The sequence below is a fragment of the Aegilops tauschii genome, chromosome 6 (assembly GCF_002575655.3).
Source record: "Aegilops tauschii subsp. strangulata cultivar AL8/78 chromosome 6, Aet v6.0, whole genome shotgun sequence".
In the NCBI taxonomy this organism is placed as follows: domain Eukaryota; kingdom Viridiplantae; phylum Streptophyta; class Magnoliopsida; order Poales; family Poaceae; genus Aegilops; species Aegilops tauschii.
Genome location: NC_053040.3, coordinates 280,725,396 through 280,797,484, shown reverse-complemented (window position 1 = coordinate 280,797,484; position 72,089 = coordinate 280,725,396).

Sequence of the window (72,089 nt, the reverse complement as noted above, 5' to 3'; positions counted from 1 at the left end):
GTCACCTCCACCCACCGGCAGTCGGTACACCTACTCATATCTACATCTGCTAGCTTACCTGGGCGAGGATCCCAGAACCTACTCAACAAAGCCAGAGCCCATTTAGCTAGTGGTTGCGCATGGAAGCTACTAGTCACTAAGTATGTCTGATCTTTTTGAGCCTGGGCGGCCATCCACTTACATTCAGAGGGTATATGAACCATGATGTTCTTGAAACCACCCATCAATGCCAATTCCGCCCAGAGGTGAGTTAAATCCTTAATTACTACTCAATTTGTTTTATATATAATCCTCACATAAGTTCAATGGATACATGAACCAACCCCGTCTACAAAGCATAACAAAACTACAACTGCCACGATCTGCATTGACAGGAGATAGCTCAACAACATAGCACAATAATATAGTATTCATATACATGCATAAATTTATAGTGTGATATATACTACATGCATAGAAAACAATAGGTAAAGGATGATCAACATGTAACTTGCCTTAGTTCTTGTTCAAAAAGTCACACTCCTGGCAATAGCTCGTGTCGCACTCTGGACAATCTACACGTTTCACACCATCAACAAATCAATCACCGAAACTCAAATAAAACCAACAGCAAGAAAATCATTTAAAAATTCAGGAACAATATCACAACAGCATGTATAAAACATCTACAATACACTACGATCACAACGCAAAAAGAATCGCTCGATTCCGACAAACGGTTTGAAAGTTATGGCCTCCGAAAGGTTTGATTCAAATTCGAATGAATTCAAATTTGAAAAGTGCAAACATGTCAAATTTTGGTTCTGCCAAATTCTCCTGGCTATTTTGAGTGCATAGGAACAATAATCACCTAATTTGGATATATATATATATAGACTAAAAGATATAGCTAATTGAAGTTAGAGGAAGAATCTGAAGAAAAAAAATAAAAACTACAGGAAGCCCCTGCACTATTCATGTGCGGATACTGAAGCTGCTCCTGTAGCGTTTCTTGTAGCAAACTGCCACATGGCAGCGCCCGATTGGCCAAAAGGCTCCTTGTACATGCGTGCTCATCAGCAGTAGAACTAAACGGCGGCGGCTTCGGCCGTCGGCGGCGGCGCTCCTCCGGCGGGTATCCGGCGAGGGTGAAGAGGCAGGCAGAAGCGGCGTTCAATGGCGGTTGGTTAGGTGGCGTCAGAAGCGACAGGGCGTCCTCGGTCGGCGTCGGTGACGAGCTTGAACGTGGCTATGCTTCGGCAGCTTCGGCGTGCTCGGTTGCCTCGCGTTGCTGTGATTTCAGCAAAAGCGAAGTGTCACAAAGATTCAAGGCTGGAGGGGAACCAAAGGGGACAACGAAGCGGATGGAGGTGCTCTTATGACGACGAGGTCGTGTGACGACCGATGAACCCTAGGGAAAGGGGATCGATCGCACGGAGGGAAAAAGGGGTTAGGTGAGGAGAGCAGGAGGGAGGAAGACGAAGGAGATGGGAACAGGGTCGTGTAGTGTTTTCTGATTGCATAACCAGTCCAGTGATACACGATGGGTTAAGTACCCCACTCCAGGCCACACGCGGCCCATTACATCCACGGGCTCCAGCCCACTTGCTTCTGGCCTAATTCCTCTCCTCACCTATTACATGTCCACCGATACACTTGTATCATGTGTATCAGGTGTGACAGTTGCCCCACCTTGAGCGGCAGCGTCATCCTTCCAGCAAGGTGTCGTAGGATAGCGAAGGCGCAGCACGTTGTAGTCCTCCCAGGTTGCTGACGCTGGAGAAAGAGATGACCACTGAACGCGCACCTGAACCACCGAGCTGTTGCCTTTCTTGACCATCCGTCGATCCAGGATGGCCACGGGTTGGAGGGGAGCCGGGGTGAGGTCTGGCACACGAGGCAGCTCGGAGAAGACCGGCGAGTAGTCCGGTGTGAAAGGCTTCAGCTGTGACACATGGAAAACTGGGTGTATCCGGCTATTGTCCGGCAGTTGGAGCTTGTATGCCATGGCGCCAATGCGTTGCAGGATAGTGAATGGTCCGAAGAACTTGTAGGCGAGCTTGGGGCAGGGGCGATTAACCACCGTAGACTGCGCATACGGCTGAAGCTTGAGTAGCACTTGATCACCTTCCGCGAACCAGCGCTCCGTCCTGTGCTTATCTGCCTTCTGTTTGACACGATTCTGGGCGCACGCGAGCTGTGCCCGGAGGGCGTCTGTATGCGTGGCCCAGTCCAGCTCTGAGCTCGTTTCTGTTGGCAATTGTGCGGCGAGCGTCGGCAGTCCTCCAAAATTGGGCTCCCTCCCATACAGTGCCTGAAAGGGTGAGGTATTCAACGAGGAATGATAGGTAGTATTGTACCAGAATTCCGCTGTCGAGAGCCACTTGCGCCACTTGGATGGTGTATCATGGACGGCGCAGCGCAGGTACATCTCCAAACACTGGTTCACTCGCTCGCTTTGGCCGTCAGTTTGTGGGTGGTACGCCGTGGAGTAGCTCAGTTTGGTGCCAGTAGCATCAAGAATGGCACGCCACATGTTGCTGGTGAATATGCAGTCCCGGACGGAGACGATGGAGTGAGGAACGCCGTGGAGCTTGATGATATTGTCCCAAAAGGCACGTACCACCGTTGCAGCCGTGAAGGGATGGCGGAGAGGCACGAAATGTGCGTACTTGGTGAAGCGGTCGACGACGACCATGATGACCTCGTATCCCTCGGACGCCGGCAATCCCTCGATGAAGTCCATGGTTAGGTCGTGCCACAGCTCCATGGGCACGGGCAGTGGCTGTAGTAAGCCTGGCGTCTTGATGTGTTCGTGCTTGGCATGTTGGCACACCTCGCACTGCCGCACGAACTCCTCCACGGCTTGCTTGAGGCCACGCCAGGCGAAATGTTTCTTGACACGCTAATATGTGGCTGTCGCGCCCGAGTGGCCCCCCACCGCGCTGGCGTGGAAGGCGGTGACGAGCTTGGTTTGCAGGGCCGAATTGGCGCCAATCCAGAGCTTGTTGTGGAAGCGGATGACGCCTTGACGGAGCTCATACCCCTGCTCATCCGGACTGTAGAGGGCCAATCGTTAGAGAAGATCTTGGGCATCTGCATCTGTCTCGTAGGAATTGGCCACCTCCTGTAACCATTGCGATTGGCACGTTGACAGGGCGTCGAGAGCGAGGAGATGGCCGACGCGCGAGAGCGCATCCGCTGCGCCATTTTCGACTCCACGCCGGTACTTGAAGGAGAACTGGAGTCCGACTAGCTTTGACATGGCTTTACGTTGCAGCTCTGTGTCCAACTGCTGGTCACCGAGGCTGCATAGACTCTTGTGGTCGGTGATGATGACAAATGGAGCGCGTTGGAGGTAATGTCGCCACTTCTCGACGGCCATGATGACAGCGAGAAACTCCTTCTCATAGATGGAGAGGAGCTGATTGCGCACCCCCAAGGCCTTGCTGAGATAGGCCACGGGGTGGCCATCCTGGACCAGCACGGCTCCCACGCCGGTGTCGCACGCGTCGGTCTCGATGCAGAAGGGGCGTGAGAAGTCCGGCAGAGCAAGAACGGGGGTGTTGACCATCGCATCCTTGAGCTAGTCGAATGCCGCTTGTGCTTGAGTTGACCACATGAATCCTTTCTTGGTGAGAAGTTGTGTTAGTGGCTTGGCGATGATTCCATAACAAGGAACGAATTTGCGATAATAGCCCGTGAGCCCAAGGAATCCGCGCAGCTCAGTGGCATTTGTTGTTGTAGGCCACTCGTGCATCGCACTCGTCTTGCTGGGATCGGTAGCCACACCTTCCTTGGAGATCACATGACCCAGGTATTCGATGCGAGGCTGAGCAAAGGAACACTTGGACTCTTTGGCATATAGTTGATGTTGACGGAGAATGGAGAAGACAGTGCGAAGGTGCTCCACATGTTCCTGGAGAGAGCAGCTGAACACAAGAATGTCATCAAGGAACGAAATGACAAACTTACGATTCGGACCATAGAAGATGGAGTTTATCAAGCACTGGAATGTTGGTGGTCCGTTCGTGACTCTGAAAGGCATGGCTCTGAATTGGAAGTGCCCATGATGTGTTTTGAAAGCAGTCTTCTCTTCATCACCTTCTCTCATTCGTATTTGATGATACCCAGCTTGTAAATCAATCTTGGAAAAGAATGCAGCGCCTGCGAGTTCGTCCAAGAGCTCGTCGATGATTGGCAGGGGAAATTTGTTCTTTATAGTAATAGTGTTGAGGCGACGGTAATCCACGCAGAACCTCCAAGTGCCGTCTTTCTTCTTTACCAGCAGCACCGGAGCTGCAAATGGGCTCATGCTGTGGGTGATCAGGCCTTGGCGGAGCATCTCTGAAACTTGCCGTTCTATCTCGTCTTTCTGCAGTGGCGAGTAGCGGTATGGTCGGCAGTTGACGGGGACTGCTCCGGGTTCCAAATTGATGGCGTGGTCATATTGCCTGTGTGGGGGAAGTGTGGTAGGCTCCTCGAAGACATCTCTGAATTCTGTCAACACTTGTTGGATTACAGGGACAATAGGATCCTCTGTATTGTGGGAGGACAGGGCCTGCATGTCCACCAAAGCAGCACCCCAGATCTCGTTTGCCTCATGCATTTGCCATAATTGAGCTGCGTTGAGTGCTATGAGAGCTGGTGTTTCGTCTGATCAGACACTGGTGAGATGCACCGGTGTTCCTTCGCAATCAAACTGAATTGTCTTGAGGTTCCAATCACACTGCATCGGGCTATGTTGGGCAAGCCAATCCACCCCAAGGACTGCGTCATAGACCCCAAGTTGCAGGACACGCATATCTGAACTGAACTTGTGTCCCTGTGCTGTGCATTGTAATTGAGGAACCATTTCAGTGCACTGTAGCTGTTGTCCATTAGCCACTCTGACAGCTACTGTAGGTAAGGGCTTGGTCACTGCAGTGATGCGTTTGGCGAAGGAGGCATTGACGAAACTGTGTGTACTCCCGGAATCAACCAGCAACAACATTGTTTGATCGCCAACGGTTGCACGAAGTCTGATCGTTTCTGCGGATTCGGTGCCTTCCACCGCGTTGGCTGACAGTAAGCAGCAGGCTGATTCTGTGGCTGCCGGCTCATCATGTAGTTCCAGGGCGCGTACCGCGTCATCGGAGAGAACTTCCCCATACTCCCTACCTCAATTGTCAATAACTGGGCTGAGCGCTTGCATTGGTGTTCCTTGGAGTACTTCTCCCCACAGTGAAAACGAAGACCATGTTGGCGTCTGTAGTCGCGTAACTGTCGCTCTCTGCCAAAGTCATCTGTAGCTGGTTTGGCTACTGCCATCGGTCGAGTCAGAGGCACCGCAGGCCCTGTGGATGGTGCTGGTGGTGGTCTTCCTGGCGGTGGTGCCGTATAGGGCAGTGGTGATGATCTGCCCGTATCCGCCGGTCACGACTTGGAACGCTGATTTTCAAGCTCTTCTTCCTGAATCGTTGCAAAAACTATGGCCCTCGTTATGCTATTGGGTGCTTGAATGCGTACTGCTGCTCAGAGCTCATCCTTCAGGCCTAATAAGAACTGAGTAACAAAAATTTTTGGGCTGAGGGTTGCATCCAGTGCCAGCAAGTTGTACATGTAAACTTCGAATTGTTGCCTGTAATCCACCACACTGCCGGTCTGCCTCAACTGCAAGAGATTGTGCATCATGGATTCGAACTCCTCTGGTCCAAACTCCTCCTCCAGAGCACGTCTGAACATATCCCAATGAAGAACTGGATGCTGCTGCCGAAATGCTTGGAGCCAGAGCGCGGCATGACCCTCGACATGGAGCACCGCGGTGGCCACCCAATTGTGCTCTGGCACGTGATAGAGCTCGAAATAAGCTAAACAGCGATCAAGCCAGAGGCGTGGACCCTCACCGTCGAAGCGAGGAAACTGGTGTTTAGGTGGTCTGATGTCGTGATCCACCCGTGGCTGTTGCAGGTGGGCCTGCGCTAGCGGAATGGCCAGTGGTTCTGGCCTGGGAAGCAGGGGCGGCCCCTCGTTGACCAGTCGCGCAGGCTGCGGTCCTCTGGTGAGCGCGTGCGGCATGGGCACCGCACCCGAAGATGGGGGTGCACGGAGCCCCGATGGTGGTGGTGGTGCGGGTTGATGCGGTCCTTCCTTTGGCGGCGGCGTGTGCAGCACGGTGGTGGAGGGGTTGTCGATGCCGGACCTGGCGGACAGCGCGGCCGAGGCCGAGGGAGAAGCCAACTGCCGCACGTCATCGATCTCGGCTTGAGTGATCCCGATCTGTTTCGACAGACTCTGCAGCTCCTGGGATACTTGCTGGTTGAACTGGGTTTGCACCTCAGCACATTTGTCTGCCTCTGCCTTCTCCTCGTCGAATCGCGAGAGGAGCTTCTCCATAAGAGCCGTGAGGTTGGACGTCTGCGTGTCCATGGCGGCTATGAGTTGCCGTGTCTGCGCAGAAGGCTTGGATGGCGCCGTTGCTCCCACTCCGAACAAATCGAATCCTGCACAGGATTTTGGGCTGATTCACCGAAGCGAATTTGCACCTGATGCAGTGGATGTTACCGATTTGCCAAGAGATTGTGGTGCGGCGGCGCGGATCTGACAGGAAGGAAGAAAAATTTGTGGCTCTAGATACCAATTGTGACGACCAATGAACCCTAAGGAAAGGGGATCGATCGCACGGAGGGAAAAAGGGGTTAGGTGAGGAGAGCAGGAGGGAGGAAGACGAAGGAGATGGGAACAGAGTCGTCTAGTGTTTTCTCATTGCATAACCAGTCCAGTGATACACGATGGGTTAAGTACCCCACTCCAGCCACACGCGGCCCATTACATCCACGGGCTCCAGCCCACTTGCTTCTGGCCTAATTCCTCTCCTCACCTATTACATGTCCACCGATACACTTGTATTAGGTGTATCAGGTGTGACAGGTCGTCCGGCGAAGGCGGCGGACTGCGGGCGTTCTCGGCGAGATCCAATTCGCCTGCCGGATGTGTACGGACGAGGAAAGGAAGGGAAAACAAGATTCAGTAGGGTTTGACAGGGTTAGGCGCGAGGAGAAGTCCCTGGCATGCACGGGGTCGACCAGGGCGTCGGGATGACTCGAGCTCGGCTTCGGGTGCATGTGCGGCGCGGCAGCGTCAGGCTCGGGGAAGGAGATGAGCAGGGGCATGGGCGGGTCCCGCTAGTCAGCGGTTCGAGGCGGGGGGCGATGGGAGCGGTGCAAGGCTGCGCGTTGCTGGGCCGTGGTAGTGCGGGAGTTGGTGGCCCGACCCGACTGCATAGCGCGCTGTGATTTGTTTTTTTAAACAACAGCTACAAAAAATAACTAACTAAAATAAAAACACCAGAACAAATCCTAAAAATATATATAGACACACAGTAAAAACCCAGTAATATAAACTACAGGAACACTAGTTCCTACTCTAATGCAATTTTTGAAAATAAAATTTATGCAGTAGGCCACACAAACAGCAATAAAACACTAAAATAAAATGATTTGGAGTTCAGAAAAAATCCAAGAACACATCAAGTGAACTCCAAATAATATTCCTGACATTGTGAACATTTTATTTTACAGGGGAGAAGTCATGTTATCTCCACTCCAATAAATTGCCTTTAGTTGCATAATGAAAAGAACATTTCAGGAAAACAAATAATGCAAATAAAATATGAGATGCATATGAATGATCTACTAACATCCTAATTTAGGAAAATTGGGATGTTACAGTATTGCTTTGTTTCTTCTTCATCTTCGCGTTCTTCCTCCTCCATCGTTCGGCCTTGCTCCTTAGCTTCTCCATTGCTGGTTCCTTGGTACCCGATTTGCAAAGTGTCACTGTTTGAGGTACTAGCCATGTCTCATGTGATTCAAAAGGGAGTTGCGAGAGGAGAGATGTCACCTCAGTCTCGATAGCTCTTGCACGTGCTTATGTCATCGGTCCACTTGGCACTTGGGGAGACAAAGGTAGGTCCATGGGGATGACCATGGGATGATCCGCATCATTTGTTCTTCAAAATTGATGATTTTTTTAATGTATGTTTTTCAAAATTGATAAATTTTTTCAAATTTTGAACTTTTTTCTCAAAATCAGGTGAAGTTTTGTTTTTCAAATTTCATGAACTCTTTTGAAGATCGATTAACTTTTTTGAAAATGAATGAACTTTTTAAATTTTGTGAAGTTTTTTTCAATATCGATGAATTTTTTCGAGTTTGATAAAAAATCCAATTTGATGATTTTTCAAATTCAATGACTTGTGTTCAAATTCGATGATCTTTTTTGCAAGATCGATTTTATTTCCAATTTTTGTTTTTTTGTAAACTCGTGATTTTTTTAAATATGTGAACATTTTTTAAATCACGACCTTTTCCTTTTTTCAATTTTTTTATGATTTTGTCAAAAGTCAACCATTGACTGGTCAAGTGGTCAACTGTTGAACGAAAGTGATGAAGGTGTGCGTTCTCGAGCAATTTAGTTCTGCCTTGTGATGGGTCGGCCCATAGGAGCAGTTGCGTGGCGCCCGGTTAGGAGCTCCCCTTGGCATTCCCTAAATGGTGCCTGTTGTGCCCGTTACAGGCATGGGCGCAAACGGGCGCACACCCCGCGCCGCGCTGAGCCAGCCCATTTAACGTGTTTCTTTTCTCCCTTAATCTGCAAATAAGGGCGCTGCTAGGATCCGAACCAGCAGCCTCCCTCGTCAAGGAACGCTAATGTAACCACCTAGGCGCCCAGTGGGATCTGATTACCTTTTACTTTTTTCTTCTATTATTCTTCCTTTTCCCTTTCTCCGTTCTCCTCTTTAATTTTTTGTTTCTTTTTTTCCTTTTTTCTTCATCTTGGTCCCATGAATTGGTTCACAAATACATGAATGTTTTCTTCTAATCGATGCTTTTTTTTCAAAATCCATGATTTGTTTGAATTTTGACTAACTTTTAATAAAATTCGATGAACTTTTTTTGAATTTTGATGAACTTTTTTCAATGTCGATGAACTTTTTTTAGATTTGATGAAAGTTTTTTTTTCAATTTCAATGAACTTATTTCAAATTGACGAACTTTTTTTCCAAATTGGTGAACTTCTTCCAAAATCAACGAACCTTTTTTCAAAATTTGATGAACTTTTTTCTCAAGATTTGTGAATTATTTTCAAATGGATGAACTTTTTTCAAAATTGTGAACTTTCTCAAATTTCTGAACTTTCTTTTCCAAAATTTTATATATTTTCTTCAATTTCATGAACTTTCTCGAGTTTATAAACTTTTTTTGTTTTCGTGAACATTTTTTGGAATCTTTTGAATTCGTGAACGTTTTTTCAAATTTGATGAACTTTTTTCAAATTCAATGAACTCTTTTCAAAGTGATGAACTTTTTTCAGGTCGATGAACTTTTCCTAAATTCGATGAAACTTTTCCAAATTTGTTAACTTTTCTTCAAATGAACTTTTTTTCAAATTCATGAAACCTCTCCAGAATTTGTTGAACTTAAAAAATCAAATACCATGAACTTTTTCAAAATTTGAACTATTTTGTCATACAGGCGAACTTTTTTTATAGCAACTCTATGATTTTTCCCAGTTACACTTTTTTTCAAATGATTTATACGTCCAAAATACATGTTAACGTTTTGTACTAAAACGATTGTTAAATAGCACTGTTTTCGAATTGTAATCAGCAAAGTATTCTTGGTCCGTTGGTTGTTACATCAAGTGTTCATTTGTCGCACCTGAGTTTGAACCCCTGGTATCCCATATTTTTAGCTAAATATTTTCCTCTTCGCATCTGTTTTTTCTGCAGCTTGTTGGGACGACTCGCTAAGTGTCACGCGTGGGCGCCAGCAGTGCTTAGCGGCGCTAAAAGCGCCTTATAGGTGGCCAAATCCTATTTGGCGCCTATTGCGCCCGATATAGCTAATTCCACAAACGGGCGCACACCCCCCTCCCTTCCTTTGCTACTAATGGGCCGGCCCATCTCCATGTTCGTTGTATTCTTGTACAACGCAAAAAAGGGCGCCCGAAAAAGAATCGAACCTGCGACCTCCCGATTCGTGAGACGCTGCAACAACAGCCGCGCCACCTAGCTTGTCATGATAATTTACATCTATTTTATCCTTTCTTCATTCATCTTTCCTTTTTCATTTCCTTTTTCCCTTTTTCCAAATTTTCTTTTTTCAAACTCGAGAAATTTTCTTTCTTCACGTTTTTTTTCTCGAAAATGGATGATCTTCTTATTTACAAATTCAATTAACTTTTTCCATAATCGATGAACTTTCTTTACATTCGACGAACTTTTTTTCAACTTCGATGAACTTTTTTCCAACCTCATGAACTTTTTCCCAATTTTGATGAACTTTTTCAAATTCGGCAAACTTTTTTTCAAATTCGGTGAACTTTTTTCAAATCTGATGAGCTTTTTTCAACTTCAACGATTTTTTTTTCAATTTTGTGTTAAAAATTTGATTTACTTTTTTAGAATTGATGAACTTTTTCAAATTCGTGAACTATTTTTCCAATCTGATGAACTTTTTGTTCGAATCCGATGAACTTTTTTCAAATTCGATGACCTTTTTTCGAATTCGATGAACTTTCTTCAAATACGATGAACTTTTTTCAAATGTGATGAACTTTTTTCAAACCGATGAACTTTTTTCAAAACCGCCGATTTTTTTTAAAATTCAATGAACTTTTTCTAATTTGATGATTTGTTTTTAAAATTTTCAAACTTTTTTGGAAATTCATGTACATTTTTCAATTCGCGGTTTTTTCGTTTTTTTGTGAATTTTCTTCTTCTTATTCTCAATTTAACATTTGTGGAGATTTAATATCCAACTCATGTTGAAAATCATTTATTTAATTTTTTCAATGATTCTAAGCTTATTTGTTGATTATTATTCAAACAAAAAACTAATAATTAATTAGATCAACAAAAAAACTACAGACCAAAAAAATCCTCAACTAGCCAAAACCAAACTTTACTAGTACAATGCCCATGCGTTGCTACGGGCTATAATGCATATATAAATAAATTAAATAAATAATTAGTGTTGTCTTCAATGTCGAAGCTCATTTCTCCCTCATACGTTCGGGTGTGTTCCGAAATAGACGAGTGCCCAGTAGGCTCCCTAGAATTCAACCGTCTGGATAGTCCAGGCTCCCCACATCCATCTCATATATCGGGGAGAAATATGGATGTCTGGACTATTCTCCATGTTATCTCCAACACGCAGTGAAGGAAATATGCCCTAGAGGCAATAATAAAGTTGTTATTTATATTTCCTTATATCATGATAAATGTTTATTATTCATGCTAGAATTGAATTAACCAGAAACTTAGTACATGTGTGAATACATAGACAAAACAGAGTGTCCCTAGTATGCCTCTACTTGACTAGCTCGTTAATCAAAGATGGTTATGTTTCCTGACCATAGACATGTGTTGTCATTTGATGAACGGGATCACGTCATTAGAGAATGATGTGATGGATAAGACCCGTCCGTTAGCTTAGCATAATGATCGTTGAGTTTTATTTCTATTGCTTTCATCATGACTTATACATGTTCCTCTGACTATGAGATTATGCAACTCCCGAATACCGGAGGAACACCTTGTGTGCTATTAAACGTCACAACATAACTAGGTGGTTATAAAGAAGCTCTACACGTATCTCCGATGGTGCTTGTTGAGTTGGCATAGATCGAGATTAGGATTTGTCACTCCGTGTATCGGAGAGGTATCTCTGGGCCCTCTCGGTAATGATAATCACTATAAGCCTTGCAAGCAATGTGACTAATGAGTTAGTTAAGGGATGATGCATTACGGAATGAGTAAAGAGACTTGCCGATAACGAGATTAAACTAGGTATGATGATACCAACGATCGAATCTCGGGCAAGTAATATACCGATGACAAAGAGAACAATGTATGTTGTTGTGCGGTTTGACCGATAAAGATCTTCGTAGAATATGTAGGAGCCAATATGAGCATCCAGGTTCCGCTATTGGTTATTGACCGGAGATGTGTCTCGGTCATGTCTACATAGTTCTCGAACACGTAGGGTCCGCACGCTTAACGTTCGATGACGATTTGTATTATGAGTTATGTGATTTGATGACCGAAGTTTGTTCGTAGTGCCGGATGTGATCATGGACATGACGAGGAGTCTCGAAATGGTCGAGACATAAAGATCGATATATTGGAAGGTTATATTCAGACACCGGAATGGTTCCGAAGTGTTTCGGGTATTTTCTGATGTACCGGGAGGTTACCGGAACCCCCCGGGGGGTTAATGGGCCTTCATGGGCCCTATTGGAAGAGAGGAGGCGTCGGCCAGGTGAAGGCGCACGCCCCCCCCCAAGCCCAAACCGAATTGGACTAGGGTTGGGGGGAGCCCCCCTTTCCTTCTCTCCTCCTCCTCTTTCCCCCCTTCTCCTTGTGGGAATAGGAAAGGGGGGGTCGAATCCTACTTGGACCGGGAGTCCAAGTAGGACTCCCCCCTTGGTGCGCCACACCTATGGCCGGCCTCCTCTCCTCCCCCCTTTATATACGTGGGAGGGGGAACCCCAAAGGCACACCAAAGTTTCTCTTAGCCGTGTGTGGTGCCCCCTCCACAGTTACACACCTCGGTCATATCGTCGTAGTACTTAGGCGAAGCCCTGCGCCAGTAACTTCATCATCACCCTCACCACGCCGTCGTGCTGGAGGAACTCTTCCTCGGCCTCAACTGGATCAAGAGTTCGAGGGACACCGAGCTGAATGTGTGCTGATCGCAGAGGTGTCGTACGTTCGGTACATGCATCGGTTGGATTGCGAAGACGTTCGACTACATCAACTGTGTTACTAAACGCTTCCGCTTTCGGTCTACAAGGGTACGTGGACACTCTCTCCCCGCTCATTGCTATGCTTCTACTAGATAGATCTTGCGTGATCGTAGGCAATTTTTTGAAATACTGCATTCCCAAACAGTGGCATCCGAGCCAGGTCTATGCGTAGATGTTATATGCACGAGTAGAACACAATGAATTATGGGCGATAATAGTCATACTGCTTACCAGCAATGTCTTACTTTGATTCGGCAGTATTGTTGGATGAAGCGGCCCAGACCGACATTACATGGCCGTGTTCATGAGACTGGTTCTACCGACGTGCTTCGCACACAGGTGGCTAGTGGGTGTCTCTTTCTCCAACTTTAGTTGAATCAAGTTTGACTACGCCCGGTCCTTGTTGGAGGTTAAAACAACACACTTGACGAAAAATCGTTGTGGTTTTGATGCATAGGTAAGAATGGTTTTTGCTAGAAGCCCGTAGCAACCACGTAAAACTTGCAACAACAAAGTAGAGGACGTCTAACTTGTTTTTGCAGGGCATGTTGTGATGTGATATGGTCAAGACATGATGTGATATAAGTTATTGTATGAGATGATCATGCTTTGTAAAAGTTATCGGCAACTGGCAGGAGCCTTATGGTTGTCGCTTTATTGTATGAAATGCAATCGCCATGTAATTGCTTTAATTTATCACTTTGGAGATGGAGATCAAAGGCACAAGATGATGATGGCCATATCATGTCACATATTTTGATTGCATGTGATGTTTATCTTTTATGCATCTTATTTTGCTTAACGACGGTAGCATTATGAGATGATACCTTACTAAAATTTCAAGGTATAAGTGTTCTCCCTGAGTATGCACCGTTGCGACAGTTCTTCGTGCTGAGACACCACGTGATGATCGGGTGTGATAAGCGCTACGTTCACATACAACGGGTGCAAGCCAGTTTTGCACATGCAGAATACTCGGGTTAAACTTGACGAGCCTAGCATATGCAGATATGGCCTCGGAACACTGAGACCGAAAGGTCGAACGTGAATCATATAGTAGATATGATCAACATAGTAATGTTCACCATTGAAAGCTACTCCATCTCACGTGATGATCGGACATGGTTTAGTTGATATGGATCACGTGATCATTTAGATGACTAGAGGGATGTCTATCTAAGTGGGAGTTCTTAAGTAATATGATTAATTGAACTTAAATTTATCATGAACTTAGTCTAGATAGTATTTGCATATCTATGTTGTAGATCAATTGCTCGCGTATAGCTTCCCCGTTTTATTTATGATATTTTCCTAGAGAAAACTAAGTGGAAAGTTGGTAGTAGCAATGATGCGGACTAGGTCCGTGATCTGAGGATTATCCTCGTTGCTGCACGGAAGAATTATGTCCTTGATGCACCGCTAGGTGATAGAACTATTGCAGGAGAAAATGCAGACGTTATGAACGTTTGACAAGCTCGGTATGATGACTACTTGATAGTTTAGTGCACCATGCTTTAGGGCTTAGAACCGGGACATCAAAAATGTTTTGAAACGCCATGGAGCATATGAGATGTTCCAAGAGTTGAAATTGGTATTTCAAACTTATGCCCGAGTCGAGAGGTATGAGACCTCTGACAAGTATTTTTGCCTACAAGATGGAGGAGAATAGCTCAACCAGTGAGCATGTGCTCAGAATGTCTGAGTACTACAATCGCTTGAATCAAGTGGGAGTTAATCTTCCAGATAAGATAGTGATTGACAGAGTTCTCTAGTCACTATCACCAAGTTACTGGAACTTCATGATGAACTATAATATGCAAGGGATGACGAAAATGATTCCTCGAGCTCTTCGCGATGCTGAAATCGGCGAAGGTAGAAATCAAGAAAAGCATCAAGTGTTGATGGTTGACAAGACCACTAGTTTCAAGTAAAAGGGCAAGAGAAAGAAAAGGAACTTCAAGAAGAATGACAAGCAAGTTGCCACTCGCATGAAGAAGCCCAAAGCTAGACCCAAGCCTGAAACTTAGTGCTTCTACTGCAAAGGAAATGGTCACTGGAAGCGGAACTGCCCCAAATAGTTGGCGGATAAGAAGGATGGCAAAGTGAACAAAAGTATATATGATATACATGTTATTGATGTGTACTTTACTAGTATTCATAGTAGCCCCTGGGTATTTGATACTGGTTCAGTTGCTATTATTAGTAACTTGAAACATGAGTTATAAAATGAACAGAGACTAGTTGCGGGCAAGGTGATGATGTGTGTTGGAAGTGATTCCAAGGTTGATAAGATCACCATCGCACACTCCCTTTACCTTCGGGATTAGTGTTCAACCTAAAATAAATGTTATTTGGTGTTTGCGTTGAGCATTATATGATTGGATCATGCTTATTGCAATACGGTTATTCATTTAAGTCAAATAATAATAGTTATTCTGTTTACATGAATAAAACCTTCTATGGTCATACACCCAAGGTGAATGGTTTATTGAATCTCGATTGTAGTGATACACATATTCATAATATTGAAGCCAAAAGATGCAAGGTTAATACTGATAGTGCAACTTATTTGTGGCACTGCCGTTTAGGTCATATTGGTGTAAATCACATGAAGAAACTCCATGCTGGTGGGCTTTTGGAATCACTTGATTATGAATCACTTGATGCTTGCGAACCATGCCTCATGGGAAAGATGACTAAGACTCCGTTCTCCAGAACAATGGAGCGAGCCACTGACTTATTGAAAATAATACATACCGATGTATGCGGTCCAATGAGTGTTGAGGCTCGCGGCGGGTATCGTTATTTTCTGACCTTCACAGATGATTTGAGCAGATATGGGTATATCTACTTAATGAAACACAAGTCTGAAACATTTGAAAAGTTCAAAGAATTTTAGAGTGAAGTTGAGAATCATCGTAACAAGAAAATAAAAGTTTCTACGATCTGATCGCAGAGGCGAATGTTTGAGTTACGACTTTGGCCTTCATTTGAAACAATGTGGAATAGTTTCGCAACTCACGCCACCTGGAACACCACAGCGTAATGGTGTGTCCAAACATCATAACCATACTTTATTAGATATGGTGCAATATATGATGTCTCTTACCGATTTAGCACTGTCGTTTTGGGGTTATGCATTAGAGATAGCTGCATTCGCGTTAAATAGGGCACCATCTAAAAATCCGTTGAGACGACACCGTATGAACTGTGGTTTAGGAAGAAACCTAAGTTGTCGTTTCTTAAAGTTTGGGGTTGTGATGCTTATGTGAAAAAGTTTCAGCCTGATAAGCTCAAACCCAAATTGGAGAAGTGCGTCTTCATAGGATACCCAAAAGAAACTCTTGGGTACACCTTCTATCACAGATCCGAAGGCAAGATCTTTGTTGCTAAGAGTGGATCCTTTCTAGAGAAGGAATTTCTCTCGAAAGAAGTCAGTGGGAGGAAAGTATATCTTGATGGGGTAATTGTACCTTCTCTCGAATTGGAAAGTAGCTCATCACTGAAATCAGTTCCAGTGATGCCTACACCAATTAGTGAGGAAGTTAATGATGATGATCATGAAACTTCAGATCAAGTTACTACCGAACCTCGTAGGTCAACCAGAGTACGATCTGCACCAGAGTGGTATGGTTATCCTGTTCTGGAAGTCATGTTGCTAGACCATGATGAGCCTACGAACTATGAGGAAGCGATGATGAGCCCAGATTCTGACAGATGGCTTGAGGCCATGAAATCTGAGACAGAATCCATGTATGAGAACAAAGTGTGGACTTTGGTGGACTTGCCCGATGATCGGCAAGCCATTGAGAATAAATGGATCTTCAAGAGGAAGACGGGCGTTGATAGTAGTGTTACTATCTAAAAAGCTCGACTTGTCGAAAGGGGTTTTTGACAAATTCAAGATGTTGACTATGATGAGATTTTCTCACTCATATCGATGCTTAAAGTCTGTCCGAATCATGTTAGCAATTGCCACATTTTATGAAATCTGACAAATGGATATCAAAATTGCATTCCTTAATGGATTTATTAAAGAAGAGTTGTATATGATACAACCAGAAGGTTTTGTCAATCCTAAAGGTGCTAACAAAATGTGCAAGCTCCAGCGATCCATCTATGGACTGGTGCAAGCATCTCGGAGTTGGAATATACGCTTTGATAAGTTGATCAAAGCCTATAGTTTTATACAGACTTGCGGTGAAGCCTGTATTTACAAGAAAGTGAGTGGGAGCACTACAGCCTTTCTGATAAGCATATGTGAATGACATATTGTTGATTGGAAATCATGTAGAATTTTCTGGAAAGCATAAAGGAGTGTTTGAAAGGAGTTTTTCAAGGAAAGACCTCGGTGAAGCTGCTTACATATTGGGCATCAGGATATATAGAGATGTATCAAGACGCTTGATAAGCTTTTTCAATGAGTACATACCTTGACAAGATTTTTGAAGTAGTTCAAAATGGGACAGTCAAAGAAGGAGTTCTTGCCTGTATTGCAAGGTGTAAAGTTGAGTAAGACTCAAAACACGAACACGGCAGAAAATAGAAAGAGAATGAAAGTCATTCCCTATGCCTCAGCCATAGGTTCTATAAAGTATGCTATGCTGTGTAACAAACCTATTGTGTACCTTTCCATGAGTTTGGCAAGGGGGTAGGATATTGATCCACGAGTGGATCACTCGAAAGCGGTCAAAATTATCCTTAGAAGACTAAGGAGATATTTCTCGGTTATGGAGGTGATAAAGAGTTCGTCGTAAAGAGTTACGCTGATGCAAGCTTTTACACCGATTCGGACGACTCTGAGTCTCAATCTGGATACATATTGAAAGTGGGAGCAATTAGCTAGAGTAGCTCCATGCAGAGCATCGTAGACATAGAAAATTTGCAAAATACATACGGCTCTAAATGTGGCAGACCTATTAACTAAGCTTCTCTCACAAGCAAAACATGATCACACCTTAGTACTCGTTGGGTGTTAATCACATAGCAATGTGAACTAGATTATTGACTCTAGTAAAACCCTTTGGGTATTAGTCACATGGTGACGTGAACTAATCACATGGTGATGTGAACTATTGGTGTTAAATCACATGGCGATGTGAACTAGATTATTGACTCTAGTGTAAGGGGGAGACTGAAGCAAATAGGCCCTAGAGGCAATAATAAAGTTGTTATTTATATTTCCTTGAAGGAAATATGCCCTAGAGGCAATAATAAAGTATTATATATTTCCTTATATCATGATAAATGTTTATTATTCATGCTAGAATTGTATTAACCGGAAACATAATACATGTGTGAATACATAGACAAACAGAGTGTCACTAGTATGCCTCTACTTGACTAGCTCGTTTATCAAAGATGGTTATGTTTCCTAGCCATAGACATGAGTTGTCATTTGATTAACGAGATCACCTCATTAGGAGAATGACGTGATTGACTTGACCCATTCCGTTAGCTTAGCACCCGATCGTTTAGTATGTTGCTATTGCTTTCTTCATGACTTATACATGTTCCTCTGACTATGAGATTATGCAACTCCTGTTTACCGGAGGAACACTTTGTGTGCTAGCAAACGTAACAACGTAAATGGGTGATTATAAAGGTGCTCTACAGGTGTCTCCAAAGGTACTTGTTGGGTTGGCGTATTTCGAGATTAGGATTTGTCACTCCGATTGTCGGAGAGGTATCTCTGGGCCCACTCGGTAATGCACATCACTATAAGCCTTGCAAGCATTGTGACTAATGAGTTAGTTCCGGGATGATGTATTACGGAACGAGTAAAGAGACTTGCCAGTAACGAGATTGAACTAGGTATCGAGATACCGATGATCGCATCTCGGGCAAGTAACATACCGATGACAAAGGGAACAACGTATGTTGTTACGCGGTCTGACCGATAAAGATCTTCGTAGAATATGTGGGAGCCAATATGGGCATCCAGGTCCCGCTATTGGTTATTGACCGGAGAGGTGTCTCGGTCATCTCTACATAGTTCTCGAACCCGAAGGGTCCGCACGCTTAACGTTACGATGACAGTTTTATTGAGTTTTGATGTACCGAAGGAGTTGGAAGTCCCGGATGTGATCACGGACATGACGAGGAGTCTCGAAATGGTCGATACATAAAGATTGATATATTGGATGACTATATTCGGACACCGGAAGTGTTCCGGAGAAGTTTCGGATTAAACCGAAGTGCCGGAGGGTTACCGGAACCCCCCGGGGAAGTATTGGGCCTTAGTGGGCCTTGAGGGGAGAGAGGGAAGCAGCCAGGAGGTGGCGCGCCCCCTCCCAGGAGGAGTCCTAGTTGGACTAGGAGAGGGGGGCGCAGCCCCCTTTCCCTCTCCCTCTCCCTCTCTTTCCTTTCCCCCTTCTTTTCCTAGTAGGACTAGGAAAGGGGAGTCCTACTCCTACTAGGAGGAGGACTCCCCCCCTCTCCTTGGCGCGCCCATAGGCAGCCGGCCTCCCCCTTGCTCCTTTATATACGGGGGCGGGGGGCACCTCTAGACACACTTGATATACGATATTTTAGCCGTGTGCGGTGCCCCCCTCCACCATATTACACCTCGATAATACCGTTGCGGAGCTTAGGCGAAGCCCTGCGTCGGTGGAACATCATCATCGTCACCACGCCGTCGTGCTGACAAAACTCTCCCTCAACACTCGGCTGGATCGGAGTTCGAGGGACGTCATCGAGCTGAACGTGTGTAGAACTCGGAGGTGTCGTGCGTTCGGTACTTGATCGGTCGGATCGTGAAGACGTACGACTACATCAACCGCGTTGTTATAACGCTTCCGCTGTCGGTCTACGAGGGTACGTGGACAACACTCTCCCCTCTCGTTGCTATGCATCACCATGATCTTGCGTGTGCGTAGGAAATTTTTTGAAATTACTACGTTCCCCAACAGTGGCATCCGAGCCTGGTTTTATGCGTTGATGCTATGCACGAGTAGAACACAAGTGAGTTGTGGGTGATATAAGTCATACTGCTTACCAGCATGTCATACTTTGGTTCAGCGGTATTGTGAGATGAAGCGGCCCGGACCGACATTACGGGTACGCTTACGCGAGACTGGTTTCACCGTTGCGAGCACTCGTTGCTTAAAGGTGACCGGCGGGTGTCTGTCTCTCTCACTATAGTTGAACCGAGTGTGGCTACGCCCGGTCCTTGCGAAGGTTAAAACAGCACGAACTTGACAAACTATCGTTGTGGTTTTGATGCGTAGGTAAGAACGGTTCTTGCTAAGCCCGTAGCAGCCACGTAAAACATGCAACAACAAAGTAGAGGACGTCTAACTTGTTTTTGCAGGGCATGTTGTGATGTGATATGGTCAAGACATGATGTGATATAATTTGTTGTATGAGATGATCATGTTTTGTAACCGAGTTATCGACAACTGGCAGGAGCCATATGGTTGTCGCTTTATTGTATGAGATGCAATCACCATGTAATTGTTTTACTTTATCACTAAGCGGTAGCGATAGTCGTAAAAGCAATTAGTTGGCGAGACGACAACGATACTACGATGGAGATCAAGGTGTCGCACCGGTAACGATGGTGATCATGACGGTGCTTCAGAGATGGAGATCACGAACACGGTGCTTCGGAGATGGAGATCACGAACACGGTACTTCGGAGATGGAGATCACGAACACGGTGCTTCGGAGATGGAGATCACAAGCACAAGATGATGATGGCCATATCATATCACTTATATTGATTGCATGTGATGTTAATCCTTTATGCATCTTATCTTGCTTTGATTGACGGTAGCATTATAAGATGATCTCTCACTAAAATTCCAAGATAAAAGTGTTCTCCCTGAGTATGCACCGCTGCGAAAGTTCTTCGTGCTGAGACACCACATGATGATCGGGTGTGATAGGCTCTACGTTCAAATACAACGGGTGCAAAACAGTTGCACACGCGGAATACTCAGGTTAAACTTGACGAGCCTAGCATATACAGATATGGCCTCGGAACACAGAGACCGAAAGGTCGAGCGTGAATCATATAGTAGATATGATCAACATAGTGATGTTCACCATTGAAACTACTCCATCTCACGTGATGATCGGACATGGTTTAGTTGATATGGATCACGTGATCACTTAGAGGATTAGAGGGATGTCTATCTAAGTGGGAGTTCTTAAGTAATATGATTAATTGAACTTAAATTTATCATGAACTTAGTCCTGATAGTATTTTGCAAATTATGTTATAGATCAATAGCTCGCGTTGTTGCTTCCCTGTGTTTATTTTTGATATGTTCCTAGAGAAAAATTATGTTGAAAGATGTTAGTAGAAAAGATGCGGATTGGATCCGTGATCTGAGGATTATCCTCATTGCTGCACAGGAAAATTATGTCCTTGATGCACCTCTAGGTGACAGACCTATTGCAGGAGCAGATAAAGACGTTATGAACGTTTGGCTAGCTCAATATGATGACTACTTGATAGTTTAGTGCACCATGCTTAACGGCTTAAAATCGGGACTTCAAAGACGTTTTGTACGTCATGGACCATATGAGATGTTCCAGGAGTTGAAGTTAATATTTCAAGCAAATACCCGAGTTGAGAGATATGAAATCTCCAACAAGTTCTATAGCTAAAAGATGGAGGAGAATCGCTCAACTAGTGAGCATGTGCTCAGATTGTCTGGGTACTACAATCGCTTGAATCAAGTGGGAGTTTATCTTCCAGATAAAATAGTGATTGACAGAATTCTCTAGTCACCATCACCAAGTTAGTAGAACTTCGTGATGAACTATAGTATGCAAGGGATGACGAAAGTAATTCCCGACCTCTTCGTGATGCCGAAATCGACGAAGGTAGAAATCAAGAAAAACATCAAGTGTTGATGGTTGACGAGACCACTAGTTTCAAGAAAAGGGCAAAGGGAAGAAGGGGAACTTCAAGAAGAACGGCAAGCAAGTTGCTGCTCAAGTGAAGAAGCCTAAGTCTGGTCTTAAGCCTGAGACTAAGTGCTTCTACTGCAAAGGGACTGGTCACTGGAAGCGGAACTACCCCAACTATTTGGTGGATAAGAAGGATGGCAAAGTGAACAAAGGTATATTGGATATACATGTTATTGATGTGTACTTTACTAGTGTTTATAGCAACCCCTCGGTATTTGATACTGGTTCAGTTGCTAAAGAGTAGTAACTCGAAACGGGAGTTGCAGTATAAACAGAGACTAGTAAAAGGCGAGGTGACGATGTGTGTTGGAAGTAGTTCCAAGATTGATATGATCATCATCGCACACTCCCTATACTTTTGGGATTAGTGTTGAAACTAAATAAGTGTTATTTGGTGTTTGCGTTGAGCATGAATATGATTTGATCATGTTTATTGCAATACGGTTATTCATTTAAGTTAGAGAACAATTGTTGTTATGTTTACATGAATAAAAACCTTCTATGGTCATACACACCAACGAAAATGGTTTGTTGGATCTCGATCGTAGTGATACACATATTCATAATATTGAAGCCAAAAGATGCAAAGTTAATAATGATAGTGCAACTTATTTGTGGCACTGCCATTTAGGTCATATTGGTGTAAAGCGCATGAAGAAACTCCATAATGATGGGATTTTGGAATCACTTGATACTTGCGAACCGTGCCTCATGGGCAAGATGACTAAAACGCCGTTCTCTGAAACTATGGAAAGAGCAACAGATTTGTTGGAAGTCATACATACAGATGTATGTGGTCCAATGAATATTGAGGCTCGTGGCGGATATCATTATTTTCTGACCTTCACAGATGATTTGAGCAGATATGGGTATATCTACTTGATGAAACACAAGTCTGAAACATTTGAAAAGTTCAAAGAATTTCAGAGTGAAGTGGAGAATCATCGTAACAAGAAAATAAAAGTTTCTACGATATGATCGCAGAGGTAAAATATTTGAGTTACGAGTTTGGCCTTCAATTAAAACAAAGTGAAAAAGTTTCACTACTCACGCCACCTGGAACACCACAGCATAATGGTGTGTCCGAACGTCATAACCGTACTTTATTGGATATAGTGCAATCTATGATGTCTCTTACCAATCTACCACTATCGTTTTGGGGTTATGCATTAGAGACAGCTACATTCACGTTAAATAGGGCACCATCAAAATCTGTTGAGACGACGCCTTATGAACTGTGGTTTGGCAAGAAACCAAAGTTGTCGTTTCTTAAAGTTTGGGGTTGCGATGCTTATGTGAAAAAGTTCCATCCTGATAAGCTCAAACCCAAATCGGAGAAATGTGTCTTCATAGGATACCCAAAGGAGACAGTTGGGTACACCTTCTATCACAGATCCGAAGGCAAGACATTCGTTGCTAAGAATGGATCCTTTCTAGAGAAGGAGATTTCTCTCGAAAGAAGTGAGTGGGAGGAAAGTAGAACTTGATGAGGTAACTGTACCTGCTCCCTTATTGGAAAGTAGTTCATCACAGAAATCTGTTCCTGTGACTCCTACACCAATTAGTGAGGAAGTTAATGATGATGATCATGTAAACTTCAGATCAAGTTACTACCAAACCTCGTAGGTAAACCAAAGTGAGATCCACACCAGAGTGGTATGGTAATCCTGTTCTGGAGGTCATGTTATTTGACCATGACGAACCTACGAACTATGAGGAAGCGATGATGAGCCCAGATTCCGCAAAATGGCTTGAGGCCATGAAATCTGAGATGAGATCCATATATGAGAACAAAGTATGGACTTTGATTGACTTGCCCAATGATCGGCGAGCCATTGAGATTAAATGGATCTTCAAGAGGAAGACGGACGCTGATAGTAGTGTCACTATCTACAAAGCTAGAATTGTCGCAAAAAGGTTTTCTACAAGTTCAAGATGTTGACTACGATGAGAGTTTCTCACTCGTATCTATGCTTAAGTCTGTCCGAATCATGTTAGCAATTGCCGCATTTTATGAAATCTGGCAAAGGGATAAACAAAACTGCATTCCTTAATGGATTTATTAAAGAAGAGTTGTATATGATGCAACCAGAAGGTTTTGTCAATCCTAAAGGTGCTAACAAAATATGCAAGCTCCAGCGATCCATCAATGGACTGGTGCAAGCATCTCGGAGTTGGAATATACGCTTTGATAAGTTGATCAAAGCATATAGTTGTATACAGACTTGCGGTGAAGCCTGTATTTACAAGAAAGTGAGTGGGAGCACTACAACATTTCTGATAAGTATATGTGAATGACATATTGTTAATCAGAAATAATGTAGAATTATTCTGCAAAGCATAAAGGACTGTTTGAAAGGAGTTTTTCAAAGATAGACCTCGGTGAAGCTGCTTACATATTGAGCATCAAGATCTATAGAGATAGATGAAGACGCTTGATAAGTTTTTCAATGAGTACATACCTTAACAAGATTTTGAAGTAGTTCAAAATAGAATAGTCAAAGGAAGAGTTCTTGCCTGTGTTACAAGGTGTGAAATTGAGTAAAGACTCAAAGCCCGACCACGGCAGAAAATAGAAAGAGAATGAAAGTCATTCCCTATGCCTTGGCCATAGGTTCTATAAAGTATGCCATGCTGTGTACCATATCTATTGTATACCCTACACTGATTTTGGCAAGGGAGTACAATAGTGATCTAGGAGTAGATCACTGGACAACGGTCAAAATTATCCTTAGTGGAATAAGGAAATGTTTCTCGATTATGGAAGTGACAAAAGGTTCGTCGTAAATGGTTACGTCGATGCAAGTTTTGACACTAAATCTAGATGACTCTAAGTCTCGGTCTAGATACATATTGAAAGTGGGAGCAATTAGCTAGAGTAGCTCCATGCAGAGCATTGTAGACATAGAAATTTGCAAAATCCTTACGGATCTGAATGTGATAGACCCGTTGACTAAAATTATCTCACAATCAAAACATGATCACACATTAGTACTCTTTGGGTGTTAATCACATAGCGATGTGAACTAGATTATTGACTCTAGTAAACCCTTTTGAGTGTTGGTCACATAGAGATGTGAACTATGGGTGTTAATCACATGGTGATGTGAATTATTGATGTTAAATCACATGGCGATGTGAACTAGATTATTGACTCTAGTGCAAGTGGGAGACTAAAGGAAATATGCCCTAGAGGCAATAATAAAGTATTATATATTTCCTTATATCATGATAAATGTTTATTATTCATGCTAGAATTGTATTAACCGGAAACATAATACATGTGTGAATACATAGACAAACAGAGTGTCACTAGTATGCCTCTACTTGACTAGCTCGTTAATCAAAGATGGTTATGTTTCCTAGCCATAGAAATGAGTTGTCACTTGATTAACGAGATCACCTCATTAGGAGAATGACGTGATTGACTTGACCCATTCCGTTAGCTTAGCACCCGATCGTTTAGTATGTTGCTATTGCTTTCTTCATGACTTATACATGTTCCTCTGACTATGAGATTATGCAACTCCCGTTTACCGGAGGAACACTTTGTGTGCTACCAAACGTCACAACGTAAATGGGTGATTATAAAGGTGCTCTACAGGTGTCTCCAAAGGTACTTGTTGGGTTGGCGTATTTCGAGATTAGGATTTGTCACTCCGATTGTCGGAGAGGTATCTCTGGGCCCACTCGGTAATGCACATCACTATAAGCCTTGCAAGCATTGTGACTAATGAGTTAGTTGCGGGATGATGTATTACGGAACGAGTAAAGAGACTTGCCAGTAATGAGATTGAACTAGGTATCGAGATACCGACGATCGAATCTCGGGCAAGTAACATACCGATGACAAAGGGAACAACGTATGTTGTTATGCGGTCTGACCGATAAAGACCTTCGTAGAATATGTGGGAGCCAATATGGGCATCCAGGTCCCGCTATTGGTTATTGACCGGAGAGGTGTCTCGGTCATGTCTACATAGTTCTCGAACCCGAAGGGTCCGCACGCTTAACGTCACGATGACAGTTTTATTGAGTTTTGATGTACCAAAGGAGTTGGAAGTCCCGGATGTGATCACGGACATGACGAGGAGTCTCGAAATGGTCGAGACATAAAGATTGATATATTGGACGACTATATTCGGACACCGGAAGTGTTCCGGAGAAGTTTCGGATTAAACCGGAGTGCCGGAGGGTTACCGGAACCCCCCGGGGAAGTATTGGGCCTTAGTGGGCCTTGAGGGGAGAGAGAGGGCAGCAGCCAGGAGGTGGCGCGCCCCCTCCCAGGAGGAGTCCTAGTTGGACTAGGAGAGGGGGGCGCAACCCCCTTTCCCTCTCCCTCTCCCTCTCTTTCCTTCCCCCCTTCTTTTCCTAGTAGGACTAGGAAAGGGGAGTCCTACTCCTACTAGGAGGAGGACTCCCCCCCTCTCCTTGGCGCGCCCATAGGCAGCCGGCCTCCCCCTTGCTCCTTTATATACGGGGGCAGGGGGCACCTCTAGACACACTTGATATACGATATTTTAGCCGTGTGCGGTGCCCCCCTCCACCATATTACACCTCGATAATACCGTTGCGGAGCTTAGGCGAAGCCCTGCGTCGGTGGAACATCATCATCGTCACCACGCCGTCGTGCTGACGAAACTCTCCCTCAACACTCGGCTGGATCGGAGTTCGAGGGACGTCATCGAGCTGAACGTGTGTAGAACTCGGAGGTGTGGTGCGTTCGGTACTTGATCGGTCGGATCGTGAAGACGTACGACTACATCAACCGCGTTGTTATAACGCTTCCGCTGTCGGTCTACGAGGGTACGTGGACAACACTCTCCCCTCTCGTTGCTATGCATCACCATGATCTTGCGTGTGCGTAGGAAATTTTTTGAAATTACTATGTTCCCCAACATTCCTTATATCATGATAAATGTTTATTATTCATGCTAGAATTGTATTAACCGAAACCTTAGTACATGTGTGAATAGATAGACAAAACAGAGTGTGCCTAGTATGCCTCTACCTGACTAGCTCGTTAATCAAAGATGGTTATGTTTCCTGACAATAGACATGTGTTGTCATTTGATGAACGGGATCACATCATTAGAGAATGATGTGATGTGCAAGACCCATCACTTAGCTTAGCATAATGATCGTTTAGTTTTATTGCTATTGCTTTCATCATGACTTATACATGTTCCTCTGACTATGAGATTATGCAACTCCCGAATACCGGAGGAACACCCTGTGTGCTATCAAACGTCACAACGTAACTGGGTGATTATAAAGATGCTCTACAGGTGTCTCCGATGGTGTTTGTTGAGTTGGCATAGATCGAGATTAGGATTTGTCACTCCATGTATCAGAGAGGTATCTCTGGGCCATCTCGGTAATGATCATCACTATAAGCCTGGCAAGAAATGTGACAATGAGTTAGTTACGGGATGATGCATTACGGAACGAGTAAAGAGACTTACCGATAACGAGATTGAACTAGGTATGATGATACCGACGATCGAGTCTCGGTCAAGTAACATACCGATGACAATGGGAACAACGTATGTTGTTGTGCGGTTTGACCGATAAAGATCTTCGTAGAATATGTAGGAGCCAATATGAGCATACAGGTTCCGCTATTGGTTATTGACCGGAGATGTGTCTCGGTCATGTCTACATAGTTCTCAAACCTGTAGGGTCCGCACGCTTAACGTTTGATGACGATTTGTATTATGAGTTATGTGATTTGATGACCAAAGTTTGTTCGGAGTCCCCGATGTGATCACGGACATGACAAGGAGTCTCGAAATTGTCGAGACATAAATATCGATATGTTGGAAGGTTATATTTGGACACAAGAATGGTTTCGAAGTGTTTCGGGTATTTTCCGGAGTACCGGGAGGTTACCGGAACCCCCAGGGGGGTTAATGGGCCTTCATGGGCCCTAGTGGAAGAGAGGAGGCAGCGGCCAGGTGGAGGCGCCCCCCCCCCAAGCCCAAACTGACTTGGACTAGGGTTGGGGGGTGGCCCCCCTTTCCTTCTCTACTCCTCCTCTTTCCCCCCTTCTCCTTGTGGGAATAGGAAAGGGGGGCCGAATCCAACTTTGACCGGGAGTCCAAGTAGGACTCCCCCCTTGGCGCGCCACACCTATGGCCGGCCTCTTCTCCTCCCCCCTTTATATACGTGGGAGGGGGGCACCCCAAAGGCACACCAAAGTTTCTCTTAGCCGTGTGCGGTGCCCCCCTCCACAGTTACACACCTCGGTCATATCGTCGTAGTACTTAGGCGAAGCCCTGCGCCGGTAACTTCATCATCACCGTCACCACGCCGTCGTGCTGATGGAACTCTCCCTCGGCCTCAACTGGATCGAGAATTCGAGGGATGTCACCGAGCTGAACGTGTGCTGATCGCGGAGGTGCCGTACGTTCGGTACTTGGATCGGTTGGATCGCGAAGACGTTCGACTACATTAACCGCGTTACTAAACGCTTCCGCTTTCGGTCTACGAGGGTACGTGGACACACTCTCCCCGCTTGTTTCTATGCTTCTCCTAGACAGATCTTGCGTGATCATACGGAATTTTTTTGAAATACTACGTTCCCCAACACGCAGACCCAACAGCAAAAACCCCACTCCACGGCACACCGTTCCATTTTTTTCCTACCGGACCCTCCATTTCCTACTTGATTTTTCGTCATACCGGGACATTTCTCACTTGAGCCCTCACCTTTAGAACCAGATGTTGTTCACCTCACCTTCGTCGTGCGTTGCAACATGTATGAAACTTTTATATTTACAATATAATAGAGCGGGTAGAGCTAACATATACTATTAACACAAAACAACAAATCCTATATACCTAAGAGATTGATCCCCACTATAGGTATTTATCTCAACATGCAGCCTATCCAACTCAGCAACCTGCCACATCAGCAACTCCTAACGTGCATTGCATGCAGCATCGAACGATTCTATTGTCGGCATACAGAACAGACCGAAGCACGATGTGTTGCATTACTAGCCTTCGTCAGTTTCCAGCCGTAAACCATGGGAGGAGCCTTAAACCACGACTCTCCAATTACCAACTCTCACTCGTTTCAGCCTTAACCACGGACTCAACGCTCAAATAAATAAATAAGCGATGACCCCTTCCTCCTTCAAAACATCAATCCCGATCTCTGAGTCAGAGCACTCCTTCGGCAGGACCGCCGGTCTGGCTGGCCTCCGGAGCTCTCCAGTATTCTACCAGGCTACGTTCGCCTTGCTGGTGTGTGCCCTGCATCATCAAGACAGCGGCCACGGTGCCCTGCTTGTCCCCTCCATCTCTGTCTCTGTTTCAGCTAAGGTATCTTTGGCACCGATGAGGAAGTTGGTTCCGCTCAGTTCCGTCTGAACCGGACTGGTCGTTGTGGAGATTGGAATCCGGAGCTTGCTTTATTTTCCTCTCCTCTAATCTTCTCCATGGCAACTCCCAATCTTATTTGTAGCCATCAACTATTGATTGTCCTCTCTGTCTTCATCCTCTCCGGCAAATCCCGTTCCTCTACCTCCCTGCAGAAGTAAATGATCTGTTTGGTACACTCATCTCTAAGTTGTGTGATGGGTTATTCATAGAGTTCATTGTACTATTTTCTTTAGAGAAAAAAAGAAGAAGAAATCATATGTTTTTACTTTATTATACCTTCTGCTACTGACAACCACCGTTTCTTTGCGCATACCTGATACTTATGCAACACGCATATAGTCTCCGCTTCTTTGTCGCAATCATGGCCACACATGTGTGGCTCTTTAAGAAAATTCTACTACATTCTGATTCCAGTTTTGGTGCACTCATCTGTACAAATTTCTGTAGCAATGTTGTGGTATTGTAATATTAGTACTGTCTTTTGTATGAAAATATACTACTTCAATTTCTACAAGTTATTCCTATACCAAGGGCTACTTTATTGAATGATTCCTTGATGGTGTTATTTTTATATGACCTTTTGACTATTTCAGAAGTAGTCAGTGCTAGAACTGTTCCAGCTCTTGGGCCATATTGCTATCTGCACTCAAATTCCAGGTTGTATTTTCTAACATCTTATATTTTTCAGCAACTGTAATTAACTTTTTTTTGAATCATCATGGTGGTGTGTTCATGATCTGCTAATGGTGATGTATGTGCTGGGGATACTTCAAGATTGCCTTCTTTCCAACAGATAAGGCACTACATTGCAGTTCAGGATTGATAAGAACATTGTTTCATGCTACAACTACTATCACTGGTGCGCGTAGGTCCTAAACAAACGGTTTTTTACCCCTTTCCGCGACGGCCTTCGGAACCGTCACCAAGTGAGTGTGTGCGATAGGGGGTCCTTGCCACACGACCCAGAAACCGTCGGGGATATGGAACAGTGATCCAGAGGCCTTCCAAAATGTAATCGTGTGCGATGCAGCACACACTAAATTCTTTCGGACGTGTGGTATCGGTGATTAAGCGTTTCTAATGACGTAGTTAAACCATACGGTCTGTCGTAACGAACCGTTTGGGAAACATTATGTAAGGCACACGGGCCAACATATGAACTGTGTGTGATTTGTGCCCTATCGCACACGAGTTTTCCGCGTACCGTCTGCCATGCTAGACTCCATCGCACACGTTTTCCAACAATTACCGTCTGCGATAATGTTCTATCACAAACGGTTCAGGAGCCCCTTCGCACACATACAAGTGCTGCAGACCGTTCGTGATTTGTTAGGTATCACCGATGGTTGCCGCAAGAGTGACGTGTGCTTTTCGTTTGGGATCCCACACATTTTCTAAAAAATACGACTGGGATTGTATTTTGCATTGGGCACGGTTTACTCCCAGTTCTCGTGTGCGATAACGCGATATCACAAACGGTTCCCGAGAACCTACGCACAAGTAGTAGCGCTGCGAATCGTTTGCGATCTGCTATGTATCACCGACGATTCCAATACGATTGACGTATGCTTTCCGATGTGGATCGCACACACTCATTTAGTTGAACCGTGTGCGGAGCAATTGCCAGGTTAAAACAAAAATATCCCATTTTGAATCGGCACGCAAAAAGCAAATTCGCCACAATATTCAATTGAACAAATAAACAAAAATATCCCATTTTGAATCGGCACGCAAAAAGCAAATTCGCCACAATATTCAATTGAACAAATAGTGTCCACAGGAAGAACATTCATCAAATTTCGCAACAATTGCAATTGAACATATGGTAGCTAAATTCCAATGATTTGTCCACACATATATGCATTACATAATTAATCATAGTGTACAAAATATGAAGACCTCATCAGATGGAAAATAATAGATCCATGCATTATATGTTTAGCGGCTAACTCTTACTCAATGTTCAGGAGAAACCATGCTGAAATCTTCATCATCACTAGTGGGATTGATGTAGTGATCCAGTTAGAAGTCGCTGATAAATCTCCGAACCGTTAGCAATTCACCAGCCGGGAGCGGTTCAGGGGTCCTCAGTTTTAAGATGAGCTGCAGTATTAATTAAGATAGACTTACTGGTACTAATTCGCGAGGATCGTCACAACTATCAGCAGATTTGCAGATGGAGATCATGTGTCTGCAAACATAGTATCCACAAAGGTTGGTCCCTGCTTCTTGCCGAGGACACTGAATTTTTTTGTACAAAATTAGTCATGTATTTGTCCTGTTAGGAACAACCTAACCGGTGTTAGATGTATTATTTTTTCTTTGGACAAAATAGAAAGAGGTTTATTTAGAAGCTTGAACATTTGACTAGCGTATGGACAGGTATTTGCAGACTGTTGGATAAATTTTTCAAAAATTATAGATTTCGGTGTGTTACCGGAGAAACGATCTCGTGCTGCAGAGGTAGTTTCCACTTGAACAGGTTCCCTGTTTCAGTTTCCCACAATGCGACCACACTGCAAATGATGATGAATTTTGACAACATCAATTATTGAACAAGATATGAATGCAAATTAATTTCAACATCATAGAATTCAAACCTATCCAAGAATTGCTGAAGATGCATCAGATCCTGAGCGTTTGTTGACTCTCTGAGAGAATCGATGTAGTAAACTGTGTTCTTGTTTGGAACAATGAATACCACTATCCAGTGATTGCTACATATTAAGAAAGCCATGAAATTACGAATGATGTCGAAATCTGAAAGACAATCAGTGTATGCATGGTTGTTTACTTGACTTACCTTTCATGATATGGCCAGAGAAATGATTCTGCATGGGACGTGTTTTTGAAGATACGGACGACCGTGTTAACCCCAGTCCCGTCGGTCCTTTTCATGTAATGATGTGCCATTTGCTAATGCAGGATCTATGAAATACACACTCTCACTTTGTCTTCTCTATGCGTTCAATCCCCTGAGAGGAATAAAATGCATTTAGTTGTTTATCATTTACAGCCTTGTATGGAGAAGTTGATCAGAGTTTGTTAAGTACTTACAAAATCACGCATCTAACAAGAGTGGCATCGAGCATGTCGAAGTTGAAGAAGAGATGTAAGTCCTCGAAACTCACAATGATGGAACCAGCATCGTGTCGGAAATGATCTCTGTTGTAGTGGACTAGCAAATGATGATGACCTTCGGACATTTGATCCATACAATATTCATGTAACTCACGGCAACTGGAGCTGCACTCATCAAAGTATTCACCAACAAGAAATGGCTGGCCATGGACGTAATTGTGTGCTTCAAGTACGTCTGCTTTTCTTTTAGCAAGCAACAATTCTACTTCTTCATCATCCATGGCATCAGAAATAATATTACTCCCCGATTCGAACAAGCTGCTGTTAATTTGGTTCTGGGCGATGAGTGCTTTATGTAAGAGGCAATCGTTCTCTTTCCTCTTCACTTTCTCGCTGCGCTTCCTCGTGGTCGTGGGTGTAGCCTTTTTGGCCACTTCCTTCTTGGTACTTGAAGCATTTCTGGCAAAACGTCTGGTTGCCTGCACGGTAGACTACCGAGCAGACGGTGAAGCTTGGACAGACTTCTTAGCAGACTATTTATCTATGCCGGACCGCTGAGCTGGCGGTGCTGAAGTGACGGACTGCTGGGTTGTAGGAGCAGAGGCATCGGACTGCTGACCATGCGTTGAAGCTATGTCAGGTTTCTGCGCAGGTGGTGCCAACTTGTCGGTGTGCTGAGGAGGCCGTGCCAACACGTTGGTTTGCTGAGCAGGAAGTGCTGACGCATTGGTATGCTGATCACGCGCCTGCGGACTGACGGACTAATGAGCAATCAGTTCTGGACCAACAAACTACTTAGCAGGCGGTTTCGAAGCATCAGACTGCTTAGCAGTCTGTTCCACCAGGTTGGTCTGCTGAGCATGTGCTGGAGCTGGGTCTCCCCCCGCTGCTTCAGCGGCCGGCAACTGAACCGGTGGTGCATCATCAGTAGTTGTAGGCCTTGCCATTGGCTGCTTTGGGGTGGCGGATGACATGGCCTGTACGCCACAAAGTCAGTCCGACTAATCACAGGTTGATGCATCAGCCCGCGAGAGCTGCTCTGGCAAGGAGAGCGTCACCGGTTGAGGGGCGACAGTGGTTGCTTTTGGTGGGGCTTCAGGAATATCATCGATGAAATCTATTTCCTTTCGTGGCCACTGGATGTGATGTAACAGTGTTTCTCCCAAGGTCCTTTGCTCATCGAAGTCTCCTAGGACATTCTTCAGGGCAAATTCATTGAATCCAGGCTTTACTTCAGTCATGTAGCACTTCACACAGCCCAGCTTCGATGGAACATTGTCCAAGAAGAGGCCATCTTCCAAGACGGGTGGGCAAACCCAGGCTGTTGCACATTTTAATGTACCTTCATAATGTGTAAGCACGCCCTTCGGTCTGTCTTTCATTCCAGATAGATCGGATATAGCATCATCACGAGCAGCTGCAGTCTCAATGTCGCTGGGGTCAGCTGATGCACAGCTACTCTTGTGCAGTGTTGTCGCACAATAAGCAGCATCATCCATGCCCGCCTCCTCTCCCATCTGCTGGCTATCTGTCAGTGTTAGAGTCTTCTGCATCATCATTGACTCCTCAACATCCTTTCGAACAGCCGGATAAATCTCCTTCTTCAACTTTTCAAACAATGCATTCTGCTTCATTTCACTCCTCGCTTTTTCATGCTGAGCCTCTATTCTTTGCCGAGTATGAAAGCCCTCATGTGCGGGACATTAACGCCTATACCCCTTGCATGGCCAGGGGGCACTTTTGTGTCCAGAGCAATTTACAAAATGTCACATGGCCCTGAGTTCCTGTAGAACCTTCTAGGGATCTTGGAAGCCTCTACCATCACTTCATACAGTTTGGCGTCACATGCGTTTTCAAGGTAATAAGTTCCGTCATCACGCCTCTTTGCACATGCCCACAAGTAGTCTCTGGCGCGTTCGCCCTTGATTTCACTAAAGGCCGGACTCCCACCCGCCGCTATTGCTTCTTTGTCCTCCTGTTCCCATATCAGTTTCATGCCGTAGTATCCCGCCACACCCATACGGTGGGGGTGTATGTTCCTCTTCTGAAGTTTCGATTGCTTGAAACTCTTCGCAGCAAACTCTGGAGTTGCCCTGACCCTTTTGAGTTCTGCCTAGTCTGCCTTTGTAATTTGGGGGTATGCGGGGATTGGGTCCTTGCCTTCACTCAAGTACTTCTTGTACAACACATGCTTGCAGTTTCTCCAAGCATCCCTAGCCTTCTTCAGTGCAGCGTGTTCCACCTGCATTCTCCACTGCTCTGGAATGTTGAAGTGATCCATGATCTCCCGGACTATCCTTCGCCGTGTTTCTGTGTCAGCCTTCCGAAACCCCGGCAGATTAATGTTGAGCCTTGCCCTGCCAACAAATCCACACACACTCCTGAACCTCATGCGTGTTTTATCTGGTTTAGTTGGAGCCCAGGATTTTAAATCAATCTCGGTTACTTCATATACACCTTTAGGATGGTGTGTGGGCTTCCTTGGAGCGTTCCTCCATGTCCTGACTGGAAGGGTAATTGCTGCAGCTCTATCCCGTTCAAGACTACTTGATCCCTCACAATCTGCTGAAGACCAAGGGTTGTCCGAATCAGATGAAGATACATGGCCTGAACGAGTGTTGTCGCTGCTACTCGGCATCTACAGAAAACACATGCGAAACTCAGGAAAGGAGGATAAGCATAAAACTAACAACTTGGTGTGAAGCTTTCTAAACATGCCATGCAATAATTTAGAAAATGTATGGCTAATTTGTTAAGTTTATGTGACTCGGGCGCCCGCGATCTGTAAATAGGCAGTAACTTATTGGAACAAATACAGGTTATATGTAGTAAGGAAGGTACATAATGAACATATATACGCTCTCCATTATTTTATAGCCAATTTGGGAACATACAGAACGAAATTGGAAGAGGGATTGCGAGGAAATATACCTCACCGCGATGGAGAGCAGTAACTAACATGCTTCTTAATGCAAACCCTGCCGGACCACAAGAGAGGCGAGGGTTACTGCATCGATATGCTCAAGGGTGGCTGGCAAGTAAACGAAGACGGCGAGGCACGGGAAGCCGCGTGTTGGGAACGGCAGTGGAGGTAGGCTTGACGCCGAAGAGCGGGCACACGGCCGGGGTGAGCACGGCGGCACCGGAGAGGGTTCTACTGTGGATCTGGGGGAGGGGGGAGCTGGCGAAGGAGATTGGGTGGACTAGTTGAGTGAAACGCGGGGGGGGGGGGGTGGGGGGTCTTGGCGGCCTAGGTGAAAAGGGAGAAAAATATCCCCGATCGCCGCGCGCACGGAAAGGCCTATGCAAACGGTTGCCTCTAAGCGCTCATGTGCACAAACAGAATAATTTCGTTTGAAATGAAGACGTACTAATTTTGAAATGAAGACGTGAGTTCATCGTTTCTCATCTAATTTTTTCGCACGTAAACCAATCACAATTTTACCACGGGTTTGATTTGCTGGCGCATTTCAGGTCTCGTGTGCTATATGTCAGACATTTTATGGCATTTACCGTGCATGTTTGCATATAAATCAATTCCTAGCCGGATTGAATTTCCTGTCGAAAGGGACGAGGATTGCCGTTCGATCTGGGAGTATCCAACGGTGAAGACGTGCGATCCGTGGGGTTTGGGTTCTGGCCAATTAGAACGCATGACTCAGATCGCACGTGCAGCGAGGGGGGCATCGGCCACGGTTTGGTAGGCACACGGCTTTCGTGTGTGAACCGTGTGCTGTTCGAAAACATTTTTTGGGAGGGGCTATTTGAAAACATGTACATATGTTGTCGAAAGGGATGAGGATCGCCGTTCGATCAAGGAGAATCCAACGGTGCAGACGTACGATCGGTGGGGTTTGGGTTCTGGCCAATCAGAATGCACGACTCAGATCGTGCGCATGGCAGAGGGGTGGGGGTGCATCGGCCACGGTTTAGTGGACACACGGCTTTCGTGAGTGAACCATGTGCTCTTTGAAAACATTTACATTACCTAACATCATATTTTTGTTTGAATAAAAAAATGAGTTCATCCTTCCGCCTCCAATTTTTTCCACGGTAAGAAATCATGAGTATAGTGGAGAGTGTCATATACTAGTATCATGAATATACAGTACATATGATACTACCTTTAATTAATTATAGCACATAGTATAATACATAGAGTATAGTATATCATATATATATATATCATATTTATTGCCATGCATGACACAAATTAGCATCGCATTTGACATGATACGGTATCTATCTACTATATGTTACTCTAACCCTCTTTATATATATTTAATTATTTGCCACATCAGCATATATACTTGCTATTTCTGAGTGCATGACATCGTCGGCTATGATACCACCACTATGGCCAGCCTTATATAGGACGATAAATCACGAGTGGACATGGTGCCACGCGAGGATGGTATCCACACCATTCATTTCTTCGTGATTCGTGTTGTATTTACACTGCCAAAATGTATATTGGTCGTATTCCATGGATAATAGATGAGTTTGGCCCACGGATCTGCACAAGTGTAGTTAAAGCCCCATTGATGACCACACTGATCCCACATTATTGATTAGAGGAGTTATTTCAGTTATTTGCAGCGTACATTAACCACAACCTGCACCATTGCATGTATTTTCTCCCCATCCCTTGTTCATTCTGCAGCTCCTCTCGCACTCATCTTGCTTCTCTTGTTTTTGCTCTTCGTTCAGGGCATGGCTAGCTAGAACTCATACATGAAGATTTAGAGTTTCTTTTCAAAAAAATGGAGATGTGGAATTGTAGCTACAACAGTTCATCTCTCTCTCTCTCTCAGCTTTGGTAGTTATGTGTCAATCATTGACTGTCTAAGAGCAATCCATATTCCTCACCCTCTCTTTCTCTCAGATGTTCTCTGTCGTGCCAACTTTTTATATCCATCAGCTCCTACAACAACAACATTTTATGTTCATGTCATAGTGTAATTCATGTCTTCATCAATGTCCTACATCGACTCTCCAGCTCCTCTCATGGGAGTTTTTTTACGATGTGTCTGAATCATAGCTCACACATCAAGTAATCCTATGTAAATAAATTTGCTCTATACCCAGCCAATCTGATGATAAGATTCAACAATGTCCTTCATACACCCACCTGCACGAAGCATATCTTAAATACATGCCCTGCACAAGCCACCCCCATTAACTCGTACTGGCTGCATAAAGACTTGTAAATGCTATGCAGGCCATCAAGTACCCAGCAGGGATTAATTCAACACATCTGACAGAGTGCCAAAACCCAACTACCAGACAAAGTGCATACGAACTTAAAGTGCCATGGCCCACTCACTGCTGCATATTCCAATGTATTATTGAGTAGCTGTGATCGTATTGGAAAATGTCCTATATTAATTAGTAATCTCAAAGCACAAGCGGGTGGCCGAGATTTCGGCATCGCGTGGCACCATGTCCCAAAAATCCGCATCGGTATCATATAGTACCATATATATAGTATCATGCATATGATACTAGTGTATGATACTACGTACGTACCTTCATAATGCATATATAGTATCATAGAGTAGTACTAGCTCCCTCTGTAAACTAATATAAGAGCGTTTAGATTACTAAATAGTGACCGAAACGCTCTTATATTAGTTTACGGAGGGAGTATATATCATAGATGACCGTATTTATGGCCATGCATGACACAAAGTAGTATAGCATTTATTATATGTATATATATGTTACGGTATCTACCTATGTTACTGCTTCTTTGCCACATCATCATATTTTCTATTCCCAGGTGCATGATACCGGCTATGATACCCCCACTATGGCCACCCTAATAAGGTTGGTCGTAATATGGGAGTATCAAGCAGTATGATGCATGCCAACTAGACTTTTTGGATGATGTGGCACACAGTTAAATGATGAAAGAGAGGGTGTGTGGTATCATATCATGATACCGTATCATATTAAATGTTGTACTACTTTGTGTCATGCATGGTAATTAATAAGGAACCTAAGATACTAACTCATGATACTATGCATGCGCGCATTACGGAGGTATTGCCAATCATATACTAGTATCATGCATATATACTCCCTCCTTTCCGGTTTATAGGCTTATCTCAAAATTTTAGTTTTTCCATTTTATAAGGCTCAATTTGGTTGTTCCCCATCACATGTCCAGATTCCAAGGTGCATTAAATCATTGCATGCAAGTATTAAGAAAAGTTGACCAATGCATGTAATTTATATATGCATGCATGTATTGCAATTAATACATTGGAAAAGATAAATTTTTGAGGAAAACAAAAGCATTAATTGGGTGTTCTTGCAAACTACAAAAGGTATTCCACCACTCACCATCTACCTTGGTTGGTGAGATTTTTGAATTAAGCCCTATAAGGCTGGCCATAGTGGGGGTAACATAAGTAGTATCATGCACTTGGGACTCGCAAACATGCCTATGTGGCAGGCAATTAAAGAAGAGAGAGATGGTTATAGTAACATAGGTAGATACCGTAACATAATAAATGTGATGGTACTATGTGTCATCCATGGCAATAAATGAGACCACCTATGATACTAATCTATGATACTATGCGCTATAGAGGTAGTAACATAGACTAGTAACATATGCATGTTACTAGTCTAAGTTACTCCCCACTATGACCAGCCTAAGGCTGGTTGTAATGGGGAGTATCATATATATATACTAGTAGTATCATGCATATATATGATAGTGTAGCTAGGATACTAGCTACTTCCGTAAGGCATAGTATCATAAGTTAACATCTTAGGTTGCCTTACTAATCACACAAAGTAGTAGTACAACATTTAATATGACACGGTATCATGATATGATACCACATCCTCTCTTGTGTGCCACATCGTCCAAAAAGTCTAGTTGGCATGCATGATACCTCTTATGATAATACCATTACAACCAAGCTAGCTAAACCGGAAAGGAGGGAGTATGAGACTAGCTAGCCACAATGGAGAGTAGTACACTGGTAACATACACATATCCCTAGACTATATATGTTACTACCTTCATAGTGGGTAGTAACATAAGTGTAGTGTCATGCAAAGCTTCATTTCTTAGGTTACAGACTCATATTGCATTGGGACATGTGATGCTATAATAACTATCTAAGTTACTGAAACTATCTCTCTCCTCATTAACTTATTGCCACATAAGCAAGTTTGCTGAGTTGGAGTCGGTGTTACTGCTGAAGTTACTCCCACTGTGGCTAGTCTGATACTAGCTAGTCGTCTATGATATACTAGCTACCTCACTAAGAGCATGGTTAATAATACAGCCAAGGGTCAGCTATAAGAAGTTGACATGTCATATACAGCCAACCTCTTAGCGGGTATGTATAATAATAAGTTTTATATACATACTAGTTTATCAATAGTTGGCCCACCTTACATCCTCACAAAGTGTCTTGGGTCTCCTGTTGCAGCTGGCTCTACTAACCAAGAGCCCGCTTCTCTTCTCTTTCCTCGAACTAATAAGCACATATATATTATTCTATTCCTTATAGCCAGACTACCCATAGTGGGAGTAACATAGGTAGTAACAGCACACATATCTAGATAAAATAGATGATGTGGCAAGCAATAAATGAAGAAATGGAGGAAAGTGGATATGTGTGATGTTGTCGGCGTTCTGGGAACGGGGGTCTCCAGACTTGCCTGCCTGCGACCCACAGCGTGGCCAAGCGGCAGGCCGTACGGCCCATCTTCGTCAACAAGACTCCCAAGACCCTCGCGGGGGTCCAATCCTCGGGAGGCGGACGATGCAAGACCTCCTCTGGAGTGGCCTAGCCAGGCAGGCTCACGAGGAGCGGAGATATCACGGCAAGGAAAACCTCACGAGGCTCTCGTGACGTGGGCCATGACGAACGGTACCAGGCGGGTGCCAGGCGGGCGCCGGTGCGCGCAACGTCCTTATTTCGTCTTTGGTGCTAAGGAGGCCAGCGCAGGCGAAGAGTACCGAGGCATCAGGCAAAGGTTGCCATATTGGTGCAATGAGACCAAGACCAGGAGGACGGCCAGGCGGAGGTCATCGTGGAGCCCAAGACGGCGTCACCCCAGGGCTTTTTGCAGGCGAAGACCGCTTTTGTCAGGATAGCTTGTACTAGCTGTCCCCCTTCAAATTTGCCCGCCGTTGTTTGGCTCCCTTCCCGCTCGATATTTGGGAAGAGGACCAGGGCCTACATAAGTAGAGCTAGCCACCACAGTAGGGGCAGGTTGAACTGATCGAATCCTCACGCCACAAGTTCACAAGCACAAGAACACCTCAACCTCAGGAGGCTGTTCTTCCCTTCTATTGTTCATCATCAGCCCAAGAGGCAATCCACCACCACCACACTGGAGTAGGGTATTACACCACAACGATGGCCCGAACCAGTATAAACCTCGTGTCTTTCTGTGTTGCGAGTTCGACGAGTTCATCCGCAAGATCTTAGCAACCGAGAGCGTAGATCGGTAGGAGGGAGAGACTTCGCGCGCACCCCATTGTTCGAACCTTAAGGGTTTGCCGAAACCCCACATCCGACATTTGGCGCGCTAGGTAGGGGTGCGCCGTAGTTTCCCTTCCATCAGTTCGTTGCTCCATCGCTCCGTCATTTCCATGGCGGACGCTCGCCGTGCTCGAGCTGAGCGTCGGGCTGCCCTCTCCGCCCGCGTGGCTCAGACGGCTCCCGTAGGCGGGCCACCTCGTCGTTCTCCGTCTCCCGCCGCCAACGCTGCCACCGGCCCGACGGGGAACTATCAACAAGCGTCCTCGCTGCATCCTTCTGTGCGGCAAGACGGCCGCACCACTACTCCATTGCTTACCCCTGCCGGTTCCTCGTCTCACGCGCACCGCGCTCCCATGGAGGCACGAGCCGCGCTCATCGCGGCGAACGAGCTCCTGCGTTACCGCCCCGTCGACGACCTCTATGAGGAGTGGCTCGACCGCGTCACCGAGCTCGTCCGCGCCGCAGGGGGCTCTCCGGCGCCGTCCCACTCTCTGCCTCCTCCTCAACCAGCCGCGGGCGACGAAGCTAATGGCATGCCTCCACCACCTCAACCCCAAGACGGTGCCTTGGCACCAAGGCGCGTGCCTCCGCGGCGTGATCCACCGCGCCCAGCGCCCGCGCGTGAAGAAAGAAGCTGCCAATAAATCCCGCGGCCGCGAGAAGCTGCGCCGGCGCTCCCCGTGCCACCTCGTCAAGACCGCGTGCCGCCTGCAGTGGCGCAGCGCGGACCTCACCAAGACCAAGCTCCACCTCAGAAGCGGGCCCCGGCGACCACGGCCGGCTGCCAGGCCATCACCCCCGAGCTGCGTAGCGTCGCCTGTCCAGGCAAGTTCAAACCAGATCTGCCTCCTCACTACGACGGCACCGCCGACCCCGCGGAGTTCCTGCAGCTCTATGAGCTGAGCATCGAAGCGGCCAACGGCGACGAAAAAGTCATGGCGAACTGGTTTCCCATGGCTCTCAAGGATTGGGCCCGCTCCTGGCTCCTGAACCTGCAGCACGGCTCGATCTCCTCCTGGGACGAGATGCGCGACCGCTTCGTCGCCAACTTCCAAGGCACTCGCGACGGCCCACCGGCCGCGGGTGATCTACGCCGCATCAAGCAACAACCAAGAGAGACCCTCCAGCAGTACATCCAGCACTTCAACAACACTCGCCTCAAGATCCCCAAGGTCACGGACGAAGCCATCATCTCCGCGTTCTCAGACGGCGTCCGTGACGTCAAGATGAAGGAAGAGCTCGCTATCCACGAGGAGCTCTGCACATCTCAGGAGCTGTTCAACCTAGCGACCAAGTGTGCGAGAGCTGAGGAGGGGCGCCTCTCTCTCCTTGAGCTGCCAGCTGCAGGAGCGGAGGAGAAGAAGGCCAAGCCCAAGGACGTGAAGCGCAAAGAGGCAGTGGTGCTCGCAGCGGAGCCCGACACCAAGCGAGGCAGAGATCAGCCCGAGTCATCCAAGAACGGCCGATCATTCTGCGCCTTCCACAACCTGAACACCCACAACACCAGCGACTGCCAAGAGCTCAGAGCCATACGGGAAGGACGCTATGGTCGACGCCCCGAGCGCAACGACCGGGGCTACGGCCGCGGAGGAGCACGTGGAGGCGGACGCTGGGACGACCATGGCCCGTGCCTGGAGTGGCGCGACCGGCCTCGTGAGGACCGCTGGCAGGACCAACCTCGCGAGGGTGCCTGGAGGGACCAGCCTCGTGAGGATCGCCCCTAGGGCAACGCCGGTCTTCCTCCGCTGCCGCCGCCAAGGAGGAACGACGACCACCACCAGGACGAAGGGGTTGGGGGCTTCCAGGAGCCGCGTGCGATCTCCAGCATCTTGGGCGGTGCCCAGGCCCCAGCCTCTCAGCGCATCTTCAAACACTTCGCTCGCGAGGTGAATGCGGTGCTCCCCAAGCTCGAGGCCACGCGCTCGCTCAGGTGGTCCCAATGTGCCATCACCTTCAACTCGGCAGACCAGCTCAAGTGCGCAACCACCACTGGAGCCCTCCCTATGTTGTGCTCCCCAGTCATCAGCAATGTGCAAGTCACCAAGACCCTCATCGACGGCGGCGCAGGGCTCAACGTCCTGTCTGTCGACACGTTCGACAACCTCCAAGTGCCATATGAGCAGCTCCAGCCAACCAAGCCTTTCTCAGGAGTGACCGACGGTTCCACCACACCGATAGGGCAGGTCCGCCAGCCTGTCACCTTCGGGGAGCGCAAGAACTATCGCACCGAGCTCATTGACTTTGACATCGCACACATCCGCCTGCCGTACAATGCCATCCTCGGGTATCCAGCCCTGGCCAAGTTCATGGCAGTCACTCATCATGGCTACAACGTTCTCAAGATGCCAGGAAGCGGAGGAATCACCACGGTCCCGTGTGTAGAGAGGGATGCGGTGTGCTCCCTTGAGCGCGCCTTTCAAGCCGCAGCAATCGACGACCCCGACAGCAGGAGTGAAGGCCCTCCGGAGGCCATCCCCAAGAAGAAGCAGCTGCGCCGAGCAGGATCTCAGGAGGGCGGCGACGCAGCTGGAGCCTCGTCAGGATCAGCGCCCGCTCCAGGGGCGCCTCCCTTTGTCGCATAGGAAGGCGCACCCGGCACCCTCCTCGGGCAGGGCTCGGGGGCTCTCTTCTGGAGGGCCACAGACCTTGCCAACCTCACGAGGGAGGCGCTTGGGCACTACTTGGAGGCGTGCTTCGCGACACGTTTCCCTCAGGAGAACACAGGGCAAGGAGTGCCCACCACCCAAGAGTTCATCACCAAGACCACCCAGGAACCGCAAGAAACAAGAGCCATGCGCGGCCACAGCCGCTCACATGGCGAAGCTCCCCATCCAGGCGAGGATGTCGGGCTGCGTGTCTGCATCGACGTCCCAGGGCTCAATAGGGCTGCATCTCAGGAGCGCTTCTGGCCATCGCGTGCGGGCCGCTGCGAGGGCCCACCACATAGCTACGTCTGCATGCCCTTCGGCTTGCCGGGCGTGGCGTCGGCCTATCAGCGCAACGTGCGGCAAGCCCTGGCGGCTCAGGAGGCCAGGTTTCGCGCCGTCCTGGAGGAGATGGAGACGGCCTTCAGGGAACCCCCTGAACCCCCAGAGCCTCCCGAGGCTCAGGGCCCCGGTGGCTCATGAGGAGCCATTCCTTCAACACGCGGCTTCAGCTGCACCAACTCCACTTTGTCTACAGAACCAGGTGACATCTTCCAAGTTCGTTTAAGCTGGGAGCGCCCCTCGGGCTACATTATTCCCAGGCCACATGGGTCCGTCCCAGTGGCATGTATCCCTCTTGCTTAAGTCTTTAGCTTACCTTGCTGGGGGCGCCCCTCGGGCTGCATCATCCCCAAGCCGCTCGGGCCAGACCCCAGTGGCGTGTATCTTCCTGCATTTATCCAAGTCGATCTGCTCTTCATGCTTAACCTACCAGCGGCTATCGCCCGCTCGATTGCCGCTTGCCGCGGGCCTGTTCTTCCCATGCAATTCGCTTGCACGTTAAAAGGGGGGCTCCTGAGCATCGCGACTCAGGAGCTCTTACTGGCTCTCCAGCCCTCACCCCTGGCCTTGACCACGGCATCGCGACCTGGCATACCAGCGGTGGCTGAGCTCGCTCGAGGGCCGGGACCTGAGGACGTAGAGTGCTTGCATCTAACTGCCTTGCAGGAACACACAGTCACCAAGACTCAAGACCAGGCGCAACCCGCCTTGAGGTAGAGCCTCGTGAGTCCCGCGCTGGCTCACGAGTGCCCAGATACACCTCGCAGCCCTATCGTGCAAGCCACATGTCAGGGCGGGGCTCTACACGCCCCGGGGGTTCCCGGAGGGGGCCCCCATCCCACGCCCAAGTGGAAGCACCATGCTTCGCGCTGGCTGTCGACACTGCCGAGGAGCGGCTATGCCCGTGCACAAGCGGAAGCACTATGCTCTGCGCTGGTGATAAACAAGTAAGGGAGACCCCATGGTCGTGCCAACCTCAGGGAGCACAGAGCTCAGCGCCCAGCCTTACCGCAATGCCTCCCCTCGGGAAAGCCGTGCATGGGGGCTGGGCACGGGGGCTGCGCTCGGGTCACGCCCAAGCGCACGCCACCTAACCAGGTCCCCGGACCTGGGCCTCGCGCGCCCCTCCCGAGGCCTCAGCGAGGGCAGGTATGGGAATTGTTTGCACGTCAAGGGGGACTCCTGAGCATCGCGACTCAGGAGCCTAACTGGTCACGTAGCCCCTCACTCCTTGGTCCGTCCTGGTCTCTGGTCGGCCCAATGGCGGTTGAGGTATGCGCGGGGCCGGGCCCTGCCGACGTAGAACATTAATCTACCCCCGCGAACTCTCCCTATATGCTGTTTGCGCGTCAAGGGGGACTCCTGAGCATTGCGACTCAGGAGCCTAACTGGTCACGTAGCCCCTCACTCCTTGGTCCGTCCTGGTCTCCGCCGGCCCAATGGCGGTTGAGGTATGCGCGGGGTCGGGCTCTGCCGACGCAGAACGCAAAGCAAATAGGAAGGAAATCGTGAATCTCGAAGCAAATATTACAAGCATATTGTCCTCACAATACCAAATAAAAGTCTAAATGCCTCCACGAGGCCTGTTACATGTCGCAGGAACGGAACGGGAAGAATGGCCGCGGGTCACCTCTAGACATCGCCGACGCCAGCGGAAGGCGCTCCCTCGTGATCGGTTTTTTCTTCACCACCAGCAGCAAGGTCAACGACGCCAGACAGAGGAGCGGAGACAAAACCGCGGAACCTCCTCAGCAAGGCCCCCACCTGATCCTGCATGGCCGTGGTAGCCGCCTCGTACTGATCTTCAGCTACAGGCTCCAGCAGCTTGTCAAGGCAAGCGTTGGGGTCGCGAAGGTGCAGGTGGCTAAAGACGCGAGTCAGCGCAGCTGATGACAGGACGCGAGCTTCTGCCTCCGCCATGGGACCGAGACCATCAACGACCTCCTCAAGCGCCTTCACCACGAGAGGAAGCAGCTGGGCAGGGCCGTCCTCTTCGGTGTCCAGAGGCTTCTCTAGGCTGTGCTCGTAAAGCGTCTTCAGCGCCTTGCGAGACCTCTTCTCGAGATCGGCAAAGGCCACGCGGTCTTCCGCCAGGACTCGCGCCTTGGCGTCAAGATCGGCCTCCCTCGTCCTCATCTTCCGCTCCAGCTCCTCCAACCAGTTGCGCTCGGCGGCCTGCTTCTTCCACAGCTCCGCCAACTCTGCATCACAATTCTTGACGGCTTCCTCCCGGGCCTTCATCTCCTCCTCCTTCGCTTGGCTGCAGCGCACCTCTTCGGCGTGCTTGTCGCGCAGGCTCCGCAGCTCGCCCTCCAGCGCTTGGCAGTGGTCACGGGCGGCCTTGGCGTCCTTTAGCGCCGCCTCACGATCGGCCGAAGCATTGGCGGCTCCTTGCTTCTCCTTCTCAGAAGCCGCAGCAGCCTGACCCAACCCCGCGCGAACTGCCAAGTTGGAGTGAAGCCACCCAGAGGCCAGCTCCAGCGCCCGGCCACCAGGCGCGGGTCCGCGCTCAGGACATCCGCCTGCAGCTGGGTCATCTCCCCAAGGGCACGCTCCAAGACGGCAGCAGGAGTAGAAGGACCAGGGAGTGGAGATGCAGCAGTGGGAGGAAGCGACATCATCACCAGGGCTTGAGAGACCGCGGGTGCCGGAGCGGCTGGGACCTCGTCAGCTGCGCCAAGTACCGGCACCTCCGGAGCCAACGGGGCCAGGGGGCTGACTCCACGCGGCGAGGCTCCTCTTGGCCTCGCGAGGACGATCGGGCCGGGGAGATGCGGGCGCTGTTGCCTCCTTTCTCTACGGGAGGCACGGCCGCTGCGTCTTCCTTCCTCTTCTTCGCCGAAGATGTCGGCCTGCTCAACCAAGGGCGAATATCAGGAAACGACGAGTACAAGCAAGGGCATTCGGGCTACCAGCGACGACCTACCCTTCGTCAGGATGAGGGGTTGCTCTCTCTCCCCTTGGAAGGCGTCGGCCTCGGCATCATCAGGAAGGGCGCGGAGAATCTCGGCCTTGCTCAGGGGGGGAAGTCTCCCCCACCTCCTCCAGGGTCTTCTCCGAGTCCTCCTCCTCTTCTCCCTCTCCGCGGGACTCACCAGAAGACACCTCCACCGGTTTCTGCGCTGTAGGAACTCCCGGAGGCGTTGGCGGCACCAGCCCGCGTGCTTCAAAGGTCGGCCTGCAGGCGACAAATTCCTCCCGGTCCCTACGTTGGAACAGGGGAACGAAAGCGCTAGGCGGATACTCCTGGTTGTCCCTGACTATGAGGCGTAGGACGGCGTCCAATTCATCGCCAGGCAGGTCCCCTGGCCTCAGGCGGGTCTTGTTCTCCTTTTCTTCAAGCTCCCAGAGGGGGCGCGCGCGCACCTGGAGTGGGACAACCCGCAGCGTCAAGAACTCCCTCAGGAGCATCGCCCCCGTTACCTTGGCCGCCCTCGCGTTGCCCGGCCTCAGGTCGGTCATCATCTGTCCCAACACCAGCGATGCCCTCTCATCGACAAGCTCCGCCTTGGGCCACCCCCCATTGGGAGGGGGCGCCGCTGTTGGCAACGCCAGACGTGGGTCGGCACGCTGGGCATCCATCATGACACATTTGGATCGGATATTGTCGGCCCTCTTCCCAGTGCTCGAGATCGAGTTGGCCTTGCCGCACGCAACGAATAGCACACCCGGAGGTGTGCTCGCCGCTGACGCGGAGGAAGAAGAAATGGCGAAGGAGCGCCATGGACGGCATAACGCCCACGTACGCCTCACAGTAGTAGGCAAAAATGGACAGGAGGAGGACAGAGTTGGGATGGAGATGCAACCCCTGCAGCCCATAGTGGTCGAGGACTTCATAAAAGAAATCAGAGAAGGGAGGAACCAACCCGACGGCGACGCTGCTCGAGAAGAAGGGGAAGAAGGTGCTCCCCTCAGGCTCTGGCTCGTCGGACGCGAGCCGGAGCTCCGTCTTCCCCCACTCATTACTCTCGCCCGCTGTCAGCAGGCGCACGGAGGCGAGGCTCTTCTCCGTGATGGTGGGTGCCTCGAGGGCCAGCTCATAGCAAGCCGGTGTTGAGGAAGTCTTGACCTTGCGCGGCGCCATGGGCGGCAGATGCAGAGCAAGGATGGAGCAGATCTGGACATGGCGGCAGCAAAGAGCGAGAAAGGGAATCTGGAGCGAGAGAAGGAACAAGCAATGAAGGAAAGAACTGCCCGCGCCAGCCTTTGTCAGGGCAAGTAGTTGCCGAGGCAGCGTGGGGAAGCAGAGACGCCCACGTCCAATCAACCGCCACGCGTCGACCGAGGCCGCAGGCTTTTGGGGCCTGCGGTGCTCCGAAGTTGACCCTTGGCTTCGTCGCGAAGCCAAGCCCGAGGGCACCTTGGGCCCGGGGGCTACTGTCGGCGTTCTGGGAACGGGGGTCCCCAGACTTGCCTGCCTGCAACCCACAGCGTGGCCAAGCGGCAGGCCGTACGGCCCATCTTCGTCAACAAGATGCCCAAGACCCTCGCGGGGGTCCAAGCCTCGCGAGGCGGACGACGCAAGACCTCCTCTGGAGTGGCCTAGCCAGGCAGGCTCACGAGAAGCGGAGATATCAAGGCAAGGCAAACCTCATGAGGCTCTCGTGACGTGGGCCATGACAAACGGTACCAGGCGGGCGCCGGTGCGCGCAGCGTCCTTATTTCCTCTTTGGTGCTTAGGAGGCCAGCGCAGGCGAAGAGTACGGAGGCATCAGGCAAAGGTTGCCATATTGGTGCAATGAGACCAAGACCAGGATGACGGCCAGGCAGAGGTCATCGTGGAGCCCAAGACGGCGTCACCCCAGGGCTTTTCGCAGGCGAAGACCACTTTTGTCAGGATAGCTTGTACTAGTTGTCCCCCTTCAAATTTGCCCGCCGTTGTTTGGCTCCCTTCCCACTTGATATTTGGGAAGAGGACCAGGGCCTATATAAGTAGAGCTAGCCACCACAGTAGGGGCAGGTTGAAGTGATCGAATCCTCATGCCACAAGTTCACAAGCATAAGAACACCTCAACCTCAGGAGGCTGTTCTTCCGTTCTACTGTTCATCATCAGCCCAAGAGGCAATCCACCACCACCACACTGGAGTAGGGTATTACACCACAACGGTGGCCCGAACCAGTATAAACCTCGTGTCTTTCTGTGTTGCGAGTTCGACGAGTTCATCCGCAAGATCTTAGCAAGCGAGAGCGTAGATCGGTAGGAGGGAGAGACTTCGCGCGCACCCCAGTGTTCGAACCTTAAGGGTTTGCCGGAACCCCACATCCAACAGATGTTACTACCTATGTTACTCCCACTGTGGGTATAGTACTCTTACTATAGTATGAGAATACCCACAATGGGAGTAACATAGGTAGTAACATCACACATATCTAGATAAAGTAGATGATGTGGCAAGCAATAAATGAAGAAAGAGAGGAAAGTAGTAACATAGCTAGTTACTGGTAGTATGAGTAAAATCACATGTACATATCAAGGCAAGATGTGTCTATAGCCTAATAAATGAAGTGTTGCATGTTACCACACATATATGTTACTCCCCACTATAGAGGTAGTAACATAGACTAGTGTAACACATGGGCATGTTACTAGTCTATGTTACTACCCATTGTGGCTAGTCTGAGTAACATCACACATCTCAAGGCAATATGAGTCTATAGCCTAATAAATGAAGTATTGCATGTTACTACACATATGTTACTTCCCACTATAGAGGTAGTAACATTAGACTAGTAACATTCTATGTTACTACCCATTGTGGCTAGCCTTATGTCACTCTATTGTGTACTTACTTGCTCTAATAATGCATAGTATCATAGAGTAGCTAGTATCATATGTAGTACTTTATTTATATTGTCATGCATGACACATAGTAGCATAACATTTATTATGATACGGTTTCATGATATGATACTTAACCCTCTCTTTGTTCATTTAATTAGTTCTATGACAGCTCATCAAAATTGCATAGTTGGCATGCATGATACTAGCTATGATACCCCCTTACTATCAGCCTAGCAAAGGTGTACAGATCATTTGTGCGTCACTTTGTGAGTTTTCATCCGTTTGTTCGAGAAGCGGGGAGAAGTTTCAAACATTTCGACCGCGAGGTGCGGCCACTGGCGTAGGCCTAGTTGGTATTTTAATTATAGAAAATTCAGATGGAGTTCGGACATCATCAAAATTGATGTGTGCCTGTGGCATGCTCTCACGACCCCGTGGAAAAATTGGTAAAGTTTGGCACAAGTTTTGATGACCGCTCCTTCCAAACTGGAGCATCTCACATGAAGGATCATGGTTTTCCAAAAGGAGACGTGTCAATTCAAACTCCTATGGCCGCTGACTTCATCGTTTGGCCTCGTAAAAATTTCCACGGTACGCAATCACCATTATACCACGGATTTGATTTTCTGGAGCATTTCAGGTATCGTTAGCTATATTTAAGACATTTTTTGAGATTAACGTGCATTTTGTGCATAAAAATAAAATTACAACCGGAACTGCATGTGTTGTCAAAAGGGATGAGGATTGCCGTTTGATCTTGGAGCATCCAACGGTGCAGACGTACGATCCATGGGGTTTGGGTTTTGGCCAATCAGAAAGCATGACTTAGATCGTGGGCGGGGTGGTGGCGGGGTTTGGTCGGCACACGGCTTTCATCAACGAACCATGTGCTATTCGCAAACCAGATTGCATATTTTTGTTCACACATACTGTAGTGAGATCGATTGAGTGTTCTACCTCTATGATATAATAATAATAATAACAAAAAACAGTTCATATTCATTGACTGAGCTGACAGCATATCAAGGTCAACATATTAACGGTTCTTACATCAACAGAAAACCGGGCATAACTCACAAATTCAGTACATGCGACAGTTCTAAATTGAACGAATTAAGTTGCAGGGTAGGCATAAAGACTAGTCTTACAGCTTAATTCCCATGTACATGTGTGAACTGGGATCATTAAGTTGACCCCGAATGAACTTGGGGTTTTTGATGATTTTAAACTTCTTCTCTATTGCACTGGTGCGTGATCCCTTGGCTGGCAACTCATCAAATTCATCGTACTCGTCCTGATCGCAACATCGTCGACACCCAGTACCCTTCTCTTCCCATGCATCGCTAAATGGCCGTTCTTATGCAAGGGTCTTCCACAAAGAAAATCTGGGTAGCATCACTGGCAAGAATGAATGGGTCCGCGTGATATGCCATTGTTGTCATGTTAACACAGGTCTTCCTGTACTCATCAATCCTTACCTGACCAAGAGGGATCCATGCGCACCTGAATAATGCCACCTTAACTTTCACATAGTCAAGCTCCCAAATCTCTTTGATGGTTCCATAGTATACCCTTTTATCAGCTTTATTTACAGTCATGCATTCTATTTGAACAGAGTTGTTCTGATATGAGGTCTTCTTATCACGTTCCTCAGTGTAGAACATGTATCCATTTATGTCATATGCTTGGTACGTCAGCACCGTAGGTGATGGCTTTTGTGCCAACCACGTAGCAATGTCATCGATGGATCCTTGTGCCAAACGATTCTTCAGCCATTCGGCGTAGTTCTTAGTGTGCTCCTTCATCTCCACCTCTGATGAAGGCACCATTGGTAAGAGTCTTTGGCGTATCTCCGCCAAGTGTTCTTCGGCATAAGCAATGAGAACTGGGTTGTTAAGCAGTACCGTCAAATGGGCTTTCTCTGCCAATTCTCCGGGTGCAGCCATTTGCATGCCAGCAAGGACTGGCTTACCTTTCAGCCTTCCCTCATGGCGAGTGTCGGGGGAAATCGACACCTATGGAATCACTGGGATCCCTTCTACGGTTGGAGAGCACGGGGTTGTGCAAAGAGCGGGTCTGACAGGAAGCACATGATCGTTTACCCAGGTTCGGGCCGCGAAGATGCGTAATACCCTAGTCCTGCTTTGGTGGATGTATTCGAGTGTTCTTGAGCTAGCTACGGGGTGCAACTTGCCCAAAAGATCTGAATCCTTCTCCTGGTCGCCTCAGGCCTCCTTTTATAGGCAAAAGGGGCTGCCATAGTGGCACACAAGAGGTGGAAAGGTGTACAGTGGATGAGTCTATCCTCCAGCACCGTCGGACAAATGCATTAATGCGCTGCCGACGTGTCCCTCTCACTTTATCGGGGACGGCAAGGAAGCACGTCCCAACTGTCGCTGCCTCGCCTGGCTTCGACACGCGTTCGAGCTGACGAGGCGTCGTGGCGCCACGTTGGCTGGCTGCTGGGCTGGTGCAGCGGTGGAGCCTTCACGAAGACCTGCATGCCACCACGCAGGTGCTTGCTGCGTCGGTCGTGGAGGCCGCTCGTCGCCACGCAGGTGCCTGCTCAGCTGGTTGAGCTGGCAGCTGCATGGGGACAGCGGTGGAGCCTTGGCAGACGCGGGCCTGGCCGCGGCCAAGTGTCTTTGGCAAGGGCCTTGCCTGGGCCCCGGCAAGGGTCTTGCCGCGGCACCGTGGTCGTCCCCGGCAAGGGTCTTGCCGGGGGTCCCGTGGATCTCCTCGGCAAGGATCTCGCCGAGGGTCGTCGTCTTCTGGTCCTCATCTGATCTTGTGTGTTCATGATCTTGACGAAGATCTGCAAGCCACCACAGAGGTGCCTCCCGAGCCTTGGTTCCAATGTAGTTGGTTGGTGGTGTTGGAACCCGCGGGCTCAAGGGTGGCTTACTCTGCTGGCATCGGGCAAGTTGCCCCGGCAAGGGTCTTGTAACACCCCGGATGTAACTTTCCATATTTGTAACTCCAACTCTTGCCATTTTCGGCTATGTGTTATGATATTCCCTCCGTGGTCGGGTTTTGTCTTTCATTTTGCATTTTGTTCATGTCATGCATCTCATATCATGTCATCATGTGCATTGCATTTGCATACGTGTTCGTCTCTTGCATCCGAGCAGTTTCCCCGTTGTCCGTTTTGCAATCCGGCACTCCCACCTCCGCCGGCGCACTCCTCTTGTTTCTTTTCGTGAGCGGGTGTTGAACGTTCTCGGAATGGACCGAGGCTTGTCAAGTGGCCTTGGTATAACACCGGTAGACCACCAGTCAAGTTTCGTTCCATTTGGAGGTCGTTTGGTACTCCAAGAGTTAACCGGGCAACCGCAAAGTCCGTTTGTGTGTTGCAGCAAAACCCCTCTCTAAACAGCCCAAAACTCCTATAAGTCTCTTCCATGCTCTAGGTCGTTCGATCACGATCGTGTGGGCGAAAACCGCACTCCGTTTGGAGTCTCCTAGCTCCCTCTACCTATATATATGCATCCCTCCCGAAATACATTCGCAGTCCAAAACCCTAACCCTCTCCCTCCGCGCGCCAGATACGTCCGCCCGGCGCCGGACGTTTCTCCACCGCCGCCCGCGTCCACTCAGCGGCTGCCACGTGGCCCCCGCCGCCGTCCACCGCCGCAGGCCCGCAGGCCCACGGGGAGCCCGCCCGGGCCGCCCCGGGCCAGATCCCGCGCCGGCGCCCGCCGCCCGTCCTCTCCAGCGCGCCCCGCTACCTTCCTCTCGTCGGCGCCGCCGCGTTCCCGCCGTCTCGCGCCGCCTCCGTTCCTCCGTCGCCGTCGTCGCCAGCCGCCGCCCCGGGCCCGCGCGCCGCCGCCCGCGACCGCGCCTCCCTCCGGCGCCCGAGCCCGCGCCCCTCTCCTCCCTCCTCCCGAGCGCCTCCCTCTCCGGCAGAAGCTCCGGCGAGCCGAGCCCGCGCCGGCCTCGATCCAATCTGGATCCAGAGAACCCGAAGGTTGACTTTTCTCCCTCTCCCGAAAATCCTAAGTCCCGTAACTTTTACAATATATGCCCATGTTCATCGCATCATAACTCTCTGCATATAGCTCCGTTTCGTGCGTGTAATATATAGGAATGTTCGTCTCGTGATGCTCTTCATTTTACTCCATTGCACCATGTTCATTTGAGTCCCTCTTGATGCCCAAATCTCTGGTGCAAGAGTGCTAGTTGCTGCTATCTGCTGTTACTTATCAGAACTTAGGGTTTTGTTATTTTTTGTTGCATTTAATCTGTGCATGTTATGGGCATGATCTCTACATGTATCTTGAAGTATGTCATGCCTTATTTCCAGGGGTGTATGCCATGTATTTTTGTGAACTCTGTGGTGACTAGCACAAGCATGCAAACTAGGCTCCGTAATGTTTCTGATTTCAGGGACTTAGTGATTTTACTGTCTGTGACTGCTGTTATTTTGTTGCTATGTATCCATGTGGCTACAGAGAGATCCATGCGTATTTTGGTGATGTTCAGTAAGGATATATTGTAGATATTGTTGTAATTGATCCATTCCTTCCCTTGTTTGCAATTATGGAGTGCCATAGCATGACTCAATCTTGCTCTACTTTTGCTATAAAATATTTCTGGCAGATTGTTTACATGTTATTCAATTTTGCCAAGGTTGTTGTAGTTGTTTCATACATGGTATTTAATTGCTCTTGCCATGGATAGCTTCATAAACTTGCCATATTGCTGTAGGTATGCTTGTTTAGTCATGCATTGCTTTGGGGTGAGTACATCAAGCTCACCAAGATGCCTTCATATTATTGTTTCTGCAATGCTCTGTTTTCTGCCAAGTCTGGAACCTGATAACGAAACTTGCTATGTTTCCACGGTTGCATCATATCTTATGGTCTTTTTTGTCATATGCATTTAGTAGAATACTGCCATGCCTTGTTTTGCCATGTTAAGTTCCTGTAGCATGTTGTTTTCTTGCTCTGAACAGTGCTACCTGATGCTGCTTCAGGCATGTCCAGTAATTTCAGTGTCTGTGAACCTGTTATCTTTTGCACGTTTGCCATGCCTGTTTGAACCTACTGTGATGTGAACTAGCCGTAGCTCAGTGTTCATCTTTTGTCAAGCATCTCCTGTAGATTACTTCCATATGCTTTGTTGCTACGTTGGAGTGCTGTAGCATTGTTACTTGTTGCATTCTAAGTGCTATCATGCTGTTAATCGCAGATTCGTGTCATTCTTGTTTTGCTTGCCATTTGCAAACCGTGCATCCGTTTCCGGTGATCTTTATATCGATTTCAACAGAAATCATCTCATCTTTCCAGTGGCATGCTTGGTTTGCCAAGGTACTGCCTTGTTCATCATTTTTCGTCCGGAGCACGCATATGCATCGCATATCCCATCTCGCATATCATTCATGTTTTGCATCATGTTGCTTGTGCATTTCCCGTGATTGATTGTGGTTCCATTGCTTCTGTTCTTGTGTTGAGTAGAGCCGGGAGACGAGTTCGTGAATGAGGAACCTGTTGAGTACGCTTACGAGGATCAAGCTTTCGACAACTCTGAGAACCTTGCAGGCAAGATGACCACCCCTCGAAATCACTTCTATCTTTGCTTTGCTAGTTGTTCGCTCTATTGCCATGCTGCGCTACCTACCACTTGCTATATCATGCCTCCCATATTGCCATGTCAGCCTCTAACCATCCTTTCCTAGCAAACTGTTGTTTGGCTAAGTTACCGCTTTTGCTCAGCCCTTCTTATAGCGTTGCTAGTTGCAGGTGAAATTGAAGTTTGTTCCATGTTGGAACCTGGATATTTTGGAATATCACAATATCTCTTATTATATTAATGCATCTATATATTTGGTAAAGGGTGGAAGGCTCGGCCTTATGCCTGGTGTTTTGTTCCACTCTTGCCGCCCTAGTTTCCGTCATACCGGGATTATGTTCCTTGAGGTTGCGTTCCTTACGCGGTTGGGTGATTTATGGGACCCCCTTGATAGTTCGCCTTGAATAAAACTCCTCCAACAAGGCCCAACCTTGGTTTTACTATTTGCCACCTAAGCCTTTTTCCCCCGGGTTTTCGCGAGCCCGAGGGTCATCTTTATTTTAACCCCCGGGCCAGTGTTCCTCTGAGTGCTGGTCCAAAAACTAGAGCACCGTGCGGGACCGTCCCTTGGCAACTTGGGTTATGTTGGTACCTGTACACTTCGCTTATCCAGTGTGCCCTGAGAACGAGATATGTGGAGCTCCTATCGGGATTTGTCGGCACATTCGGGCGGCTTTGCTGGTCTTGTTTTACCATTGTCAAAATGTCTTGTAAACTGGGATTCCGAGACTGATCGGGTCTTTCCGGGAGAAGGTTTATCCTTCGTTGACCGTGAGAGCTTATGATGGGCTAAGTTGGGACACCCCTACAGGGTATTATCTTTTGAAAGCCGTGCCCGCGGTTATGAGGCAGATGGGAATTTGTTAATGTCCGGTTGTAGAGAACTTGTCACTTGACTTAATTAAAATACATCAACCGTGTGTGTAGCCGTGATGGTCTCTTCTCGGCGGAGTCCGGGAAGTGAACGCGGTTTGAGTTATGAATGACGTAAGTAGGAGTTCAGGATCACTTCTTGGTTATTACTAGATGACGACCATTCCGTTGCTTCTCTTCTCGCTCTCTTTTGTGTATGTTAGCCACTATATATGCTTAGTGTCTACTACAGCTCCACCTCATTACACCATCCTTTCCTATAAGCTTAAATAGTCTTGATCTAGCGGGTGTGAGATTGCTGAGTCCTCGTGACTCACAGATTCTACCAAAACAGTTGCAGGTGCCGACGATGCCAGTGCAGATGATGGGATCGACCTCAAGTGGGAGTTCGATGAGGAACGTGGTTGTTACTATGTTTCTTTTCCTGATGATTAGTAGTGGAGCCCAGTTGGGACGATCGGGGATCTAGCATTTGGGGTTATCTTATTTTCATTTGGATTTGACCGTAGTCGGTCTATGTGTGTATTTTGGATGATGTATGAATTATATTTATGTTTTGTGTGAAGTGGCGATTGTAAGCCAACTCTCGTTATCCCATTCTTGTTCATTACATGGGATTGTGTGAAGATGACCCTTCTTGCGACAAAACCACAATGTTGTTATGCCTCTAAGTCGTGCCTCGACACATGGGAGTTATAGCCGCATCATGGGCGTTACAAGTCTTTCCGGGGGAGTCCACCTCGCCCTCTTGCTCTTTGGTGTTTCTTGGTCTTGGCGTTGCCTTTGGTCGCCTTGTGCTTCGGCTTCCTTCCTCTGCCCTGCTTAGTGTGGCCGTGGGCGCGGCTCCGACTGCCCGTGCACAAGTAAAGGGGTAAAAAAGGAGTGCCCCTACTTTTGTACACCGACAGGAGCCCCCGGGCCTGGGCCATACATACGCGCGACATGTTGTTGGGCCAGGCCCAGAACGGTGCGCGGGCAGGCGGGGCGGGATTTTACCGTGGTAACTTCTCGCTCGCTTGCGCTTCCCCACGACCCGCGTTGAACGCGCGATGTGGAGGGTCGTGCGTAACGTGGGGGTCATGCGTGGGGCGGTTTCCGCATGCATGCGTCACATCGTGGTAAAGAGGCAGCTCGCACCTTCCCCATAAAAAAAGAGGGAGGCGCAGAGGCGCGGCTCATTTACGGATGGACTCGGGTCGTGGTCTTCAAGGCGCCCGCGCCCCACGATCACGGGGTGGGGAACGGTTGCCTCACCCATCCCCTTGATCTTGCTCGCTCGCCACGTGTCCCCCATGCAGGTGGCAGGTGGCGGAGGTGGGAAACCGGGCCATCGCTGATTGGGGCAGCGGGTCGGTCCCGATTCCCTGCGCCCCTGATGGTTGGATTGGTTGAGTGGGGCGGCCGAGCCCTGACCCCGCTCCTTTATAAGAAGGGGGAGGGGGATGTCATCCCACATTCTACCAGCATCCATCTCCTTCCACTTCCGCTCCTTTCTTCCATCTGCCATGGCGAGAGGGGGCGCAGGCCCTTCAACGATGGCGGCGAGGGTCGCTGCTCGACAGCGTGTCCCTCCTTCCCAAGAGCCTGCGGTGGCGGAGCCGGCCACGAGAGGAAGGGGGAGGGGGCGAGGCCGAGGTCTCCGTGGCGCTCGGGGAAGAGGGGGACGAGGCGGCGCACCGGCCTTGCCCCGCCAGCGATGCCTCCCGCGATGGAGGGCCACGTCGGGGACCAGCCCCGTGAGTTCTTCATCAGGCTGCGCCGGCCACCGCATCGTCGTCTCCGTCTCCCTACCCCATTTGCTCGGGAGATGGAGCTCGATCCGCCCCAGACCCTCAGGCTGCACATGAGGGGCTGCGGGAACGGTGGTACGCGGGTCGATGTCGACTTCCCCGCTCCTCACGTCATGTACCTCCGTCGCGGATGGAAGACGTTTGCTCGCGTCCACAGCCTGACGGCGGGGCTCGTCCTCTACTTCAAGTTAATGGAGGGCGGCCTGCTCTCCGTCAAGGTCTTTGGAGATCTTGGAACTCGCCTAAAGTGCTGCGTGGAGAGCTCCTTCGACGATGAAGATTCCTCCTCAAGCGGGAGTGACGAGGAGGACAGCGACAACAACGACGAGGGCGTCGAGCGGTGGGACGCCGACCTCGACTCCGACTGACCGCGTCGCCCCTCCCTCGGCCACACGCCCTGCCGAGGGCCTTCCTCGTCAAGCTCTCCATCGGCGCGTTCCCCGTCGCCTCCTTGGGTGACTGGCGTAGGAGGGTTGGAGAAGGCGAAGAAGGCGGGCGGGGGCCGTCAAGTCGGAGTACGCGGGCATCGACGCCTTCGTCGTGTATTGTCGGCCCACTGCCTCATCTTCCAGCTCCCCACCCGGCACCGGGATGTTCTCTTGGTGCCTCCTGCCCCTCTTACCTCGCCTAGGCACTCTTTTTGCCCTCCCACTATCTTGATCCATCTTCTGGGGAGAGGGACAAGAAAAGGATTACGGGCACCTTATCTCTTTTTAGTTTGTAAGCCTGCGGGCACTTGTTAGATTTAAAATTTTGTAATCCCCTTGCTCATGTTTTTCATCCCGTATGAACTGTACCTGTATGGGGCGTTTTTAATGAAAAAGGGTGCTTGCCGAGTTCTTTGTGCGTCAGCAAGGCCCATGCCAAGGAGTGAATCCTTGTTATTTTTAAGATAAACATTGATGCCCGGCAGCAGGCCTTGCCGTCCCCTTTCTTCAGCCGACCATTCTCACGCTCTTGGCGGAGGCGGGGGCGAAGTAGAGTTAGGCCCCTCGTTTATTTCCTAGACACCGCGACTATGACCCGGTTCCGACCCCAGGGACTTGGGTACAGGAAAAAGGGGGAGCACGGTGGTCCAGGGGAAAAATGAGGTTTCATACGTCCCAGCTTCATACGGAAATGCACAACAGAGGATGAAAGACTTATCTGAATCTGCAGCCCCAGGCAGCTTTGGCTTGCCATGGTTGGATTCTTGTATCTACAGCCCCCAGCAATCTTGGTTTGCCGAGGCCGGAGCGCCGGCTCGTTCTCTTTCTTCCAAACAGCTCAGCAGAAACATCCATGTACCCTGTGAACCAAAGAGGATGGAAAGGAACAGAGAAACGCACACTCGACCTCTATGCTAGGGGTTAGTCGCCGCTAAGCACTATCAACCCTAACCGAGGGAGAGACTTAACCTAGCACGCATGCTAAAACTTAGGGCGCCAGCGCTTCATTTATTTATGCTTAGGGTCTGCGCCTGGCTTTGTACAGAGGGTTACATGCCTTGCCGGCACGGCTTGTACAAAAGGTGGTTTGCCGGGGGGGCCTGGCAACCGCGCCTTATGGGTAAAACTTGCGAATATGTTCAATGTTCCAGGAGATGCTCATTGGAATAGCATCTTCGGTCTCCAGGCGGACTGCGCCAGGCCTGGTGACTCGTATTACCCGATAAGGGCCTTCCCACTTCGGCGTCAACTTGTTGGAATTCTTGGCCGATTGAACACGCCGAAGAACAAGGTCGCCTTCCTCAAATCTTCGGGCATGAATCTTGCGGCTATGGTAGCGGCGAAAGGCTTGCTGGTAGCGCGCTGCTCTCACAGCCACCCGAAGACGATCTTCCTCAAGGAGCATTGCGTCATCTTTGTCACGACCGGTTTTTCAATAAAATAATTATTGAGAGACCAATCCCTTTTACGGACCAGTAAGGAAGAATTCCTTCTCACAGGTAGACAATATCATGGTCACAGAAGAAAAATACCAGGAGTACTGAATATAATACAAAGTTGAGCGGAAACTGCCCAACAATTTATTACATGCACGCCGATAAAACAAGACGGCAGATAGGGTGGCATAACTACTAACTCACGATAATAACGGTGGTGGAAATATCACCGCGAAGCGAGTGATATGACTCCTAAAGACTACAGCTCTTCGAGCGTCGGAGTGAGGCTCGAGGAGACTTATTGCGGGTGGCGGAAGCGTATAAAATACAAGTGACCAATGTCCGGGATCGCGCAGGACTGACTGGGACTCCTCTAGGCGTCGGACGCACTATCAAACTCTTCACCCAAGAGATCGCCTTCGTCCACATCTGGCCAAATCAACAAGCCAGGTGAGTACTATGAAAGTACTTGCAAGACAGTTCGGACATAAGATATAACAAATGTAAACATGAAGCATATGAACACGTTAACCAGTGCGTTCAGACATAGAGATAATAAATACTGGGTGCCAAACGAGTGTCTGAATGACTCTTCGAGAGGAAAATGCAAGAATGGTAATACTGGTGCCAAACGAGTGTCTGAATGACTCCTCGAGAGGAAACTGCAGAATAGTAATACTCGTGCCAAACGAGTGTCTGAATGACTCCTCGAGAGGAAACTGCAGAATAGTAATACTGGTGCCAAACGAGTGTTTGAATGACTCCTCGAGAGGAAAATGCAAGAATAATAATGCCGCAGTCGGGCGTCAAGGCGACACCACATAAAGGGCTTATAACAGAAAATAAAGGCAGTGCATGCCACAGTCGGACGTCTGACCGACATCACATAAAGGGCTTATATTTAAAGTAAGGAAACAAAAACACGCCACAGTCGGACGTCTGCGCGACGTCGCATAAAGGGCTTATATTGTAGCTCAAACATTCAGTAGCTCGAGATTATAAATTATTACAAGTACGAGACAAATATAAGATTAGTCCATCCACAGTAATAATAATTTAAACTGGGTTTACCACTTGAGTTTGTTCACCGGGGACAAGTTTTCCACGCGGATAGATATGGGTATACTGATTTCACTACGTGATCATGGATACGATGACTTGGAAGAATTTGACTCGGCAGAGTTTGTACTTAACCACAGCCAACGGATTTCAGTAGTCACGGGGACTAGTTCCGTTTACGGTGTTTTGGAAGAAACACGTCTAACCAGTACACACCCATTCAACATTCCGAAGCCAGGGATCACCCTCGGCAACGTTCAAGAAAAACCTTGAGACGGGGAGGCTACAACCTCGCGTAGCATGGGATCAAATTTCTATACGCGCGCTCTAAGGGGGTGCCCCCCCTCTCGGTCCCAACCGGAAACACCCATGCCCCCTGACCGGATGACTGGCTTTAATCCTGGGCCAAGGTACCATCATCCCGGCCCCTCTGTTTGGTGTGTACACGGAAAGAGGTTACCAACTTACTAAACCGCATCCTGGCAAATGAAACATGTGGTAGCACGGAAGGGGAAAGAACGATAACGTGACTCCGTCCACGTTAATGTCGGAAGTAGTCGGATGACGCAAGGCTGATATGCTACAACAGTACCACCTTGCTGCCCTTCATGTCACCACATGATTAGGCCATCTCTCACGAGAGATCATCGCAACTTTGGAACATACAGGTGGTTGCCTCACAAGCAACGGGGAACTCACCGATACTCATATGCCACGCACAAACTTTCACGCAAACATGCAAAACACCTATCATATCAAAGGTTCAAACATGCTTGCCTGGTTCGGAGAAGTCGAAGTCTAGCTCGGCGAAGTTCGCGGCTCCGTCACCTCTTCCGGAACCTACGGCAATAACGAAAACGGGCACTAACGTGAAAACCAACGCGTGCACAGAAACTTCTCCAAAAAAATTTCAAATAAATCCCATAAAAAACTAGACAAAATTTTAAGAAGGTCAGAAAAAGAATCACTCAAAAATTCCTTTTTATTAAAAAGGTATAAAGGTTTCTGTCCAGGGACCCATCTGTAATGAAACAGAAAAGTTCCAGGGTTTAAACTGAGAAACCAGAAAACGCTTCGGAAAGAAATGCGCTAGCTAAAGAGGGAAAGCGTATTTTGCCCGAAGGCGCCAACAGAAAACGGTTCGAGGGGGAATAGAACAGAGGCTGACATGCGGGGTCCACATGTCAGGTTTGAAAAGGCTCGCCGACGCCCGAAGACTGCGGTGGACGCCGGCGTCGAACCACGGCGAGTTAGGAGGATCGGAGGGTACCAAGAGCTTCAGCGTGTCCTTCCGCGTAGATGGGGGGTGGACTCGACCGTCGGAGAGCACCACCTCGACGGTGACACTTTCTCCGGCGGACGGCGGCTCGGGTGGTGGTGGAGAACTCCGGTGGAGGGCTGCAAACTTCGAATTGAAGCGTGGGTCAGAAGGAGGGATGCATAGTGAAGCTACTGGCAAGAGATGGGAGGCAGAGGCGCACGCACGGGAGTGAATCGAGCTGGATCCCGTGGCGGGTCGCGGCGGCCGGAGTGGAGGAAGGAGACCTCCTCGGGGCTCTTCCAGTGGTTAGGCGTGCTCTAGGTGGAGTGCAGGGATGGTGTGGGTTCGAGTTGAAGCTCGGGGCCTCTATTTATAGGCGGATCGACGGGGTGGCCGTGAACGGAGAATCTCCGGCGAGCGATTACGGCGATGCAGTGGATTTGCAGGAGGTTTGAGTGGCCAGGCAGCATCAGTGGAAGTTACTAGTGTCATTCCCCCGCTAATCTCGGCTGGTCTTGGCGTAACGGCGCCGGTCCACGGTGGGGTGGCCGCACGGGCACGTCGGCGGCAGAGAGCGCGCTCCGCGCCCTGCGGTTCACGACGAGAGTGGCAGCGTGTTTTGGGGAGTGGAAGGCCACGCGGCGAGCTCCGGTGGCTTGGGCGGCGCTGGGTGGCGCCGTCAGCGCCGCGCCTCTCTCTGGCGGCCGCAAAGCCGCCGCTGGCATCGATCACGGGGCGGCGCACCTTCTGCTGCTCGTCGCCGACGTCCGCAAGGTGCCAGGCGTTCGTGCGGAGCAGGAACAAGGAGGAGGGGACGAGGAGCAAGGTGCCAACGCGGCACTGTCGAGATCGACAACATGTTCTGAAGAAAACGATAGTAGATTACTGAACTGAATTTCTGAATCTCTGAACTTGACATTGACATAGCACTGCAGGTGTTCGACAGAATGATTAGGCAAGCAGAAAAAAAATTCTGGAGTTGGTACTTGGTGAGGTGACCACTCATTGCACCCAGGGGCTGCCTGATTTTACTTGGAATATTTGGAGAAAGATTTGAATGAATTTCACCAAATTTGACAAATCTGGTCCAAACTTGCAGCATGTGTAGTTTGAAAAATTTGAACTGAAGACCAGTGGATCTTCATGGATCTTGGTTGAGGGTTCAAAGAACTAGGAAGGGTAATTGGTTTGGGGGAAAAATCAAAACAGAAAGTGGAGTTCCTTTGTAAATCACCAATGGCTAGAATAGAAGACAGAAATTTATTTGATAAGTTTTAAATGGAAAAATAATCATACACTACTGGAATCAGCTAATTTGCCATCTGCCAGCTCTTTGCCGTCTGCTAGCTGACGGCAAAGAAGCTCTTTGCCATCAGCTACACGTAAGCGGACGGCAAAGAAAAGGCTGACGGCAAAGAAGCTCTTTGCCATCAGCCATCTCTTTGCCGTCCGCCAGCAGACGGCAAAGAATCTTTGCCGTCCGCTGGCAGACGGCAAAGAGTGTGGTGGCCCCCACCCCCCGCTCGTTTGAAAAAATCTTAACGGCCCACCTCTTTGCCGCCCGCTAGCAGACGGCAAAGAGGCAAAAAGGCGGACGGCAAAGGCTGGCTGACGGCAAAGAGGGCACTTGCCTAACGGCAGGTACCCCCCCGCCCGTTACTCACTTCATCCTCGCGCGCCCTTCTCCTCCGACCCCGCCGCCGCCCGCCGCCCCGGCTCCCCGCCGCCCCACCGCCCCGTTGCCCCCCGCCCCGGCCCCCCGCCGCCCCGGCCCACAGCCGCCCCGGCCCCCCGCCGCCTCCTCCACCGCCCCGCCCCGGCCCCCCGCCGCCCCGGCCCCCCGCCGCCCGGGCCCCCGCCGCCCCGCCTCCTCCACCGCCCCGCCCCAGCCCCCCGCCGCCCCGGCCCCCCGCCGGCCGGGCCCCCGCCGCCCCGCCTCCTCCACCGCCCCGCCCCGGCCCCCCGTCGCCGGCCCCTCCCCGACCCGTCGCCGCCCCCCATAGTGAGCCCCTCGATCCCATTTTTTTTCTTCTGTTTTTTTGTTTTTTTTCTGTTTAGATAAGGTTTTTTAGTTTAAGTTTTTTCAGTTTAGAATTAATTAGTGTAGGTTATTTAGTTAAATTAGTTTAGGTTTAATTAGTTTAAATAGTTTAGTTTTAATTAGTTTAGGTTTTTAGTTTAGGTTTAGGTTAAGTAGAAGGGGGGAGAAGAAGAAGAAGAAGAGGAGGAGGAGGAGGAGGAGGAGGAGAAGAAGAAGAAGAAGAAGAAGAAGAAGAAGAAGAAGAAGAAGAAGAAGAAGAAGAAGAAGAAGAAGAAGAAGAAGAAGAAGAAGAAGAAGAAGAAGAAGAAGAAGAAGAAGAAGAAGAAGAAGAAGAAGAAGAAGAAGAAGAAGAAGAAGAAGAAGAAGAAGAAGAGGAGGAGGAGGAGGAGGAGGAGGAGGAGGAGGAGAAAGAAGAAGTAGAAGAAGAAGAAGAAGAAGAAGAAGAAGAAGAAGAAGAAGAAGAAGAAGAAGAAGAAGAAGAAGAAGAAGAAGAAGAAGAAGAAGAAGAAGAAGAAGAAGAAGAAGAAGAAGAGGAGGAGGAGGAGGAGGAGGAGGAGAAAGAAGAAGAAGAAGAAGAAGAAGAAGAAGAAGAAGAAGAAGAAGAAGAAGAAGAAGAAGAAGAAGAAGAAGAAGAAGAAGACATGGGATGAGAAGAAGTAGAAGAATGAGAAGAAGTAGAAGTAGTAGAAGAATGAGAAGACCCCCTGACCCCCCAACCCCGACACCACACCCCGACACCACACCCCGACCCGACACCCCGACCCCGACACCGACACGGCACCCCGACCCCGACCCGGCACCCCGACCCGACACCCCGACCCCGAGACCCCGACCCCGACACGGCACCCCGAGACCGACACGACACCCCGACCCCGACACGGCACCCCGAGACCGACACGACACCCCGACCACCGACACGACACCCCCGACACCCCGACACCCCGACCCCGAGACCCCGACCCCGACCCCGACCCCGACACCCTGACCCCGAGCCTGACCCGACACCCCGACCCCGACACCGACACGGCATCCCGACCCCGACCCGGCACCCCGACCCGACACCCCGACCCCGAGACCCCGACCCCGACACGGCACCCCGAGACCGAAACGACACCCCGACCCCCGACACCTCCCGAAAAGGTGTTCTTTGGCCTTCCAGAAGCCGACGGGGTCATATATTTGTGAATTATTAGTTAGGTCATATATCTTTCGATTTTGTTATGAAAAACATCATATATAATTGTGTTGATCGGGTAGTTTTAAATGTGCAGTTGTTTCATCGCTGCGAGGTTTGGTGTTCGACGACCTCGCCGTGCGTTTGACGAGCTCTGCCCCTTCGTTCGTGGGTGAGAACAAATGGCATGTCCTCCTCCCCCATTAATTATTTGATCTATTCCGATGAAACTTGATAGCTAGATATATATGTGTCTTGAATCATCAGTATGCGTAACGAATATGTGTCTCCCGTTCGAAAGCGTCATAGTTATAAATATGCATGCATTTGCATATTTATAACCTTGATTCTTTCGAATTGTCCAACGCTATCCATGGACAACCCGAGTATGTTTAGATTGGGTTCGTTTTCCCATATGCTTTGCTCCGGATCCGACGCATAAATTTCGTCAGTGCCTCCCCTGTTGTTCTCCGGGTACACATCCTCTCTGTTTATTGCAGAGACGTCTATCAGGAGAACAGCGGGGAGGTGCTGCCGAAATTTTGCGTAGGATCCGGGGCATAGCATGGGAAAATGAACCCAATCTAAACATACTCGGGTGGGATTAGGACCTATCATTACCTATTAGAGTGTAGGTTGCATGGACGTAATAAAATTGACAAAGTAGATCAACTGATGAATACATACATGCTGAATTATATATATATATTTGTTGTGTGTCTAGTAGCTCTGAAAGTCAAGATCAACTGATGACATCATAAGGCGGACGGCAAAGACCAGAGAAATTTTGCCGTCCGTGGCGGATGGCAAAGGTCTGCCGTTAGCCACTTAACGGACTGACAGCGCAATTATTGCCGTCCACCCTCTTTGCCGTCCGCCACAGACGGCAAAGGCTCTTTGCCGTCTGCCGCCAGGAAGCAGACGGCAAAGCAGCTGTTTACCGTAGCCTTCTTTGCCGGAGCCTTTTGCCGTCCGCGGCTGACGGCAAAGGTCTTTGCCGTCCGCCTTTCGAGCCTTTGCCATCCGCCGTGGCAGACGGCAAAGTAGTTGTTTCCTGTAGTGATAGGGGTGGTTCAACTTGCTGGATTTGATGCAAATCATGATCCAAAGATGAGGGAAGGTTTAGGAGGGTGGATTTGCACTAAGGCCATGGAAAGAGAGAAAAGTTGAAAGTGGCAAGGGATTATTCCAAAAGCCATAGTGCATTTTCAAAAAGATTTTCAAAGGTCATTTTCCCCAAATGAAAAGCATTTTGTCTTGAGTCCAAATAAAAAGCAAGAACCTCCAAGACCAAAGACAGATCTTGGGTGAATCCAAATAAAACCTTTGCCATAAAGAAGAAAAAATATTTGAGAGGGAGAGTTCTTTTGAAAAAAAATTAAATCACCTCCCTCAAGTCAAATAAAATATTTTGAAAAATCCAAATAAAAATTTGGGAGTCACAACACCTACCCCCTTAGGAAAAATCTCGTCCTCGAGATTTCTGCTGATCCTCAAATAGATATGGATATTCTGCCCGAAGAAAATCTTCCCTTTCCCATGTGGCTTCATCCTCAGTGTGGTTGCTCCACTGAACTCTGAAAAACTTTGTCGTTTTCTGACGGGTCCTCCGTTCAGACTCTTCTAAAATCTTTACTGGCCTCTCTCTGTAGGTGAGGTCTGGTTGCACATCAATGTTTTCATGGGGTACCTGCTTCTCCGGGTTACTCACAGATTTTCTCAGTTGAGAGACGTGAAATACGTCATGGACGTCTGACAGTTCCTTGGGCAAGTCTAGTTGGTAGGCTACCGTGCCTCTTCGTGCCTTTACACAAAATGGTCCAATAAATCTTGGGGCTAGCTTTCCCTTAATTTTGAACCGTTGTAGACCCCTCATAGGAGATACTCGGAGGTATACGGAATCACCGGGTTCAAAGCTGACCTCACGATGCTTCTAATCATAGTAGCTCTTTTGTCGGCTCTGCGCTGTCTTCAGTCTGTCCCTGATCTGTTTAACTTTCTCCTCGGCCTCTTTAAGCATGTCTGGGCCGAAGATACGGCTGTCACCTGTTTCCGACCAATTCAGTGGGGTACGACACCTCTGTCCGTACAATGCTTCAAAGGGTGCCATTTGCAAGCTGGCTTGGTAACTGTTGTTGTAGGCAAATTCGGCATACGGCAAACTCTCTTCCCAACTAGATCCATAGGTGAGCACACAGGCTCTTAGCATATCCTCTAGGATTTGGTTTGCACGTTCTGTTTGTCCATCGGCCTGAGGGTGGTACGCTGTACTGAAAGCTAGTTGCGTGCCCAGAGCTTGTTGTAGGTGATCCCAAAATTTGGAGACAAATTGTGTGCCTCGGTCGGATATTATAGTCTTTGGGACTCCATGCAAACAGACTATACGGGAGAGATAAAGTTTGGCCAGTCTTTGCGTGGAGTAGGTAGTCTTCACGGGAATGAAATGACAACCTTGGTTAGTCGGTCTGTGATGACCCATATGGCGCCGTTTCCGCGTTATGATCGGAGTAATCCGACAATGAAGTCCATTCCTATTTCATCCCATTTCCACTCTGGTATCCTGTTTGGCTGGAGTAGCCCTGCTGGCTTTTGATGCTCGGCTTTGATGCGCTGACATGAATCGCAACAAGCAATAAATGTGGCTATATCACTTTTCATACCGTGCCACCAAAATCTTTCCTGAATGTCCTTGTACATTTTGGTTCCTCCAGGATGGATCGAGTATGGGGCGTTGTGGCTTTCGGTTAAGATTTGTTGCTTGAGTTCCTCAATGTTAGGTACGCAAAGTCTGTCTCCGTACCATAAGGTTCCTTCACTGTCTGTGATGAACTCTGAAGCCTTACCAAGGTTCATTTTCTTCTTTATACCCTCGATGCTGGGATGCCCCTGTTGAGCCTTCTTAATTTGTTCCACCAGGGTGGGTTGTATCTCCGGATTTGATACGGTGCCTTCAGAGACTAACATCATGTTAAGCCTAGCGAACTCCTGCTGAAACTCAGGCCTCAAGTTTTGCGGACCGTCAATGTCCGGGCTGGGGTTTCGACTAAGGGCATCGGCCACTACATTTGCTTTCCCTGGATGGTAGTGAATACCGACATCATAGTCCTTGACCAGTTCCAACCAGCGTCGTTGGCGTAAATTTAGCTCTGGCTGTGTGAAAATATATTTGAGGCTCTTATGGTCCGTGTATATTTCACAGCGATTCCCCAACAGAAAGTGCCTCCACTCCTTGAGTGCATGAATGACTGCTGCTAGTTCCAGGTCATGTGTTGGGTAATTTTCCTCATGTTTTCGCAGCTGCCTGGAGGCATACGCGACAACTTTGCCATCCTGCATTAGCACACACCCGAGACCTTTTCGGGACGCGTCACAATATACTTCAAAACTCTTGTGTATGTCTGGCACAGTTAAGACCGGTGCGGTTGTCAGCTTCTTCTTGAGTTCTTGGAAGCTTTTCTCGCATGCTTCCGTCCATACAAATTTCTTGTCTTTCGTGAGCAACTGTGTTATAGGTTTTGCCACAGTGGAGAATCCTTCAATAAATCTTCTGTAATATCCGGCCATTCCTAGGAAACTCCGCACATCTGTAACGTTGGCGGGTGGCTTCCAGTCAAGTATGGCTTTGACTTTTTCTGGGTCTACGGCCACGCCTTCTTGGTTCAATATATGGCCTAAGAAACCAACTTGTCTTAACCAAAATTCGCACTTGCTAAATTTGGCGTACAACTGATGTTTCCTCAATTCTCCCAAAACAATTCGGAGATGTTCAGCATGCTCTTCTGGTGTCCTTGAGTATACCAGAATATCGTCGATGAACACCACAACAAACTTGTCCATGAATTTCATGAACACCTTGTTCATGAGGTGGACGAAATATGCGGGGGCGTTTGTTAGACCAAAAGGCATCACTGTGAACTCATATAATCTGTATCTGGAAGTGAATGCTGTCTTGGGGATATCTTCTGTCCGTACCTTCAATTGGTGATATCCCGATCTCAAATCAATCTTTGAGAATACCTTGGCTTGTGCGAGCTGGTCAAACAAATCATTTATCCGCGGCATCGGATATTTGTTTTTGATGGTGACCATATTGAGGGCTCGATAGTCTATGCACAGTCTCAGTGTCCCATCTTTTTTCTTGGCGAACAATACTGGCGAACCCCAAGGTGAGGAGCTGGCTCGGATAAATCCTTTGTCCAACAATTCCTTTATCTGCTTCTTCAACTCCACTAATTCTGAGGGTGCCATTCTATAAGGCTTCTTATAGATGGGAGCGGTGCCAGGTGCTAGTTCGATGCTGAACTCTATCTCTCGGTCTGGTGGCATGCCTGATAGTTCTTCAGGGAACACATCAGGAAACTCGCATACCACTGGAACTTTTCTCAGTTCAGAAATGTCCATTTTGTTCAGTTTTGGTTGCTGTGACCGTGGTCTCTCTTGAGCTGTAACCTTTATTGTCTTGCCATGATGGTGGGTGAGAATCACGGTCCGATTGAAACAGTCAATGAATCCTTTGTTGGTGGTCAACCAGTCCATCCCTAAAATGACATCCAGTCCTTTACTCTCCAACACGATGAGATTTGCTGGGAATTGTAGTCCTTCGAACTCAATGACCACTCCTTGGCAGTAACCCTGAGCGATTTGCTTATTACCGGGGGACTTGATGATCATAGATTTTTCCAAGGGGAGTATCGGAAAACCATGTTGTAAAACAAAACTCTTCGAAACGAACGAATGGGAAGCTCCAGAATCAAACAAAACCGTGGCAGGTACTCTGTTGACAGGGAACGTACCGGGCACGATGTCTGGGGCATTCTGCGCTTCTTCCCTGGTCACATGGTTCAGGTGACCCTTCCTGTGGTTGTTGTTGGGATTAAAATTGTTGCGCTTGGGGGCTGGATTGTTTCCGCCATTGTTTGGTTTGGGGGCCGCGTTCCTTGGCTTTGGGCATTGTTTTGCATAGTGCCCTTCTTGACCACAAGCATAGCAGGTGACCCCTGGACGGTACGTGTACTCCTTGTCCCTGGCATGAAACTGTCCGACGGGCCTTGGATCAGTAGTCGTGGATCTCCTTGCTTCTGTTCGTGGAACCTCAGCCTTGCTTCGGTTGTTGCGAGCAAGAGTCGTCTTGTCCCTCTTTCGCTTACGGATATCTTCCAGACTACGGCGCTCATTCTCTAAGGTAATGGCCTTGTCCACCAGAGTTTTAAAGTCCGGAAAGGTGTGTACAATCAGTTGGCATCTTAGTGCTGGTGCCAGGCCGTCCAGGAATTTTTCCATCTTTTTGTTTTCTGTCATGTGCTCGTCGTAGGCATAACGAGACAGCTGGGTAAACTGACCATTGTATTCCGTGACTGACATGCCTCTCTGCTTCAGGTCATCAAACTCTCTCTTCTTGATTTTTATGATGCTCCTGGGGATGTGCGCCCCACGGAAGCCTTCCTTGAACTCTTCCCAGGTGATGTTGTGTTCACTGGGATGCATGTGTAGGAAGTTTTCCCACCATGCTGCAGCTGCTCCAGTAAGGTAGTGTGGTGCATAAAGCACCTTCTCATGATCTGAACACTGAGCAATAATCAGTTTCCTTTCAATGTCACGAAGCCAATCATCGGCTTCCAGTGGCCTATCGGTGTGAGCAAAAGTTGAGGGGCGAGTCTTTTGTAACTCAGATAACTTGGAATGTGGTTGATAGTGTTCGCGGTGGTTTCCCATATTGATGACATGATTCATCATCTCTTGGTGTTGTTGCTGGCTTTGCTCGAAGAGACGGCATACTTGAGACAGGGCTGCTTCGCTGTCTTGCTGACTGGACTGACCCTGAGTGAAATTGTTGCTAGTCTGTGTCCCATAAACCTCTTCTGGCTGATTGGGCATGGAGCGAGTCCACGGACGAGACATTTTTCCAGTCTGGGGTATTATTTTGCAAAACCCATGAGAAAAACTGTGCAGCACAAGGAAAACTTTGCAAAGGCAACAGTTTAAAAGACCTCAAGGTTTTCAAGGAAAACATAAGCGGTTTTGCATGGAGAAAAGACTGCTTAACACAAATCTTACACGCGAAATACAAACACATGATACAGCACTCAGGATGTGCGTACACATTCCTGACATGTTATTTATACTAGCGTACTCCTCCGGAAGGCAGCAAACACACCAATACAAACTAGCGTACAGAGGAAACACATCATACAAGCAGACATAACGCGCGGCTACTCGGTGCTCTCAGTCGGAGATGGTGAAGATTTCCTTCCCTTTGCCGATGGCAAGACTCAGCGGTCCAGGAGAATCAACCTCCACCTCCTCTCTAGCTGGCTCCTGGCGCGTAACGCTGCGCTGCGGTGACGGTGCGGGAGCGACGGGTGGCAGAGCGGGTGCGGCGGGCGGTGCGGCTCTGACTGGAGTAGGAGCGATGACTCGGTCGAACTCCTCAGTGGTAGGCAGACGGCGAGCAGTGGCCAAAACAGCCGGTGCATACGAGGCTGAAGACGAGACGAATGTCAGAGGCGGTGCCGTGTGGAGAAGCTCCTTCCTGCTGGCAGGACCGCCCCGGACTAAGTCCATGCGGGCAGCCATAAGATCGTCTACGAGGTTGTCGAACGACTCCTCCAGAGCCTTGAGATACTCCACAACCATCTCAATGGCTTCATCTCGCTCTCCCCGATGGCAGGCGAATGCATAGTGACTGGTGTATGGCACATGGCATGGGAGGTAGCAGTAGCGACGAGTCTTCATCGTAGGAAGGATGTCCCGAAGACGAGCTATCGCCTCACGGGCAGCCATCTGCATGGCATGCCTCTCTGTAGGCATGGCCCTTCCCACAAAACGGAAGTGGCAAGCTGCAGAGCGTCCTCCCTTGAATTGCACCACAGCTTGGTGCATAGACACGTCGTCGCTGAGCTTGTGCTGATAGAGTGTGAACTCCGGGCGAGTTGCTGGCCCGAGCGCGAGCTTGGTGATGGAGACGAGGAGCTTGACAAACCCCTCGGGCACGTTCGTGAACACTCGAT